Source organism: Macaca mulatta, chromosome 20 (genome assembly GCF_049350105.2).
Source record: "Macaca mulatta isolate MMU2019108-1 chromosome 20, T2T-MMU8v2.0, whole genome shotgun sequence".
NCBI lineage: Eukaryota > Metazoa > Chordata > Mammalia > Primates > Cercopithecidae > Macaca > Macaca mulatta.
This window is the reverse complement of record NC_133425.1, coordinates 39,682,741-39,754,829: the sequence shown is the minus strand read 5'-3', so window position 1 is coordinate 39,754,829 and position 72,089 is coordinate 39,682,741.

Sequence of the window (72,089 nt, the reverse complement as noted above, 5' to 3'; positions counted from 1 at the left end):
ATATTTCGGATCCCTTTGGATACTATAGGGCCAAAGGAAATATCCTCCGATAACAAAGAGAAAGAAGCTTTCTGAGAAACTTCTTTGTGTTCTGTGAAATCATCTCAGAGAGTTACAGCTTTCCCTTCAAGAAGCCTTTCGCTAAGACAGTTCTTGTGGAATTGGCAAAGTGATATTTGGAAGCCCATAGAGGGCTATGGTGAAAAAGGAAATATCCTCAGATGAAATCTGGAAAGAAGATTTCTCAGATACTGTCTAATGTTCTGTTAATTCATCTCACAGAGTTACATCGGAATTTCATGGATCTCATTGCTTGCCTTATTTCTGTGGAATCTGAGAACAGATATATCCGATCACTTTGGACACTATAGGGCCAAAGGAAATATCTTCCGATAACAAAGAGAAAGAAGCTTTCTGAGAAAATACGTTGTGTTCTGTGAAATCATGTCACAAAGTTACAGCTTTTCCCTCAAGAAGCCTTTCGCTAAGACAGTTCTTGTGGATTTGGCAATGTGATATTTGGAAGCCCATAGAGGGCTATGGTGAAAAAGGAAATATCGTCAGATGAAATCTGGAAAGAAGCTTTCTGCGAAACTGCTTAGTGTTCTGTTAATTCATCTCACAGAGTTATATCTGTATTTCGTGGATCTCTTTGCTAGCCTTCTTTCTGGGGAATCTGAGAACAGATATTTCGGATCCCTTTGGAGACTATTGGGCCAAAGGAAATATCCTCCGATAACAAAGAGAAAGAAGCTTTCTGAGAAACTTCTTTGTGTTCTGTGAAGTCATCTCAGAGAGTTACAGCTTTCCCCTCAAGAAGCCTATCGCTAAGACAGTTCTTGTGGAATTGGCAAAGTGATATTTGGAAGCCCATAGAGGGCTATGGTGACAAAGGAAATATCCTCAGATGAAATCTGGAAAGAAGCTTTCTAAGATACTGTCTAATATTCTGTTAATTCATCTCACAGAGTTAGAGCTGTATTTCTTGGATCTCTTTGCTAGCCTTATTTCTGTGGAATCTGAGAACAGATATTTCGGATCACTTTGGAGACTATAGGGTCAAAGGAAATATCCTCCGATAACAAAGAGAAAGAAGCTTTCTGAGAAACTTCTTTGTGTTCTGTGAAATCATCTCACAGAGTTACAGCTTCCCCTCAAGAAGCCTTTCGCTAAGACAGTTCTTGTGGAATTGGCAAAGTGATATTTGGAAGCCCATAGAGGGCTACGGTGAAAAAGGAAATATCCTCAGATGAAATCTGGAAAGAAGCTTTCTGAGAAACTTCTTACTGTGCTGTTAATTCATCTCACAGAGTTACATCTGTATTTCGTGGATCTCTTTGCTAGCCTTATTTCGGTGGAATCTGAGAACAGATACTTCGGATACCTTCGGAGACTATGGGGCCAAAGGAAATATACTCCGATAACAAAGAGAAAGAAGCTTTATGAGAAACTTCTTAGTGTTCTGTGAAATCATCTCACAGAGTTACAGCTTTCCCCTCAAGAAGCCTTTCGCTAAGACAGTTCTTGTGGAATTGGCAAAGTGATATTTGGAAGCCCATAGAGGGCAATGGTGAAAAAGGAAATATCTTCAGATGAAATCTGGAAAGAAGCTTTCTGAGAAACTGCTTAGTTTTCTGTTAATTCATCTCACAGAGTTACATCTGTATTTCGTGGATCTCTTTGCTAGCCTTATTTCTTTGGAATCTGAGAACAGATATTTCGTATCACTATGGGGACTATAGGGCCAAAGGTAATAACTTCCGATAAGAAAGAGAAAGAAGCTTTCGGAGAAACTACTTTGTGTTCTCTGAAATCATCTCACAGAGTTACAGCTTTCCCCTCAAGAAGCCTTTCGCTAAGAGAGTTCTTGTGGAATTTTCAAAGTGATATTTGGAAAACCATAGAGGGCTATGGTGAAAAAGGAAATATCCTCAGATGAAATCTGGAAAGAAGCTTTCTGAGATACTGCTTAGTGTTCTGTTAATTCATCTCACAGAAATACATCTGTTTTTCGTGGATCTCTTTGCTAGCTTTATTTCTTTGGAATCTGAGAACAGATATTTCGGATCCGTTTGAGGACTATAGGGCCCAAGGAATTATCCTCCGATAACAAAGAGAAAAAGATTTCTGCGAAACTTTTTTGTGTTCTGTGAAATCATCTCACAGAGTTACAGCTTTCCCTTCAAGAAACCTTTCGCTAAGACAGTTCTTGTGGAATTGGCAAAGTGATATTTGGAAGCCCATAGAGGGCGATGGTGAAAAAGGCAATATCCTCAGATGAAATCTGGAAAGAAGCTTTCTGAGAAACTGCTTAGTGTTCTGTTAATTCATCTCACAGACTTACATCTGTATTCCCTGGATCTCTTCGCTAGCCTTATTTCTGTGGAATCTGAGAACAGGTATTTCGGATCCCTTTGGAGACTACAGGGCCAAAGGAAATATCCTCCGATAACAAAGAGAAAGAAGCTTTCTGAGAAACTTCTTTGTGTTCTGTGAAATCGTCTCACAGAGTTACAGCTTTCCCCTCAAGAAGCCTTTCGCTAAGACGGTTCTTGCGGAATAGGCAAAGAGATATTTCGAAGCCCATATAGGGCTATGGTGAAAATGAAAATATCCTCAGATGAAATCTGATAAGAAGCTTTCTGAGAAACTGCTTAGTGTTCTGTTAGTTCCTATCACACAGTTACATCTGTATTTCGTGGATCTCTTTGATAGCCTTATTTCTGTGGAATCTGAGAACAGATATTTCGGATCCCTTTGGAGACTATAGGGCCAAGGGAATATCCTGCGATAACAAACAGAAAGAAGCTTTCTGAGAAACTTCTTTGTGTTCTGTGAAATCATCTCACAGAGTTACAGCTTTCCCCTCAAGAAGCCTTTCGCTAAGACAGTTCTTGTGGATTTGGCAATGTGATATTTGGAAGCCCATAGAGGGCTATGGTGAAAAAGGAAATATCCTGAGATGAAATCTGGAAAGAAGCTTTCTGAGAAACTGCTTACTCTTCTGTTAATTCATCTCACAGAGTTACATCTGTATTTCGTGGATCTCTTTGATAGCCTTATTTCTGTGGAATCGGAGAAGAGATATTTCGGATACCTTTGGAGACTATGGGGCCGAAGGAAATATTCTCCGAAAACAAAGTGAAAGAAGCTTTATGAGAAACTTCTTTGTGTTCTGTGAAATCATCTCACAGAGGTACAGCTTTCCCCTCAAGAAGCCTTTCGCTAAGACAGTTCTTATGGAATTGGCAAAGTGATATTTGGAAGCCCATAGAGGACTATGGTGAAAAAGGAAATATCCTCAGATGAAATCTGGAAAGAAGCTTTCTGAGATACTGTCTAATGTTCTGTTAATTCATCTCAGAGTGTTACATCTGTATTTCTTGGATCTCTTTGCTAGCCTTATTTCTGTGGAATCTGAGAAGAGATATTTCGGATCACTTTGGATATTATAGGGCCAAAGGTAATATCTTCCGATAACAAAGAGAAAGAAGCTTTCGGAGAAAATACTTTGTGTTCTGTGAAGTCATCTCACAGAGTTACAGCTTTCCCCTCAAGAAGCCTTTCGCTAAGAGAGTTCTTGTGGAATTGGCAAAGTCATATTTGGAAGCCCATAGAGGGCTACGGTTAAAAAGGAAATATCCTCAGATGAAATCTGGAAAGAAGCTTTCTGAGAAACTACAGAGGGTTCTGTTAATTCATCTCACAGAGTTATATCTGTATTTCGTGGATCTATTTGCTAGCCTTATTTCTGTGGAATCTGAGAACAGATATTTCGGATCCCTTTGGAGACTATAGGGCTAAAGGAAATATCCTCCGATAACAAAGAGAAAGAAGCTTTCTGAGAAACTTCTTTGTGTTCTGTGAAATCATCTCGCAGAGTTACAGCTTTCCCCTCAAGAAGCCTTTCGCTAAGACAGTTCTTGTGGAATGGGCAAAGTGATATTTGGAAGCCCATAGAGGGCTATGGTGAAAAGGAAATATCCTCAGATGAAATCTGGAAAGAAGCTTTCTTAGATACTATCTAATGTTCTGTTAATTCATCTCACAGAGTTACATCTGAATTTCGTGGATCTCTTTGCTAGCCTTATTTCTGTGGAATCTGAGAACAGATATTTCCGATCACTTTGGACACTATAGGGCCAAAGGTAATATCTTCCGATAACAAAGTGAAAGAAGCTTTCTGAGAAACTACGCTGTGTTCTGTGAAATGATCTCACAGAGTTACAGCTTTCCCCTCTAGAAGCCTTTCGCTAAGACAGTTCTTGTGGAATTGGCAAAGTGATATTTGGAAGCCCATAGAGGGCTATGGTGAAAAAGGAAATATCCTCAGATGAAATCTGGAAAGAAGCTTTCTGAGAAACTGCTTAGTGTTCTGTTAATTCATCTCACAGAGTTACATCTGTATTTCGTGTATCTCTTTTAATAGCCTTATTTCTGTGGAATCTGAGAACAGATATTTCGGATCCCTTTGATGACTATAGGACCAAAGGAAATATCCTCCGATAACAAAGAGAAAGAAGCTTTCTGAGAAACTACTTTGTGTTCTTTGAAATCATCTCACAGAGTTACAGGTTTCCCCTCATGAAGCCTTTCGCTAAGACAGTTCTTGTGGATTTGGCAAAGTGATATTTTGAAGCCCATAGAGGGCTATGGTGATAAAGGAAATATCCTCAGATGAAATCTGGAAAGAAGCTTTCTGAGAAACTGCTTAGTGTGCTGTTAATTCATCTCACAGAGTTACATCTGTATTTCGTGGATCTCTTTCCTAGCCTTATTTCTGTGGAATCTGAGAACAGATATTTCGGATCCCTTTGCAGACTATAGGGCCATAGGAAATATCCTCCGATAAAAAAGAGAAAGAAGCTTTCTGTGAAACTTCTTTGTGTTCTGTGAAATCATCTCACAGAGTTACAGATTTCCCCTCAAGAAGCCTTTCGCTAAGACAGTTCTTGTGGAATTGGCAAAGTAATATTTGGAAGTCCATAGAGGGCGATGGTGGAAAAGGTAATATCCTCAGATGAAATCTGGAAAGAAGCTTTCTGAGATACTGCCTAATGTTCTGTTAATTCATCTCACAGAGTTACATCTGTATTTCGTGGATCTCTTTGCTAGCCTTCTTTCTGGGGAATCTGAGAACAGATATTTCGGATCCCTTTGGAGACTATAGGGCCAAAGGAAATATCCTCCGATAACAAAGAGAAAGAAGCTTTCTGAGAAATTACATTCTGTTCTGTGAAATCATCTCAAAGAGTTACAGCTTTCCCCTCCAGAAGCCTTTCCCTAAGACAGTTCCTGAGGAATTGGCAAAGTGATATTTGGAAGCCCATAGAGGGCTATGGTGAAAAAGGAAATATCCTCAGATGAAATCTGGAAAGAAGCTTTCTGAGAAACTGCTTAGTGTTCTGTTAATTCATCTCACAGAGTTACATCTGTATTTCGTGGATCTCTTTGCTAGCCTTATTTCTGTGGAATCTGAGAACAGATATTTCGGATCCCTTCGGAGACTATAGGGCCAAAGGAAATATCCTTCGATATCAAAGAGAAAGAAGCTTTCTGAGAAACTTATTTGTGTTCTGTGAAGTCATCTCACAGAGTTACAGCTTTCCCCTCAAGAAGCCTTTCGCTAAGACAGCTCTTGTGGAATTGGCAAAGGGATATATGGAAGCCCATAGAGGGCTATGGTGAAAAAGGATATATCCTCAGATGAAATCTGGAAAGAAGCTTTCTGAGAAACTGCGTAGTGTTCTGTTAATTCATCTCACAGAGTTACATCTGTATTTCGTGGATCTCTTTGCTAGCCTTATTTCTGTGGAAAATGAGAACAGATATTTCGGATCCCTTTGGAGACTATAGGGCCAAAGGAAATATCCTCCGATAAAAAAGAGAAAGAAGCTTTCTGTGAAACTTCTTTGTGTTCTGTGAAATCATCTCAAAGAACTACAGCTTTCCCCTCCAGAAGCCTTTCGCTAAGACAGTTCCTGTGGAATTGGCAAAGTGATATTTGGAAGCCCGTGGAGGGCTATGGTGAAAAAGGAAATATCCTCAGATGAAATCTGGAAAGAAGCTTTCTGAGAAACTGCTTCGTGTTCTGTTAATTCATCTCACAGAGTTACATCTGTATTTCTTGGATCTCTTTGCTAGCCTTATTTCTGTGGAATCTGAGAACGGATATTTGGGATCCCTGTGGAGACTATAGGGCCAAAGGAAATATCCTCCGATAACAAAGAGAAAGAAGCTTCCTGAGAAACTTCCTTGTGTTCTGTGAAATCATCTCACAGAGTTACAGCATTCACCTCAAGAAGCCTTTCGCTAAGACAGTTCTTGTGGAATTGGCAAAGTGATATTTGGAAGCCCATAGGGGTCTATGGTTTAAAAGGAAATATCCTCAGATGAAATCTGGAAGGAAGCTTTCTGAGAAACTGCTTAGTGTTCTGTTAATTCATCTCACAGACTTACATCTGTATTTCGTGGATCTCTTTGCTAGCCTTATTTCTGTGGAATCTGAGAACAGATATTTCGGATCCCTTTGGAGACTATAGGGCCAAAGGAAATATCCTCCCATAACAAAGAGAAAGAAGCTTTCTGAGAAACTTCCCTGTGTTCTTTGAAATCATCTCACAGAGTTACAGCTTTCCCCTCAAGAAGCCTTTCGCTAAGACAGTTCCCGTGCAATTGGCAAAGTGATATTTGGAAGCCCATAGAGGGCTATGGTGAAAAAGGAAATATCCTCAGATGAAATCTGGAAAGGTGCTTTCTGAGAAACTGCTTAGTGTTCTGTTAATTCATCTCACAGAGTTACATCTGTATTTCGTGGATCTCTTCGCTAGCCTTATTTCTGTGGAATCTGAGAACAGATATTTCGGATCACTTTGGGGATTATAGAGCCAAAGGAAATATCCTCCGATAAAAAAGAGAAAGAAGCTTTCTGAGAAACTTCTTTGTGTTCTGTGAAATCATCTCACAGAGTTACAGCTTTCCCCTCAAGAAGCCTTTCGCTAAGACAGTTCTTGTGGAATTGGCAAAGTGATATTTGGAAGCCCATAGAGGGCTATGGTGAAAAAGGAAATATCCCCAGATTAAATCTGGAAAGAAACTTTCTGAGATACTGCCTAATGTTCTGTTAATTCATCTCATAGAGTTACATCTGTATTTCGTGGATCTCTTTGCTAGCCTTCTTTATGGGGAATCTGAGAACAGATATTTCGGATCCATTTGGAGAATATAGGGCCAAAGGAAATATCCTCCGATAACAAAGAGAAAGAAGTTTTCTGAGAAACTACTTTGTGTCCTGTGAAATCATATTACAGAGTTACAGCTTTCCTCTCAAGAAGCCTTTCGCTAAGACAGTTCTTGTGGAATTGGCAAAGTGATATTTGGAATCCCATAGAGGGCGAAGGTGAAAAATGAAATATCCTCAGATGAAAACTGGAAAGAAGCTTTCTGAGATACTGTCTAATTTTCTGTTAATTCACTTCACAGAGTATCATCTGTATTTCTTGGATCTCTTTGCTATCCTTATTTCTGTGGAATCTGAGAACAGATATTTCGGATCACTTTGGAGAGTATAGGGCCAAAGGAATTATCCTACGATAACAAAGAGAAAGAAGCTTTCTGAGAAACTTCTTTGCGTTCTGTGAAATCATCTCACAGAGTTACAGCTTTCCCCCAAGAAGCCTTTCGCTAAGACAGTTCCTGTGGAATTGGCAAAGTGATATTTGGAAGCCCATAGAGGGTTACGTTGAAAAAGGAAATATCTTCAGATGAAATCTGGAAAGAAGATTTCTGAGATACTGCTTAGTGTTCTGTTAATTCATCTCATAGAGTTACATCTGTATTTTGTGGATCTCTTTGCTAGCCTTCTTTCTGGGGAATCTGAGAAAAGATATTTCGGATCCCTTTGGAGACTACAGGGCCAAAGGAAATATCCTCCGATAACAAAGAGAAAGAAGCTTTCTGAGAAACTTCCTTGTGTTCTGTGAAATCATCTCACAGAGTTGCAGCTTTCCCCTCAAGAAGCCTTTCGCTGAGACAGTTCTTGTGGGATTGGCAAAGTGATATTTGGAAGCCCATAGAGGGCTATGGTGAAAAAGGAAATATCCTCAGATGAAATTTGGAAAGAAGGTTTCTGAGATACTGTCTAATGTTCTGTTAATTCATCTCACAGAGTTACATCTGTATTTCGTGGATCTCTTTCCTAGCCTTATTTCTGTGGAATCTGAGAACAGATATTTCGGATCATTTTGGAGAGTATACGGCCAAAGGAATTATCCTACGATAACAAAGAGAAAGAAGCTTTCTGAGAAACTTCTTTGTGTTCTTGAAATCATCTCATAGAGTTACAGCTTTTCCCTCAAGAAGCCTTTCGCTAAGACAGTTCTTGTGGAATTTGCATAGTGATATTTGGAAGCCCATAGAGGGCTACGGTGGAAAAGGAATATCCTCAGATGAAATCTGATAAGAAGCTTTCTGAGAAACTGCTTAGTGTTCTGTTAATTCATCTCACAGAGTTACATATGTATTTCGTGGATCTCTTTGCTAGCCTTATTTCTGTGGAATCTGAGAAGAGATAGTTCCGATCCCTTTGAAGACTATAGGGCCAAAGAAAATATCCTCCGATAACAAATAGAAAGAAGCTTTCTGAGGAACTTCTTTCTGTTCTGTGAAATCATCTCACAGAGTTACAGCTTTCCCCTCAAGAAGCCTTTCGCTAAGACAGTCATTGTGGAATTGGTAAAGTGATATTTGGAAGCCCATAGAGGGCTATGTTGAAAAAGGAAATATCCTCAGATGAAATCTGGAAAGAAGCTTTCTGAGAAACTGCTTAGTGTTCTGTTAATTCATCTCACAGAGTTACATCGGTATTTCGTGGATCTCTTTGCTAGCCTTATTTCTGTGGAATCTGAGAATATATATTTCGGATCCCTTTGGAGACTATAGGGCCAAAGTAACTATCCTCCGATAACAAAGAGAAAGAAGCTTTCTGAGAAACTTCTTTGTGTTCGGTGTAATCATCTCACAGAGTTACAGCTTTCCCCTCAAGAACCTTTCACTAAGACACTTCTTGTGGAATTGGCAAAGTGATATTTCGAAAACCAAAGAGGGCTATGGTGAAAAAGGAAATATCCTCAGATGAAATCTGGAAAGAAGCTTTCTGAGAAACTGTTTAGTGTTCTGTTAATTCACCTCACAGAGTTACATCTGTACTTCGTGGATCTCTTTGCCAGCGTTATCTGTGGAATCTGAGAACAGATATTTCAGATAATTTTGGGGACTATAGGGCCAAAGGAAATATCCCTAATAACAAAGACAAAGAAGCTTTCTGAGAAACTTCTTTGTGTTCTGTGAAGTCATCTCAAAGAGTTACAGCTTTCCTCTCCAGTAGCCTTTCGCTAAGACAGTTCCTGTGGAGTTGGCAAAGTGATATTTGGAAGTCCATAGAGGGCTATGGTGAAAAAGGAAATATCCTCAGATTAAATTTGGAAAGAAGATTTCTGAGAAACTGCTTAGTGTTCTGTTAATTCATCTCACAGGGTTACATCTGTATTTCGTGGATCTCTTTGCTAGCCTTATTTCTGTGGAATCTGAGAACAGATATATGGGATCCCATTGGAGACTATAGGGCGAAAGGAAATATCCTCCGATAACAAAGAGAAAGAAGCTTTCTGAGAAACTTCTTTGTGTTCTGTGAAATCATCTCACAGAGTTACAGCTTTCCCCTTAAGAAGCCTTTCGCTAAGACAGTTCTTGTGGAATTGGCAAAGTGATATTTGGAAGCAAATAGAGGGCTATGGTGAAAAAGGAAATATCCTCAGATGAAATCTGGAAAGAAGCTTTCTGAGAAACTGCTTCGTGTTCTGTTAATTCATCTCACAGAGTTACATCTGTATTTCGTGGATCTCTTTGCTAGCCTTATTTCTGTGGAATCTGAGAACAGATATTTCGGATCCCTTTGGAGACAATAGGGCCAAAGGAAATATCCTCCGATAACAAAGAGAAAGAAGCTGTCTGAGAAACTTCTTTGTGTTCTGCGAAATATTCTCACAGAGTTACAGCTTTCCCCTCAAGAAGCCTTTCGCTAAGACAGTTCTTGTGGAATTGGCAAAGTGATATTTGGAAGCCCATTGAGGGCTATGGTGAAAAAGGAAATATCCTCAGATGAAATCTGGAAATAAGCTTTCTGAGAAACTGCTTAGTGTTCTGTTAATTCATTTCACAGAGTTACATCTGTGTTTCGTGGATCTCTTTGCTAGCCTTCTTTCTGTGGAATCTGAGAACAGATATTTCGGATCCATTTGGAGACTATAGGGCCAAAGGAAATATCCTCCGATAACAAAGAGAAAGAATCTTTCTGAAAACTTCTTTGTGTTCCCTGAAATCATCTCACAGAGTTTCAGCTTTCCCCTCAAGAGGCCTTTCGCTAAGACAGTTCTTGTGGAATTGGCAAAGTGATATTTGGAAGCCCATAGAGGGCTATGGTGAAACAGGAAATATCCTCAGATGAAATCTGGAAAGAAGCTTTCTGAGATACTGCTTAGTGTTCTGTTAATACATCTCACAGAGTTACATCTGTATTTCGTGGATCTCTTTGCTAGCCTCATTTCTGTGGAATCTGAGAACAGATATTTCGGATCCCTTTGGTGATAATAGGGCCAAAGGAAATATCCTCCGATAACAAAGAGAAAGCATTCTGAGAAACTTCTTTGTGTTCTGTGAAATCATTTCACAGAGTTACAGCTTTCCCCTCAAGAAGCCTTTCGCTAAGACAGTTCTTGTGGAATTGGCAAAGTGATATTTGGAAGCCCATAGAGAGCTATGGTGAAAAAGGAATTATCCTCAGATGAAATGTGGAAAGAAGCTGTCTGAGAAACTGCTTAGTGTTCTGTTAATTCATCTCACAGAGTTACATCTGTATTTCGTGGATCTCTTTTAATAGCCTTATTTCTATGGAATCTGAGAACAGATAATTCGGATCCCGTTGGATGCTATAGGGCCAAAGGAAATATCCTCCGATAACAAAGACAAAGAAGCTTTCTGAGAAACTTCTTTGAGTTCTGTGAAATCATCTCACAGAGTTACAGCTTTCCCCTCAAGAAGCCTTTCGCTAAGACAGTTTTTGTGGAATTGGCAAAGTGATATTTGGAAGCCCATAGAGGGCTGTGGTGAAAAAGGAAATATCCTCAGATGAAATCTGGAAAGAAGCTTTCTGAGAAACTGCTTCATGTTCTGTTAATTCATCTCACAGAGTTACATCTGTATTTCGTGGATCTCTTTGCTAGCCTTATTTCTGTGGAATATGAGAACAGATATTTCGGATCCCTTTGAAGACTATAGGGCCAAAGGAAATATCCTACGATAACAAAGAGAAAGAAGCTTTCTGAGAAACTTCCTTGTGTTCTGTGAAATCATCTCACAGAGTTACAGCTTTCGCCTCAAGAAGTCTTTCGCTAAGACAGTTCTTGTGGAATTGGCAAAGTGATATTTGGAAGCCCATAGAGGGCTATGGTGAAAAAGGAAATATCCTCAGATGAAATCTGGAAAGAAGCTTTCTGAGAAACTGCTTAGTGTTCTGTTAATTCATCTCACAGAGTTACATCTGTATTTCGTGGATCTCTTTGCTAGCCTTCTTTCTGTGGAATCTGAGAACAGATATTTCGGATCCCTTTGGAGACTATAGGGCCAAAGGAAATATCCTCCGATAACAAAGAGAAAGAAGCTTTCTGAGAAACTTCTTGGTGTTCTGTGAAATCATCTCACAGAGTTACAGCTTTCCCCTCAAGAAGCCTTTCGCTAAGACAGTTCTTGTGGAATTGGCAAAGTGATATTTGGAAGCCCTTAGAGTGCTATGGTGAAAAAGGAAATATCCTCAGATGAAATCTGGAAAGAAGCTTTCTGAGAAACTGCTTAGTGTTCTGTTAATTCATCTCACAGAGTTACATCTGTATTTCCTGGATCTCTTTGCTAGCCTTATTTCTGTGGAATGTGAGAACAGATATTTCTGATCCCTTTGGAGACTATAGGGCCAAAGGAAATATCCTCCAATAACAAAGAGAAAGAAGCTTTCTGAGAAACTTCTTTGTGTTCTGTGAAATCATCTCACAGAGTTACAGCTTTCGCCTGAAGAAGCCTTTCGCTAAGACAGTTCCTGTGGAATTGGAAAAGTGATATTTGGAAGCCCATACAGGGCTATGGTGAAAAAGGAAATATCCTCAGATGAAATCTGGAAAGAAGATTTCTGAGGAACTGCTTAGTGTTCTGTTAATTCATATCACAGATTTACATCTGTATTTCGTGGATCTCTTTTCTAGCCTTATTTCTGTGGAATCTGAGAACAGATATATGGGATCCCTTTGGAGACTATAGGGCCAAAGGAAATATCCTCCGATAACAAAGAGAAAGAAGCTTTCTGAGAAACTTCTTTGTGTTCTGTGAAATCATCTCACAGAGTTACAGCTTTCCCCTAAAGAAGGCTTTCGCTAAGACAGTTCTTGTGGAATTGGCAAAGTGATATTTGGAAGCCCTTTGAGGGCTATGGTGAAAAAGGAAATATCCTCAGATGAAATCTGGAAAGAAGCTTTCTGAGAAACTGCTTAGTGTTCTGTAAATTCATCTCACAGAGTTATATCTGTATTTCGCGGATCTCTTTGCCAGCCTTCTTTCTGTGGAATCTGAGAACAGATATTTTGGATCACTTTGAAGACTATAGGGCCAAAGGAAATATCCTCCGATAACAAAGAGAAAGAAGCTTTATGAGAAACTTCCTTGTGTTCTGTGAAATCATCTCACAGAGTTACAGCTTTCCCCTCAAGAAGCCTTTCGCTAAGACAGTTCCTGTGGAATTGGCAAAGTGATATTTGGAAGCCCTTAGAGGGCTATGGTTAAAAAGGAAATATCCTCAGATGAAATCTGGAAAGAAGCTTTCTGAGAAACTGCTTAGTGTTCTGTTAATTCACCTCACAGAGTTACATCTGTATTTCGTGGATCTCTTTGCTAGCCTTATTTCTGTGGAATCTGAGAAAAGATATTTCGGATCCCTTTGGAGACTGTAGGGCCAAAGGAAATATCCTCCGATAACAAAGAGAAAGAAGCTTTCTGAGAAACTTCTTTGTGTTCTGTGAAATCATCTCACAGAGTTACAGCTTTCCCCTCAAGAAGCCTTTCGCTAAGACAGTTCTTGTGGAATTGGCAAAGTGATATTTGGAAGCCCATAGAGAGCTATGGTGAAAAAGGAAATATCCTCAGATGAAATGTGGAAAGAAGCTGTCTGAGAAACTGCTTAGTGTTCTGTTAATTCATCTCACAGAGTTTCATCTCTATTTCGTGGATCTCTTTTAATAGCCTTATTTCTATGGAATCTGAGAACAGATAATTCGGATCCCGTTGGATGCTATAGGGCCAAAGGAAATATCCTCCGATAACAAAGACAAAGAAGCTTTCTGAGAAACTTCTTTGTGTTCTGTGAAATCATCTCACAGAGTTACAGCTTTCCCCTCAAGAAGCCTTTCGCTAAGACAGTTCTTGTGGAATTGGCAAAGTGATATTTGGAAGCCCATAGAGGGCTATGGTGAAAAAGGAAATATCCTCAGATGAAATCTGCAAAGAAGCCTTCTGAGAAACTGCTTAGTGTTCTGTTAATTCATCTCACAGAGTTACATCTGTATTTCGTGGATGTCTTTGCTAGCTTTATTTCTGTGGAATCTGACAACAGATATTTCGGATCCCTTTGGAGACTATAGGGCCAAAGGAAATATCCTCCGATAACAAAGAGAAAGAAGCTTTCGGAGAACCTTCTTTGTGTTCTGTGAAATCATCTCACAGAGTTACAGCTTTCCCCTCAAGAAGCCTTTCGCTAAGACAGTTCTTGTGGAATTGGCAAAGTGATATTTGGAAGCCCTTTGAGGGAGATGGTGAAAAAGGAAATATCCTCAGATGATATCTGGAAAGAAGCTTTCTGAGAAACTGCTTAGTGTTCTGTTAATTCATCTCACAGAGTTACATATGTATTTCGTGGATCTCTTTGCTAGCCTTTATCTGTGAAATCTGAGAACAGATATTTCGGATCCCTTTGGAGACTATAGGGCCATAGGAAATATCCTCCGATAAAAAAGAGAAAGAAGCTGTCTGAGAAACTTCCTTGTGTTCTGTGAAATCATCTCACGGAAATACAGCTGTCCCCTCAGAAAGCCTTTCGCTAAGACAGTTCTTGTGGTATTGGCAAAGTGATATTTGGAAGCCCTTAGAGTGCTATGGTGAAAAAGGAAATGTCCTCAGATGAAATCTGGGAAGAAGCTTTCTGAGAAACTGCTTAGTGTTCTGTGAATTCATCTCACAGAGTTATATCTGTATTTCGTGGATCTCTTTGCTAGCCTTCTTTCTGTGGAATCTGAGAACAGATATTTTGGATCACTTTGAAGACTATAGGGCCAAAGGAAATACCCTCCGATAACAAAGAGGAAGAAGCTTTCTGAGAAACTTCCTTGTGTTCTGTGAAATCATCTCACAGAGTTACAGCTTTCCCCTCAAGAAGCCTTTCGCTTTGACAGTTCCTGTGGAATTGGCAAAGTGATATTTGGAAGCCCTTAGAGGGCTATGGTGAAAAAGGAAATATGCTCAGATGAAATATGGAAAGAAGCTTTCTGAGAAACTGCTTAGTGTTCTGTTAATTCACCTCACAGAGTTACATCTGTATTTCGTGGATCTCTTTGCTAGCCTTATTTCTGTGGAATCTGAGAAAAGATATTTCGGATCCCTTTGGAGACTATAGGGCCAAAGGAAATATCCTGCGATAACAAAGAGAAAGAAGCTTTCTGAGAAACTTCTTTGTGTTCTGTGAAATCATCTCACAGAGTTACAGCTTTCCCCTCAAGAAACCTTTCGCTAAGACAGTTCTTGTGGAATTGGCAAAGTGATATTTGGAAGCCCATAGAGAGCTATGATGAAAAAGGAAATATCCTCAGATGAAATGTGGATAGAAGCTGTCTGAGAAACTGCTTAGTGTTCTGTTAATTCACCTCACAGAGTTACATCTGTATTTCGTGGATCTCTTTTAATAGCCTTATTTCTATGGAATCTGAGAACAGATAATTCGGATCCCGTTGGATGCTATAGGGCCAAAGGAAATATCCTCCGATAACAAAGACAAAGAAGCTTTCTGAGAAACTTCTTTGTGTTCTGTGAAATCATCTCAAAGAGTTACAGCTTTCCCCTCAAGAAGCCTTTCGCTAAGACAGTTCTTGTGGAATTGGCAAAGTGATATTTGGAAGCCCATAGAGGGCTATGGTGAAAAAGGAAATATCCTCAGATGAAATCTGCAAAGAAGCCTTCTGAGAAACTGCTTAGTGTTCTGTTAATTCATCTCACAGAGTTACATATGTATTTCGTGGATCTCTTTGCTAGCCTTATTTCTGTGGAATCTGAGAACAGATATTTCGGATCCCTTTGGAGACTATAGGGCCAAAGGAAATATCCTCCGATAACAAAGAGAAAGAAGCTTTCTGAAAACTTCTTTGTGTTCCCTGAAATCATCTCACAGAGTTTCAGCTTTCCCCTCAAGAGGCCTTTCGCTAAGACAGTTCTTGTGGAATTGGCAATGTGATATTTGGAAGCCCATAGAGGGCTATGGTGAAAAAGGAAATATCCTCAGATGAAATCTGGAAAGAAGCTTTCTGAGATACTGCTTAGTGTTCTGTTAATACATCTCACAGAGTTACATCTGTATTTCGTGGATCTCTTTGCTAGCCTTATTTCTGTGGAATCTGAGAACAGATAATTCGGATCCCTTTGAAGACTATTGCCAAAGGAAATATCCTCCGATAACAAAGAGAAAGAAGCTTTCTGAGAAACTTCCTTGTGTTCTGTGAAATCATCTCACAGAGTTACAGCTTTCCCCTCAAGAAGCCTTTCGCTAAGACAGTTCCGGTGGAATTGGCAAAGTGATATTTGGAAGCCCATAGAGGGCTATGGTGAAAAAGGATATATCCTCAGATGAAATCTGGAAAGAAGCTTTCTGAGAAACTGCTTAGTGTTCTGTTAATTCATCTCACAGAGTTACATCTGTATTTCGTGGATCTCTTTGCTAGCCTTCTTTCTGTGGAATCTGATAACAGATATTTCGGATCCCTTTGGAGACTATAGGGAAAAGGAAATATCCTCCAATAACAAAGAGAAAGAAGCTTTCTGAGAAACTTCTTTGTGTTCTGTGAAATCATCTCACAGTGTTACAGCTTTCCCATCTAGAAGCCTTTCGCTAAGACAGTTCTTGTGGAATTGGCAAAGTGATATTTGGAAGCCCGTAGAGGGCTAACGTGAAAATGGAAATATCCTCAGATGAAATCTGGAAAGAAGCTTTCTGAGAAACTGCTTAGTGTTCTGTTAATTCATCTCACAGAGTTACATCTGTATTTCGTGGATCTCTCTGCTAGCCTTATTTCTGTGGAATCTGAGAACAGATATTTCGGATCCCTTTGGAGACTATAGGGCCAAAGGAAATATCCTCCGATAACAAAGAGAAAGAAGCTTTCTGAGAAACTTCTTTGTGTTCTGTGAAATCATATCAAAGAGTTACAGCTTTCCCCTCCAGAAGCCTGTCGCTAAGACAGTTCCGGTGGAATTGGCAAAGTGATATTTGGAAGCCCATAGAGGGCTACGGTGAAAAAGGAAATATCCTCAGATGAAATCTGGAAAGAAGCTTTCTGAGAAACTGCTTAGTGTTCTGTTAATTCATCTCACAGAGTTACATCTGTATTTCGTGGATCTCTTTGCTAGCCTTATTTCTGTGGAATCTGAGAACAGATATTTCGGATCCCTTCGGAGACTATAGGGCCAAAGGAAATATCCTTCGATATCAAAGAGAAAGAAGCTTTCTGAGAAACTTATTTGTGTTCTGTGAAGTCATCTCACAGAGTTACAGCTTTCCCCTCAAGAAGCCTTTCGCTAAGACAGCTCTTGTGGAATTGGCAAAGGGATATATGGAAGCCCATAGAGGGCTATGGTGAAAAAGGATATATCCTCAGATGAAATCTGGAAAGAAGCTTTCTGAGAAACTGCGTAGTGTTCTGTTAATTCATCTCACAGAGTTACATCTGTATTTCGTGGATCTCTTTGCTAGCCTTATTTCTGTGGAAAATGAGAACAGATATTTCGGATCCCTTTGGAGACTATAGGGCCAAAGGAAATATCCTCCGATAAAAAAGAGAAAGAAGCTTTCTGTGAAACTTCTTTGTGTTCTGTGAAATCATCTCAAAGAACTACAGCTTTCCCCTCCAGAAGCCTTTCGCTAAGACAGTTCCTGTGGAATTGGCAAAGTGATATTTGGAAGCCCGTGGAGGGCTATGGTGAAAAAGGAAATATCCTCAGATGAAATCTGGAAAGAAGCTTTCTGAGAAACTGCTTCGTGTTCTGTTAATTCATCTCACAGAGTTACATCTGTATTTCTTGGATCTCTTTGCTAGCCTTATTTCTGTGGAATCTGAGAACGGATATTTGGGATCCCTGTGGAGACTATAGGGCCAAAGGAAATATCCTCCGATAACAAAGAGAAAGAAGCTTCCTGAGAAACTTCCTTGTGTTCTGTGAAATCATCTCACAGAGTTACAGCATTCACCTCAAGAAGCCTTTCGCTAAGACAGTTCTTGTGGAATTGGCAAAGTGATATTTGGAAGCCCATAGGGGTCTATGGTTTAAAAGGAAATATCCTCAGATGAAATCTGGAAGGAAGCTTTCTGAGAAACTGCTTAGTGTTCTGTTAATTCATCTCACAGACTTACATCTGTATTTCGTGGATCTCTTTGCTAGCCTTATTTCTGTGGAATCTGAGAACAGATATTTCGGATCCCTTTGGAGACTATAGGGCCAAAGGAAATATCCTCCCATAACAAAGAGAAAGAAGCTTTCTGAGAAACTTCCCTGTGTTCTTTGAAATCATCTCACAGAGTTACAGCTTTCCCCTCAAGAAGCCTTTCGCTAAGACAGTTCCCGTGCAATTGGCAAAGTGATATTTGGAAGCCCATAGAGGGCTATGGTGAAAAAGGAAATATCCTCAGATGAAATCTGGAAAGGTGCTTTCTGAGAAACTGCTTAGTGTTCTGTTAATTCATCTCACAGAGTTACATCTGTATTTCGTGGATCTCTTCGCTAGCCTTATTTCTGTGGAATCTGAGAACAGATATTTCGGATCACTTTGGGGATTATAGAGCCAAAGGAAATATCCTCCGATAAAAAAGAGAAAGAAGCTTTCTGAGAAACTTCTTTGTGTTCTGTGAAATCATCTCACAGAGTTACAGCTTTCCCCTCAAGAAGCCTTTCGCTAAGACAGTTCTTGTGGAATTGGCAAAGTGATATTTGGAAGCCCATAGAGGGCTATGGTGAAAAAGGAAATATCCCCAGATTAAATCTGGAAAGAAACTTTCTGAGATACTGCCTAATGTTCTGTTAATTCATCTCATAGAGTTACATCTGTATTTCGTGGATCTCTTTGCTAGCCTTCTTTATGGGGAATCTGAGAACAGATATTTCGGATCCATTTGGAGAATATAGGGCCAAAGGAAATATCCTCCGATAACAAAGAGAAAGAAGTTTTCTGAGAAACTACTTTGTGTCCTGTGAAATCATATTACAGAGTTACAGCTTTCCTCTCAAGAAGCCTTTCGCTAAGACAGTTCTTGTGGAATTGGCAAAGTGATATTTGGAATCCCATAGAGGGCGAAGGTGAAAAATGAAATATCCTCAGATGAAAACTGGAAAGAAGCTTTCTGAGATACTGTCTAATTTTCTGTTAATTCACTTCACAGAGTATCATCTGTATTTCTTGGATCTCTTTGCTATCCTTATTTCTGTGGAATCTGAGAACAGATATTTCGGATCACTTTGGAGAGTATAGGGCCAAAGGAATTATCCTACGATAACAAAGAGAAAGAAGCTTTCTGAGAAACTTCTTTGTGTTCTGTGAAATCATCTCACAGAGTTACAGCTTTCCCCCAAGAAGCCTTTCGCTAAGACAGTTCCTGTGGAATTGGCAAAGTGATATTTGGAAGCCCATAGAGGGTTACGTTGAAAAAGGAAATATCTTCAGATGAAATCTGGAAAGAAGATTTCTGAGATACTGCTTAGTGTTCTGTTAATTCATCTCATAGAGTTACATCTGTATTTTGTGGATCTCTTTGCTAGCCTTCTTTCTGGGGAATCTGAGAACAGATATTTCGGATCCCTTTGGAGACTACAGGGCCAAAGGAAATATCCTCCGATAACAAAGAGAAAGAAGCTTTCTGAGAAACTTCCTTGTGTTCTGTGAAATCATCTCACAGAGTTGCAGCTTTCCCCTCAAGAAGCCTTTCGCTGAGACAGTTCTTGTGGGATTGGCAAAGTGATATTTGGAAGCCCATAGAGGGCTATGGTGAAAAAGGAAATATCCTCAGATGAAATTTGGAAAGAAGGTTTCTGAGATACTGTCTAATGTTCTGTTAATTCATCTCACAGAGTTACATCTGTATTTCGTGGATCTCTTTCCTAGCCTTATTTCTGTGGAATCTGAGAACAGATATTTCGGATCATTTTGGAGAGTATACGGCCAAAGGAATTATCCTACGATAACAAAGAGAAAGAAGCTTTCTGAGAAACTTCTTTGTGTTCTTGAAATCATCTCATAGAGTTACAGCTTTTCCCTCAAGAAGCCTTTCGCTAAGACAGTTCTTGTGGAATTTGCATAGTGATATTTGGAAGCCCATAGAGGGCTACGGTGGAAAAGGAATATCCTCAGATGAAATCTGATAAGAAGCTTTCTGAGAAACTGCTTAGTGTTCTGTTAATTCATCTCACAGAGTTACATATGTATTTCGTGGATCTCTTTGCTAGCCTTATTTCTGTGGAATCTGAGAAGAGATAGTTCCGATCCCTTTGAAGACTATAGGGCCAAAGAAAATATCCTCCGATAACAAATAGAAAGAAGCTTTCTGAGGAACTTCTTTCTGTTCTGTGAAATCATCTCACAGAGTTACAGCTTTCCCCTCAAGAAGCCTTTCGCTAAGACAGTCATTGTGGAATTGGTAAAGTGATATTTGGAAGCCCATAGAGGGCTATGTTGAAAAAGGAAATATCCTCAGATGAAATCTGGAAAGAAGCTTTCTGAGAAACTGCTTAGTGTTCTGTTAATTCATCTCACAGAGTTACATCGGTATTTCGTGGATCTCTTTGCTAGCCTTATTTCTGTGGAATCTGAGAATATATATTTCGGATCCCTTTGGAGACTATAGGGCCAAAGTAACTATCCTCCGATAACAAAGAGAAAGAAGCTTTCTGAGAAACTTCTTTGTGTTCGGTGTAATCATCTCACAGAGTTACAGCTTTCCCCTCAAGAACCTTTCACTAAGACACTTCTTGTGGAATTGGCAAAGTGATATTTCGAAAACCAAAGAGGGCTATGGTGAAAAAGGAAATATCCTCAGATGAAATCTGGAAAGAAGCTTTCTGAGAAACTGTTTAGTGTTCTGTTAATTCACCTCACAGAGTTACATCTGTACTTCGTGGATCTCTTTGCCAGCGTTATCTGTGGAATCTGAGAACAGATATTTCAGATAATTTTGGAGACTATAGGGCCAAAGGAAATATCCCTAATAACAAAGACAAAGAAGCTTTCTGAGAAACTTCTTTGTGTTCTGTGAAGTCATCTCAAAGAGTTACAGCTTTCCTCTCCAGTAGCCTTTCGCTAAGACAGTTCCTGTGGAGTTGGCAAAGTGATATTTGGAAGTCCATAGAGGGCTATGGTGAAAAAGGAAATATCCTCAGATTAAATTTGGAAAGAAGATTTCTGAGAAACTGCTTAGTGTTCTGTTAATTCATCTCACAGGGTTACATCTGTATTTCGTGGATCTCTTTGCTAGCCTTATTTCTGTGGAATCTGAGAACAGATATATGGGATCCCATTGGAGACTATAGGGCGAAAGGAAATATCCTCCGATAACAAAGAGAAAGAAGCTTTCTGAGAAACTTCTTTGTGTTCTGTGAAATCATCTCACAGAGTTACAGCTTTCCCCTTAAGAAGCCTTTCGCTAAGACAGTTCTTGTGGAATTGGCAAAGTGATATTTGGAAGCAAATAGAGGGCTATGGTGAAAAAGGAAATATCCTCAGATGAAATCTGGAAAGAAGCTTTCTGAGAAACTGCTTCGTGTTCTGTTAATTCATCTCACAGAGTTACATCTGTATTTCGTGGATCTCTTTGCTAGCCTTATTTCTGTGGAATCTGAGAACAGATATTTCGGATCCCTTTGGAGACAATAGGGCCAAAGGAAATATCCTCCGATAACAAAGAGAAAGAAGCTGTCTGAGAAACTTCTTTGTGTTCTGCGAAATATTCTCACAGAGTTACAGCTTTCCCCTCAAGAAGCCTTTCGCTAAGACAGTTCTTGTGGAATTGGCAAAGTGATATTTGGAAGCCCATTGAGGGCTATGGTGAAAAAGGAAATATCCTCAGATGAAATCTGGAAATAAGCTTTCTGAGAAACTGCTTAGTGTTCTGTTAATTCATTTCACAGAGTTACATCTGTGTTTCGTGGATCTCTTTGCTAGCCTTCTTTCTGTGGAATCTGAGAACAGATATTTCGGATCCATTTGGAGACTATAGGGCCAAAGGAAATATCCTCCGATAACAAAGAGAAAGAATCTTTCTGAAAACTTCTTTGTGTTCCCTGAAATCATCTCACAGAGTTTCAGCTTTCCCCTCAAGAGGCCTTTCGCTAAGACAGTTCTTGTGGAATTGGCAAAGTGATATTTGGAAGCCCATAGAGGGCTATGGTGAAACAGGAAATATCCTCAGATGAAATCTGGAAAGAAGCTTTCTGAGATACTGCTTAGTGTTCTGTTAATACATCTCACAGAGTTACATCTGTATTTCGTGGATCTCTTTGCTAGCCTCATTTCTGTGGAATCTGAGAACAGATATTTCGGATCCCTTTGGTGATAATAGGGCCAAAGGAAATATCCTCCGATAACAAAGAGAAAGCATTCTGAGAAACTTCTTTGTGTTCTGTGAAATCATTTCACAGAGTTACAGCTTTCCCCTCAAGAAGCCTTTCGCTAAGACAGTTCTTGTGGAATTGGCAAAGTGATATTTGGAAGCCCATAGAGAGCTATGGTGAAAAAGGAATTATCCTCAGATGAAATGTGGAAAGAAGCTGTCTGAGAAACTGCTTAGTGTTCTGTTAATTCATCTCACAGAGTTACATCTGTATTTCGTGGATCTCTTTTAATAGCCTTATTTCTATGGAATCTGAGAACAGATAATTCGGATCCCGTTGGATGCTATAGGGCCAAAGGAAATATCCTCCGATAACAAAGACAAAGAAGCTTTCTGAGAAACTTCTTTGAGTTCTGTGAAATCATCTCACAGAGTTACAGCTTTCCCCTCAAGAAGCCTTTCGCTAAGACAGTTTTTGTGGAATTGGCAAAGTGATATTTGGAAGCCCATAGAGGGCTGTGGTGAAAAAGGAAATATCCTCAGATGAAATCTGGAAAGAAGCTTTCTGAGAAACTGCTTCATGTTCTGTTAATTCATCTCACAGAGTTACATCTGTATTTCGTGGATCTCTTTGCTAGCCTTATTTCTGTGGAATATGAGAACAGATATTTCGGATCCCTTTGAAGACTATAGGGCCAAAGGAAATATCCTACGATAACAAAGAGAAAGAAGCTTTCTGAGAAACTTCCTTGTGTTCTGTGAAATCATCTCACAGAGTTACAGCTTTCGCCTCAAGAAGTCTTTCGCTAAGACAGTTCTTGTGGAATTGGCAAAGTGATATTTGGAAGCCCATAGAGGGCTATGGTGAAAAAGGAAATATCCTCAGATGAAATCTGGAAAGAAGCTTTCTGAGAAACTGCTTAGTGTTCTGTTAATTCATCTCACAGAGTTACATCTGTATTTCGTGGATCTCTTTGCTAGCCTTCTTTCTGTGGAATCTGAGAACAGATATTTCGGATCCCTTTGGAGACTATAGGGCCAAAGGAAATATCCTCCGATAACAAAGAGAAAGAAGCTTTCTGAGAAACTTCTTGGTGTTCTGTGAAATCATCTCACAGAGTTACAGCTTTCCCCTCAAGAAGCCTTTCGCTAAGACAGTTCTTGTGGAATTGGCAAAGTGATATTTGGAAGCCCTTAGAGTGCTATGGTGAAAAAGGAAATATCCTCAGATGAAATCTGGAAAGAAGCTTTCTGAGAAACTGCTTAGTGTTCTGTTAATTCATCTCACAGAGTTACATCTGTATTTCCTGGATCTCTTTGCTAGCCTTATTTCTGTGGAATGTGAGAACAGATATTTCTGATCCCTTTGGAGACTATAGGGCCAAAGGAAATATCCTCCAATAACAAAGAGAAAGAAGCTTTCTGAGAAACTTCTTTGTGTTCTGTGAAATCATCTCACAGAGTTACAGCTTTCCCCTGAAGAAGCCTTTCGCTAAGACAGTTCCTGTGGAATTGGAAAAGTGATATTTGGAAGCCCATACAGGGCTATGGTGAAAAAGGAAATATCCTCAGATGAAATCTGGAAAGAAGATTTCTGAGGAACTGCTTAGTGTTCTGTTAATTCATATCACAGATTTACATCTGTATTTCGTGGATCTCTTTTCTAGCCTTATTTCTGTGGAATCTGAGAACAGATATATGGGATCCCTTTGGAGACTATAGGGCCAAAGGAAATATCCTCCGATAACAAAGAGAAAGAAGCTTTCTGAGAAACTTCTTTGTGTTCTGTGAAATCATCTCACAGAGTTACAGCTTTCCCCTCAAGAAGGCTTTCGCTAAGACAGTTCTTGTGGAATTGGCAAAGTGATATTTGGAAGCCCTTTGAGGGCTATGGTGAAAAAGGAAATATCCTCAGATGAAATCTGGAAAGAAGCTTTCTGAGAAACTGCTTAGTGTTCTGTAAATTCATCTCACAGAGTTATATCTGTATTTCGCGGATCTCTTTGCCAGCCTTCTTTCTGTGGAATCTGAGAACAGATATTTTGGATCACTTTGAAGACTATAGGGCCAAAGGAAATATCCTCCGATAACAAAGAGAAAGAAGCTTTATGAGAAACTTCCTTGTGTTCTGTGAAATCATCTCACAGAGTTACAGCTTTCCCCTCAAGAAGCCTTTCGCTAAGACAGTTCCTGTGGAATTGGCAAAGTGATATTTGGAAGCCCTTAGAGGGCTATGGTTAAAAAGGAAATATCCTCAGATGAAATCTGGAAAGAAGCTTTCTGAGAAACTGCTTAGTGTTCTGTTAATTCACCTCACAGAGTTACATCTGTATTTCGTGGATCTCTTTGCTAGCCTTATTTCTGTGGAATCTGAGAAAAGATATTTCGGATCCCTTTGGAGACTGTAGGGCCAAAGGAAATATCCTCCGATAACAAAGAGAAAGAAGCTTTCTGAGAAACTTCTTTGTGTTCTGTGAAACCATCTCACAGAGTTACAGCTTTCCCCTCAAGAAGCCTTTCGCTAAGACAGTTCTTGTGGAATTGGCAAAGTGATATTTGGAAGCCCATAGAGAGTTATGGTGAAAAAGGAAATATCCTCAGATGAAATGTGGAAAGAAGCTGTCTGAGAAACTGCTTAGTGTTCTGTTAATTCATCTCACAGAGTTTCATCTCTATTTCGTGGATCTCTTTAATAGCCTTATTTCTATGGAATCTGAGAACAGATAATTCGGATCCCGTTGGATGCTATAGGGCCAAAGGAAATATCCTCCGATAACAAAGACAAAGAAGCTTTCTGAGAAACTTCTTTGTGTTCTGTGAAATCATCTCACAGAGTTACAGCTTTCCCCTCAAGAAGCCTTTCGCTAAGACAGTTCTTGTGGAATTGGCAAAGTGATATTTGGAAGCCCATAGAGGGCTATGGTGAAAAAGGAAATATCCTCAGATGAAATCTGCAAAGAAGCCTTCTGAGAAACTGCTTAGTGTTCTGTTAATTCATCTCACAGAGTTACATCTGTATTTCGTGGATGTCTTTGCTAGCTTTATTTCTGTGGAATCTGACAACAGATATTTCGGATCCCTTTGGAGACTATAGGGCCAAAGGAAATATCCTCCGATAACAAAGAGAAAGAAGCTTTCGGAGAACCTTCTTTGTGTTCTGTGAAATCATCTCACAGAGTTACAGCTTTCCCCTCAAGAAGCCTTTCGCTAAGACAGTTCTTGTGGAATTGGCAAAGTGATATTTGGAAGCCCTTTGAGGGAGATGGTGAAAAAGGAAATATCCTCAGATGATATCTGGAAAGAAGCTTTCTGAGAAACTGCTTAGTGTTCTGTTAATTCATCTCACAGAGTTACATATGTATTTCGTGGATCTCTTTGCTAGCCTTTATCTGTGAAATCTGAGAACAGATATTTCGGATCCCTTTGGAGACTATAGGGCCATAGGAAATATCCTCCGATAAAAAAGAGAAAGAAGCTGTCTGAGAAACTTCCTTGTGTTCTGTGAAATCATCTCACGGAAATACAGCTGTCCCCTCAAAAAGCCTTTCGCTAAGACAGTTCTTGTGGTATTGGCAAAGTGATATTTGGAAGCCCTTAGAGTGCTATGGTGAAAAAGGAAATGTCCTCAGATGAAATCTGGGAAGAAGCTTTCTGAGAAACTGCTTAGTGTTCTGTGAATTCATCTCACAGAGTTATATCTGTATTTCGTGGATCTCTTTGCTAGCCTTCTTTCTGTGGAATCTGAGAACAGATATTTTGGATCACTTTGAAGACTATAGGGCCAAAGGAAATACCCTCCGATAACAAAGAGGAAGAAGCTTTCTGAGAAACTTCCTTGTGTTCTGTGAAATCATCTCACAGAGTTACAGCTTTCCCCTCAAGAAGCCTTTCGCTTTGACAGTTCCTGTGGAATTGGCAAAGTGATATTTGGAAGCCCTTAGAGGGCTATGGTGAAAAAGGAAATATGCTCAGATGAAATATGGAAAGAAGCTTTCTGAGAAACTGCTTAGTGTTCTGTTAATTCACCTCACAGAGTTACATCTGTATTTCGTGGATCTCTTTGCTAGCCTTATTTCTGTGGAATCTGAGAAAAGATATTTCGGATCCCTTTGGAGACTATAGGGCCAAAGGAAATATCCTGCGATAACAAAGAGAAAGAAGCTTTCTGAGAAACTTCTTTGTGTTCTGTGAAATCATCTCACAGAGTTACAGCTTTCCCCTCAAGAAACCTTTCGCTAAGACAGTTCTTGTGGAATTGGCAAAGTGATATTTGGAAGCCCATAGAGAGCTATGATGAAAAAGGAAATATCCTCAGATGAAATGTGGATAGAAGCTGTCTGAGAAACTGCTTAGTGTTCTGTTAATTCACCTCACAGAGTTACATCTGTATTTCGTGGATCTCTTTTAATAGCCTTATTTCTATGGAATCTGAGAACAGATAATTCGGATCCCGATGGATGCTATAGGGCCAAAGGAAATATCCTCCGATAACAAAGACAAAGAAGCTTTCTGAGAAACTTCTTTGTGTTCTGTGAAATCATCTCACAGAGTTACAGCTTTCCCCTCAAGAAGCCTTTCGCTAAGACAGTTCTTGTGGAATTGGCAAAGTGATATTTGGAAGCCCATAGAGGGCTATGGTGAAAAAGGAAATATCCTCAGATGAAATCTGCAAAGAAGCCTTCTGAGAAACTGCTTAGTGTTCTGTTAATTCATCTCACAGAGTTACATATGTATTTCGTGGATCTCTTTGCTAGCCTTATTTCTGTGGAATCTGAGAACAGATATTTCGGATCCCTTTGGAGACTATAGGGCCAAAGGAAATATCCTCCGATAACAAAGAGAAAGAAGGTTTCTGAAAACTTCTTTGTGTTCCCTGAAATCATCTCACAGAGTTTCAGCTTTCCCCTCAAGAGGCCTTTCGCTAAGACAGTTCTTGTGGAATTGGCAATGTGATATTTGGAAGCCCATAGAGGGCTATGGTGAAAAAGGAAATATCCTCAGATGAAATCTGGAAAGAAGCTTTCTGAGATTCTGCTTAGTGTTCTGTTAATACATCTCACAGAGTTACATCTGTATTTCGTGGATCTCTTTGCTAGCCTTATTTCTGTGGAATCTGAGAACAGATAATTCGGATCCCTTTGAAGACTATTGCCAAAGGAAATATCCTCCGATAACAAAGAGAAAGAAGCTTTCTGAGAAACTTCCTTGTGTTCTGTGAAATCATCTCACAGAGTTACAGCTTTCCCCTCAAGAAGCCTTTCGCTAAGACAGTTCCGGTGGAATTGGCAAAGTGATATTTGGAAGCCCATAGAGGGCTATGGTGAAAAAGGATATATCCTCAGATGAAATCTGGAAAGAAGCTTTCTGAGAAACTGCTTAGTGTTCTGTTAATTCATCTCACAGAGTTACATCTGTATTTCGTGGATCTCTTTGCTAGCCTTCTTTCTGTGGAATCTGATAACAGATATTTCGGATCCCTTTGGAGACTATAGGGAAAAGGAAATATCCTCCAATAACAAAGAGAAAGAAGCTTTCTGAGAAACTTCTTTGTGTTCTGTGAAATCATCTCACAGTGTTACAGCTTTCCCATCTAGAAGCCTTTCGCTAAGACAGTTCTTGTGGAATTGGCAAAGTGATATTTGGAAGCCCGTAGAGGGCTAACGTGAAAATGGAAATATCCTCAGATGAAATCTGGAAAGAAGCTTTCTGAGAAACTGCTTAGTGTTCTGTTAATTCATCTCACAGAGTTACATCTGTATTTCGTGGATCTCTCTGCTAGCCTTATTTCTGTGGAATCTGAGAACAGATATTTCGGATCCCTTTGGAGACTATAGGGCCAAAGGAAATATCCTCCGATAACAAAGAGAAAGAAGCTTTCTGAGAAACTTCTTTGTGTTCTGTGAAATCATATCAAAGAGTTACAGCTTTCCCCTCCAGAAGCCTGTCGCTAAGACAGTTCCGGTGGAATTGGCAAAGTGATATTTGGAAGCCCATAGAGGGCTACGGTGAAAAAGGAAATATCCTCAGATGAAATCTGGAAAGAAGCTTTCTGAGAAACTGCTTAGTGTTCTGTTAATTCATCTCACAGAGTTACATCTGTATTTCGTGGATCTCTTTGCTAGCTTTATTTCTGTGGAATCTGACAACAGATATTTCGGATCCCATTGAAGACCATAGGGTCAATGGAAATATCCTCCGATAACAAAGAGAAAGAAGCTTTCTGAGAAACTTCTTTGTGTTCTGTGAAATCATCTCACAGAGTTACAGCTTTCCCCTCAAGAAGCCTTTCGCTAAGACAGTTCCTGTGGAATTGGCAAAGTGATATTTGGAAGCCCTTAGAGGGCTATGGTTAAAAAGGAAATATCCTCAGATGAAATCTGGAAAGAAGCTTTCTGAGAAACTGCTTAGTGTTCTGTTAATTCACCTCACAGAGTTACATCTGTATTTCGTGGATCTCTTTGCTAGCCTTATTTCTGTGGAATCTGAGAAAAGATATTTCGGATCCCTTTGGAGACTGTAGGGCCAAAGGAAATATCCTCCGATAACAAAGAGAAAGAAGCTTTCTGAGAAACTTCTTTGTGTTCTGTGAAATCATCTCACAGAGTTACAGCTTTCCCCTCAAGAAGCCTTTCGCTAAGACAGTTCTTGTGGAATTGGCAAAGTGATATTTGGAAGCCCATAGAGAGCTATGGTGAAAAAGGAAATATCCTCAGATGAAATGTGGAAAGAAGCTGTCTGAGAAACTGCTTAGTGTTCTGTTAATTCATCTCACAGAGTTTCATCTCTATTTCGTGGATCTCTTTTAATAGCCTTATTTCTATGGAATCTGAGAACAGATAATTCGGATCCCGTTGGATGCTATAGGGCCAAAGGAAATATCCTCCGATAACAAAGAGAAAGAAGCTTTCTGAGAAACTTCTTTGTGTTCTGTGAAATCATCTCACAGAGTTACAGCTTTCCCCTCAAGAAGCCTTTCGCTAAGACAGTTCTTGTGGAATTGGCAAAGTGATATTTGGAAGCCCATAGAGGGCTATGGTGAAAAAGGAAATATCCTCAGATGAAATCTGCAAAGAAGCCTTCTGAGAAACTGCTTAGTGTTCTGTTAATTCATCTCACAGAGTTACATCTGTATTTCGTGGATCTCTTTGCTAGCCTTTATCTGTGAAATCTGAGAACAGATATTTCGGATCCCTTTGGAGACTATAGGGCCATAGGAAATATCCTCCGATAAAAAAGAGAAAGAAGCTGTCTGAGAAACTTCCTTGTGTTCTGTGAAATCATCTCACGGAAATACAGCTGTCCCCTCAGAAAGCCTTTCGCTAAGACAGTTCTTGTGGTATTGGCAAAGTGATATTTGGAAGCCCTTAGAGTGCTATGGTGAAAAAGGAAATGTCCTCAGATGAAATCTGGGAAGAAGCTTTCTGAGAAACTGCTTAGTGTTCTGTGAATTCATCTCACAGAGTTATATCTGTATTTCGTGGATCTCTTTGCTAGCCTTCTTTCTGTGGAATCTGAGAACAGATATTTTGGATCACTTTGAAGACTATAGGGCCAAAGGAAATACCCTCCGATAACAAAGAGGAAGAAGCTTTCTGAGAAACTTCCTTGTGTTCTGTGAAATCATCTCACAGAGTTACAGCTTTCCCCTCAAGAAGCCTTTCGCTTTGACAGTTCCTGTGGAATTGGCAAAGTGATATTTGGAAGCCCTTAGAGGGCTATGGTGAAAAAGGAAATATGCTCAGATGAAATATGGAAAGAAGCTTTCTGAGAAACTGCTTAGTGTTCTGTTAATTCACCTCACAGAGTTACATCTGTATTTCGTGGATCTCTTTGCTAGCCTTATTTCTGTGGAATCTGAGAAAAGATATTTCGGATCCCTTTGGAGACTATAGGGCCAAAGGAAATATCCTGCGATAACAAAGAGAAAGAAGCTTTCTGAGAAACTTCTTTGTGTTCTGTGAAATCATCTCACAGAGTTACAGCTTTCCCCTCAAGAAACCTTTCGCTAAGACAGTTCTTGTGGAATTGGCAAAGTGATATTTGGAAGCCCATAGAGAGCTATGATGAAAAAGGAAATATCCTCAGATGAAATGTGGATAGAAGCTGTCTGAGAAACTGCTTAGTGTTCTGTTAATTCACCTCACAGAGTTACATCTGTATTTCGTGGATCTCTTTTAATAGCCTTATTTCTATGGAATCTGAGAACAGATAATTCGGATCCCGTTGGATGCTATAGGGCCAAAGGAAATATCCTCCGATAACAAAGACAAAGAAGCTTTCTGAGAAACTTCTTTGTGTTCTGTGAAATCATCTCACAGAGTTACAGCTTTCCCCTCAAGAAGCCTTTCGCTAAGACAGTTCTTGTGGAATTGGCAAAGTGATATTTGGAAGCCCATAGAGGGCTATGGTGAAAAAGGAAATATCCTCAGATGAAATCTGCAAAGAAGCCTTCTGAGAAACTGCTTAGTGTTCTGTTAATTCATCTCACAGAGTTACATATGTATTTCGTGGATCTCTTTGCTAGCCTTATTTCTGTGGAATCTGAGAACAGATATTTCGGATCCCTTTGGAGACTATAGGGCCAAAGGAAATATCCTCCGATAACAAAGAGAAAGAAGCTTTCTGAAAACTTCTTTGTGTTCCCTGAAATCATCTCACAGAGTTTCAGCTTTCCCCTCAAGAGGCCTTTCGCTAAGACAGTTCTTGTGGAATTGGCAATGTGATATTTGGAAGCCCATAGAGGGCTATGGTGAAAAAGGAAATATCCTCAGATGAAATCTGGAAAGAAGCTTTCTGAGATACTGCTTAGTGTTCTGTTAATACATCTCACAGAGTTACATCTGTATTTCGTGGATCTCTTTGCTAGCCTTATTTCTGTGGAATCTGAGAACAGATAATTCGGATCCCTTTGAAGACTATTGCCAAAGGAAATATCCTCCGATAACAAAGAGAAAGAAGCTTTCTGAGAAACTTCCTTGTGTTCTGTGAAATCATCTCACAGAGTTACAGCTTTCCCCTCAAGAAGCCTTTCGCTAAGACAGTTCCGGTGGAATTGGCAAAGTGATATTTGGAAGCCCATAGAGGGCTATGGTGAAAAAGGATATATCCTCAGATGAAATCTGGAAAGAAGCTTTCTGAGAAACTGCTTAGTGTTCTGTTAATTCATCTCACAGAGTTACATCTGTATTTCGTGGATCTCTTTGCTAGCCTTCTTTCTGTGGAATCTGATAACAGATATTTCGGATCCCTTTGGAGACTATAGGGAAAAGGAAATATCCTCCAATAACAAAGAGAAAGAAGCTTTCTGAGAAACTTCTTTGTGTTCTGTGAAATCATATCAAAGAGTTACAGCTTTCCCCTCCAGAAGCCTGTCGCTAAGACAGTTCCGGTGGAATTGGCAAAGTGATATTTGGAAGCCCATAGAGGGCTACGGTGAAAAAGGAAATATCCTCAGATGAAATCTGGAAAGAAGCTTTCTGAGAAACTGCTTAGTGTTCTGTTAATTCATCTCACAGAGTTACATCTGTATTTCGTGGATCTCTTTGCTAGCTTTATTTCTGTGGAATCTGACAACAGATATTTCGGTTCCCTTTGGAGACAAGAGGGCCAAAGGAAATATCCTCCGATAACAAAGAGAAAGAAGCTTTCTGAAAACTTCTTTGTGTTCCCTGAAATCATCTCACAGAGTTTCAGCTTTCCCCTCAAGAGGCCTTTCGCTAAGACAGTTCTTGTGGAATTGGCAATGTGATATTTGGAAGCCCATAGAGGGCTATGGTGAAAAAGGAAATATCCTCAGATGAAATCTGGAAAGAAGCTTTCTGAGATACTGCTTAGTGTTCTGTTAATACATCTCACAGAGTTACATCTGTATTTCGTGGATCTCTTTTAATAGCCTTATTTCTATGGAATCTGAGAACAGATAATTCGGATCCCGTTGGATGCTATAGGGCCAAAGGAAATATCCTCCGATAACAAAGACAAAGAAGCTTTCTGAGAAACTTCTTTGTGTTCTGTGAAATCATCTCACAGAGTTACAGCTTTCCCCTCAAGAAGCCTTTCGCGAAGACAGTTCTTGTGGAATTGGCAAAGTGATATTTGGAAGCCCTTAGAGGGCTGTGGTGAAAAAGGAAATATCCTCAGATGAAATCTGGAAAGAAGCTTTCTGAGAAACTGCTTCGTGTTCTGTTAACTCATCTCACAGAGTTACATCTGTATTTCGTGGATCTCTTTGCTAGCTTATTTCTGTGGAATCTGAGAACAGATATTTCGGATCCCTTTGAAGACTATAGGGCCAAAGGAAATATCCTACGATAACAAAGAGAAAGAAGCTTTCTGAGAAACTTCCTTGTGTTCTGTGAAATCATCTCACAGAGTTACAGCTTTCCCCTCAAGAAGTCTTTCGCTAAGACAGTTCTTGTGGAATTGGCAAAGTGATATTTGGAAGCCCATAGAGGGCTATGGTGAAAAAGGAAATATCCCCAGATGAAATCTGGAAAGAAGCTTTCTGAGAAACTGCTTAGTGTTCTGTTAATTCATCTCACAGAGTTACATCTGTATTTCGTGGATCTCTTTGCTAGCCTTCTTTCTGTGGAATCTGAGAACAGATATTTCGGATCCCTTTGGAGACTATAGGGCCAAAGGAAATATCCTCCGATAACAAAGAGAAAGAAGCTTTCTGAGAAACTTCTTGGTGTTCTGTGAAATCATTTCACAGAGTTACAGCTTTCCCCTCAGGAAGCCTTTCGCTAAGACAGTTCTTGTGGAATTGGCAAAGTGATATTTGGAAGCCCTTAGAGGGCTGTGGTGAAAAAGGAAATATCCTCAGATGAAATCTGGAAAGAAGCTTTCTGAGAAACTTCTTCGTGTTCTGTTAATTCATCTCACAGAGTTACATCTGTATTTCGTGGATCTCTTTGCTAGCCTTATTTCTGTGGAATCTGAGAACAGATAATTCGGATCCCTTTGAAGACTATTGCCAAAGGAAATATCCTCCGATAACAAAGAGAAAGAAGCTTTCAGAGAAACTTCCTTGTGTTCTGTGAAATTATCTCACAGAGTTACAGCTTTCCCCTCAAGAAGCCTTTCGCTAAGACAGTTCCGGTGGAATTGGCAAATTGATATTTGGAAGCCCATAGAGGGCTATGGTGAAAAAGGATATATCCTCAGATGAAATCTGGAAAGAAGCTTTCTGAGAAACTGCTTAGTGTTCTGTTAATTCATCTCACAATGTTACATCTGTATTTCGTGGATCTCTTTGCTAGCCTTCTTTCTGTGGAATCTGATAACAGATATTTCGGATCCCTTTGGAGACTATAGGGAAAAGGAAATATCCTCCAATAACAAAGAGAAAGAAGCTTTCTGAGAAACTTCTTTGTGTTCTGTGAAATCATCTCACAGTGTTACAGCTTTCCCATCTAGAAGCCTTTCGCTAAGACAGTTCTTGTGGAATTGGCAAAGTGATATTTGGAAGCCCGTAGAGGGCTAAGGTGAAAATGGAAATATCCTCAGATGAAATCTGGAAAGAAGCTTTCTGAGAAACTGCTTAGTGTTCTGTTAATTCATCTCACAGAGTTACATCTGTATTTCGTGGATCTCTCTGCTAGCCTTATTTCTGTGGAATCTGAGAACAGATATTTCGGATCCCTTTAGAGACTATAGGGCCAAAGGAAATATCCTCCAATAACAAAGAGAAAGAAGCTTTCTGAGAAACTTCTTTGTGTTCTGTGAAATCATATGAAAGAGTTACAGCTTTCCCCTCCAGAAGCCTGTCGCTAAGACAGTTCCGGTGGAATTGGCAAAGTGATATTTGGAAGACCATAGAGGGCTACGGTGAAAAAGGAAATATCCTCAGATGAAATCTGGAAAGAAGCTTTCTGAGAAACTGCTTAGTGTTCTGTTAATTCATCTCACAGAGTTACATCTGTATTTCGTGGATCTCTTTGCTAGCTTTATTTCTGTGGAATCTGACAACAGATATTTCGGATCCCTTTGGAGACTATAGGGCCAAAGGAAATATCCTCCGATAAAAAGAGAAAGAAGCTTTCGGAGAAACTTCTTTGTGTTCTGTGAAATCATCTCACAGAGTTACAGCTTTCCCCTCAAGAAGCCTTTCGCTAAGACAGTTCTTGTGGAATTGGCAATGTGATATTTTGAAGCCCATAGAGGGCTATGGTGAAAAAGGAAATATCCTCAGATGAAATCTGGAAAGAAGCTTTCTGAGATACTGCTTAGTGTTCTGTTAATACATCTCACAGAGTTACATCTGTATTTCGTGGATCTCTTTTAATAGCCTTATTTCTATGGAATCTGAGAACAGATAATTCGGATCCCGTTGGATGCTATAGGGCCAAAGGAAATATCCTCCGATAACAAAGACAAAGAAGCTTTCTGAGAAACTTCTTTGTGTTCTGTGAAATCATCTCACAGAGTTACAGCTTTCCCCTCAAGAAGCCTTTCGCTAAGACAGTTCTTGTGGAATTGGCAAAGTGATATTTGGAAGCCCTTAGTGGGCTGTGGTGAAAAAGGAAATATCCTCAGATGAAATCTGGAAAGAAGCTTTCTGAGAAACTGCTTCGTATTCTGTTAATTCATCTCACAGAGTTACATCTGTATTTCGTGGATCTCTTTGCTAGCTTATTTCTGTGGAATCTGAGAACAGATATTTCGGATCCCTTTGAAGACTATAGGGCCAAAGGAAATATCCTACGATAACAAAGAGAAAGAAGCTTTCTGAGAAACTTCCTTGTGTTCTGTGAAATCATCTCACAGAGTTACAGCTTTCCCCTCAAGAAGTCTTTCGCTAAGACAGTTCTTGTGGAATTGGCAAAGTGATATTTGGAAGCCCATAGAGGTCTATGGTGAAAAAGGAAATATCCCCAGATGAAATCTGGAAAGAAGCTTTCTGAGAAACTGCTTATGGTTCTGTTAATTCATCTCACAGAGTTACATCTGTATTTCGTGGATCTCTTTGCTAGCCTTCTTTCTGTGGAATCTGAGAACAGATATTTCGGATCCCTTTGGAGACTATAGGGCCAAAGGAAATAACCTCCGATAACAAAGAGAAAGAAGATTTCTGAGAAACTTCTTGGTGTTCTGTGAAATCATCTCTCATAGTTAGGGCTTTCCCCTCAAGAAGCCTTTCGCTAAGACAGTTCTTGTGGAATTGGCAAAGTGATATTTGGAAGTCCATAGGGGGCTATGGTGAAAAAGGAATATCCTCAGATGAAATCTGGAAAGGAGCTTTCTGAGAAACTGCTTAGTGTTCTGTTAATTCATCTCACAGAGTTACATATGCATTTCGTGGATCTCTTTGCTAGCCATATTTCTGGGGAATCTGAGAACAGATATTTCAGATCCCTTTGAATACTATAGGGCCAAAGGAAATATCCTCCAATAACAAAGAGAAAGAAGGTTTCTGAGAAACTTCTTTGTGTTCTTTGAAATCATCTCACATAGTTACAGCTTTCCCCTCAAGAAGTCTTTCGCTGAGACAGTTCTTGTGGAATTTGCAATGTGATATTTGGAAGCCCATAGAGGGCTATGGTGAAAAAGGAAATATCCTCAGATAAAATCTGGAAAGAAGCTTTCTGAGAAACTGCTTAGTGTTCTGTTAATTCATCTAACAGAGTTACACCTGTATTTCGTGGATCTCTTTGCTAGCCTTATTTCTGTGGAATCTGACAACAGATATTTCGGATCCCTTTAGAGACTATAGGGCCAAAGGAAATATCCTCCGATATCAAAGAGAAAGAAGCATTCTGAGAAACTTCTTTGTGTTCTGTGAAATCATCTCACAGAGTTACAGCTTTCCCCTCAAGAAGCCTTTTGCTAAGACAGTTCCTGTGGAATTGGCAAAGTGATATTTGGAAGCCCATAGAGGGCTATGGTGAAAAAGGAAATATCCTCAGATGAAATCTGGAGAGAAGGTTTCTGAGAAACTGCTTAGTGTTCTGTTAATTCATCTCACAGAGTTACATCAGTATTTTGTGGATCTCTTTACTAGCCGTGTTTCTGTGGAATCTGAGAACAGATATTTCGGATCCCTTTGGATACTATATGGCCATAGGAAATATCCTCCGATAACAAAGAGAAAGAAGCTTTCTGAGAAACTTCTTTGTGTTCTGTGAAATCATCTCACATAGTTACAGCTTTCCCCTCAAGAAGCCTTTCGCTAAGACAGTTCTTGTGCAATTGGCAAAGTGATATTTGGAAGCCCATAGAGGGCTATGGTGAAAAAGGAAATATCCTCAGATAAAATCTGGAAAGAAGCTTTCTGAGAAACTGCTTAGTGTTCTGTTAATTCATCTCACAGAGTTACATCTGTATTTCGTGGATCTCTTTGCTAGCCTTATTTCTGTGGAATCTCAGAACAGATATTTCGGATCCCTTTGAAGACTATAGGGCCAAAGGAAATATCTTCCGATAACAAAGAGAAAGAAGCTTTCTGAGAATCTTCTTTGTGTTCTGTGAAATCATCTCACATAGTTACAGCTTTCCCCTCAAGGAGACTTTCGTGAGACAGTTCTTGTGGAATATGCAATGTGATATTTGGAAGCCCATAGAGGGCTATGGTGAAAAAGGAAATATCCTCAGATGAAATCTGGAAAGAAGCTTTCTGAGAAACTGCTTAGTGTTCTGTTTATTCATCTCACAGTGTTACATCTGTATGTCATGGATCTCTTTGCCAGCCTTATTTCTGTGGAATCTGAGAACAGATATTTCGGATCCCTTTGAAGACTATAGGGCCAAAGGAAATATCCTCCGATAACAAAGAGAAAGAAGCTTTCTGAGTAACTTCCTTGTGTTCTGTGAAATCATCTCACAGAGTTACAGCTTTCCCCTCAAGAAGCCTTTCCCTAAGACAGTTCCTGTGGAATTGGCAAAGTGATATTTGGAAGCCCATAGAGGGCTATGGTGAAAAAGGAAATATCCTCAGATGAAATCTGGAAAGAACCTTTCTGAGAAACTGCTTAGTGTTCTCTTAATTCATCTCACAGTGTTACCTCTGTATTTCGTTGATCTGTTTGATAGCCTTCCTTCTGTGGAATCTGAGAACAGATATTTCGGATCCTTTTGGAGACTATAGGGCCAAAGGAAATATCCTCCGATAACAAAGAGAAAGAAGCTTTCTGAGAAACTTCTTTGTGTTCTGTGAAATCATCTCACAGAGGTACAGCTTTCCCCTCAAGAAGCCTTTCGCTAAGACAGTTCTTGTGGAATTGGCAAAGTGATATTTGGAGGCCCATAGAGGGCTATGGTGAAAAAGGAATATCCTCAGATGAAATCTGGAAAGAAGCTTTCTGAGAAACTGCTTAGTGTTCTGTTAATTCATCTCACAGAGTTACATATGCATTTCGTGGATCTCTTTGCTAGCCTTATTTCTGGGCAATCTGAGAACAGATATTTCAGATCCCTTTGAAGACTATAGGGCCAAAGGAAATATCCTCCGATAACAAAGAGAAAGAAGGTTTCTGAGAAACTTCTTTGTGTTCTGTGAAATCATCTCACAGAGTTACAGCTTTCCCCTCAAGAAGCCTTTCGCTAAGACAGTTCTTGTGGAATTGGCAAAGTGATATTTGGAAGCCCATAGAGGGCTATGGTGAAAAAGGAAATATCCTCAGATACAATCTGGAAAGAAGCTTTCTGAGAAACTGCTTAGTGTTCTGTTAATTCATCTCACAGAGTTACATCTGTATTTCGTGGATCTCTTTGCTAGCCTTATTTCTGTGGAATCTGAGAACAGATATTTCGGATGCCTTTGAAGACTATAGGGCCAAAGGAAATATCTTCCGATAACAAAGAGAAAGAAGCTTTCTGAGAATCTTCTTTGTGTTCTGTGAAATCATCTCACATAGTTACAGCTTTCCCCTCAAGGAGTCTTTCGTGAGACAGTTCTTGTGGAATATGCAATGTGATATTTGGAAGCCCATAGAGGGCTATGGTGAAAAAGGAAATATCCTCAGATGAAATCTGGAAAGAATCTTTCTGAGAAACTTCTTAGTGTTCTGTTAATTCATCTCACAGTGTTACATCTGTATGTCGTGGATCTCTTTGCCAGCCTTATTTCTGTGGAATCTGAGAACAGATATTTCGGATCCCTTTGAAGACTATAGGGCTAAAGGAAATATCCTCCGATAACAAAGAGAAAGAAGCTTTCTGAGAAACTTCCTTGTGTTCTGTGAAATCATCTCACAGAGTTACAGCTTTCCCCTCAAGAAGCCTTTCGCTAAGACAGTTCCTGTGGAATTGGCAAAGTGATATTTGGAAGCCCATAGAGGGCTATGGTGAAAAAGGAAATATCCTCAGATGAAATCTGGAAAGAACCTTTCTGAGAAACTGCTTAGTGTTCTCTTAATTCATCTCACAGTGTTACCTCTGTATTTCGTTGATCTGTTTGATAGCCTTCCTTCTGTGGAATCTGAGAACAGATATTTCGGATCCTTTTGGAGACTATAGGGCCAAAGGAAATATCCTCCGATAACAAAGAGAAAGAAGCTTTCTGAGAAACTTCTTTGTGTTCTCTGAAATCATCTCACAGAGTTACAGCTTTCCCCTCAAGAAGCCTTTCGCTAAGACAGTTCTTGTGGAATTGGCAAAGTGATATTTGGAGGCCCATAGAGGGCTATGGTGAAAAAGGAATATCCTCAGATGAAATCTGGAAAGAAGCTTTCTGAGAAACTGCTTAGTGTTCTGTTAATTCATCTCACAGAGTTACATATGCATTTCGTGGATCTCTTTGCTAGCCTTATTTCTGGGCAATTTGAGAACAGATATTTCAGATCCCTTTGAAGACTATAGGGCCAAAGGAAATATCCTCCGATAACAAAGAGAAAGAAGGTTTCTGAGAAACTTCTTTGTGTTCTGTGAAATCATCTCACAGAGTTACAGCTTTCCCCTCAATAAGCCTTTCGCTAAGACAGTTCTTGTGGAATTGGCAAAGTGATATTTGGAAGCCCTTAGAACGGTATGGTGAAAAAGGAAATATCCACAGATGAAATCAGGAAAGAAGCTTTCTAAGAAACTGCTTAGTGTTCTGTTAATTCACCTCACAGAGTTACATCTGTATTTAGTAGATCTCTTTGCTAGCCTTATTTCTGTGGAATCTGAGAACAGTTATTTCGGATCCCTTTGAAGAATATAGGGCCAAAGGAAATATCCTCCGATAACAAAGAGAAAGAAGGTTTCTGAGAAACTTCTTTGTGTTCTGTGAAATAATCTCACAGAGTTACAGCTTTCCCCTGAAGAAGCCTTTAGCTAAGACAGTTCATGTGGAATTGGCAAAATGATATTTGGAAGCCCATAGAGGGCTATGGTGAAAAAGGAAATATCCTCAGATGAAATCTGAAAAGAAGCTTTCTGAGATACTGCTTAGTGTGCTGTTAATTCATCTCACAGAGTTACATCTGTATTTCGTGGATCTCTTTGCTAGCCTTATTTCTGTGGAATCTGAGAACAGATATTTCGGATCCCTTTGGAGACTATAGAGCCAAAGGAAATATCCTCCGATAACAAAGAGAAAGAAGCTTTCTGAGAAACTTCTTTGTGTTCTGTGAAATCATCTCACAGAGTTACAGCTTTCCCCTCAAGAAGCCTTTTGCTAAGACAGTTCTTGTGGAATTGGCAAAGTGATATTTGGAAGCCCCTAGAGGGCTATGGTGAAAAAGGAAATATCCTCAGATGAAATCTGGAAAGAACCTTTCTGAGAAACTGCTTAGTGTTCTCTTAATTCATCTCACAGTGTTACATCTGTATTTCGTTGATCTGTTTGCTAGCCCTCCTTATGTGGAATCTGAGAACAGGTATTTCGGATCATTTTGGAGACTATAGGGCCATAGGAAATATCCTCCGATAACAAAGAGAAAGAAGCTTTCTGATTAACTTCTTTGTGTTCTGTGAAATCATCTCACAGAGTTACAGCTTTCCCCTCAAGAAGCCTTTCGCTAAGACAGTTCTTGTGGAATTGGTAAAGTGATATTTGGAGGCCCATAGAGGGCTATGGTGAAAAAGGAATATCCTCACATGAATTCTGGAAAGAAGCTTCCTGAGAAAGTGAGTAGTGTTCTGTTAATTCATCTCACAGAGTTACATATGCATTTCGTGGATCTCTTTGCTAGCCTTATTTCTGGGCAATCTGAGAACAGATATTTCAGATCCCTTTGAAGACTATAGGGACAAAGGAAATATCCTCCGATAACAAAGAGAAAGAAGGTTTCTGAGGAACTTCTTTGTGTTCTGTGAAATCATCTCACAGAGTTACAGCTTTCCCCTCCGGAAGCTTTTCGCTAAGACAGTTCTTGTGGAATTGGCAAAGTGATACTTGGAAGCCCATAGAGGGCTATGGTGAAAAAGGAAATATCCTCACATGAAATCTGGAAAGAAGCTTTCTTAGAAACTGCTTAGTGTTTGTTAATTCATCTCACAGAGTTACATCTGTATTTCGTGGATCTCTTTGCTAGCCCTATTTCTTTGGAATCTGAGAACAGATATTTCGCATCCCTTTGGATACTGTAGGGCCAAAGGAAATATCCTCCGATAACAAAGAGAAAGAAGCTTTCGGAGAAACTTCTTTGTGTTCTGTGAAATCATCTCACAGAGTTACAGCTCTCCCCTCAAGAAGCCTTTCGCTAAGACAGTTCTTGTAGAATTGGCAAAGTGATATTTGGAAACCCATAGAGGGCTATGGTGAAAAAGGAAATATCCTCAGATGAAATCTGGAAAGAAGGTTTCGGAGAAACTGCTTAGTGTTCTGTTAATTCATCTCACAGAGATACATCTGTATTTCGTGGATCTCTTTGTAGCCTTATTTCTGTGGAATCTGAGAACAGATATTTCGAATCCATTACGGGACTCTAGGTCCAAAGGAATTATCCTCCGATAACAAAGAGAAAGAAGCTTTCTGAGAAACTTCTTTGTGTTCTGTGAAATCATCTCACAGAGTTACAGCTTTCCCCTCAAGAAGCCTTTGGCAAAGACAGTTCTTGTGGAATTGGCAAAGTGATATTTGGAAGTCCATAGATGGCTATGGTGAAAAAGGAATATCCTCAGATGAAATCTGGAAAGATGCTTTCTGAGAAACTGCTTAGTGTTCTGTTAATTCATCTCACAGAGTTACATATGCATTTCGTGGATCTCTTTGCTAGCCTTATTTCTGGGCAATCTGAGAACAGATATTTCAGATCCCTTTGAAGACTATAGGGCCAAAGGAAATATCCTCCAATAACAAAGAGAAAGAAGGTTTCTGAGAAACTTCTTTGTGTTCTGTGAAATCATCTCACAGAGTTACAGCTTTCCCCTCAAGAAGCCTTTCTCTAAGACAGTTCTTGGGGAATTGGCAAAGTGATATTTGGAAGCCCATAGAGGGCTATGGTGAAAAAGGAAATATCCTGAGATGAAATCTGGAAAGAAGCTTTCTGAGAAACTTCCCTGTGTTCTGTGAAATCATCTCACAGAGTTACAGCTTTCCCCTCAAGAAACCTTTCGCTAAGACAGTTTTTGTGGAATTGGCAAAGTGATATTTGGAAGCCCTTAGAACGGTATGGTGAAAAAGGAAATATCCTCAGATGAAATCAGGAAAGAAGCTTTCTGAGAAACTGCTTAGTGTTCTGTTAATTCATCTCACAGAGTTACATCTGTATTTCGTGTATCTCTTTGCTAGCCTTATTTCTATGGAATTTGAGAACAGATATTTCGGATCCCTTTGGAGACTATAGGGCCAAAAAAAATATCCTCCGATAACAAAGAAAAAGAAGCTTTCTGAGAAACCACTTTGTGTTCTGTGAAATCATCTCACAGAGTTACAGCTTTCCCCTCAAGAAGCCTTTCGCTAAGACAGTTCTTGTGGAATTGGCAAAGTGATATTTGGAAGCCCTTAGAACGGTATGGTGAAAAAGGAAATATCCTCAGATGAAATCAGGAAAGAAGCTTTCTGAGAAACTTCTTAGTGTTCTGTTAATTCATCTCACAGAGTTACATCTGTGTTTCGTGGATCTCTTTTAATAGCCTTATTTCTGTGGAATATGAGAACAGATATTTCGGATCCTTTTGGATACTATAATGCCAAAGGAAATAACCTCCGATAACAAAGAGAAAGAAGCTTTCTGAGAACCTTCTTTGTGTTCTGTGAAATCATCTCACAGAGTTACAGCTTTCCCCTCAAGAAGACTTTCGCTAAAACAGTTCCTGTGGAATTGGCAAAGTGATATTTGGAAGCCCATAGAGGGCTATGGTGAGAAAGGAAATATCCTCAGATGAAATCTTGAAAGAAGCTTTCTGAGAAACTGCTTAGTGTTCTGTTAATTCATCTCACAGTGTTACATCTGTATGTCGTGGATCTCTTTGCCAGCCTTATTTCTGTGGAATCTGAGAACAGATATTTCTGATCCCTTTGAAGACTATAGGGCCAAAGGAAATATCCTCCGATAACAAAGAGAAAGAAGCTTTCTGAGAAACTTCCTTGTGTTCTGTGAAATCATCTCACAGAGTTACAGCTTTCCCCTCAAGTAGCCTTTCGCTAAGACAGTTCCTGTGGAATTGGCAAAGTGATATTTGGAAGTCCATAGAGGGCTACGGTGAAAAAGGAATATCCTCAGATGAAATCTGGAAAGAAGCTTTCTGAGAAACTTCCTTGTGTTCTGTGAAATCATCTCACAGAGTTACAGCTTTCCGCTCAAGAAGCCTTTCGCTAAGACAGTTCTTGTGGAATTGGCAAAGTGATATTTGGAAGCCCTTTGAACGGTATGGTGAAAAAGGAAATATCCTCAGATGAAATCAGGAAAGAAGTTTCTGAGAAACTGCTTAGTGTTCTGTTAATTCATCTCACAGAGTTACATCTGTAATTAGTAGATCTCTTTGCTAGCCTTATTTCTGTGGAATCTGAGAACAGTTATTTCGGATCCCTTGAAGAATATAGGGCCAAAGGAAATATCCTCCGATAACAAAGAGAAAGAAGGTTTCTGAGAAACTTCTTTGTGTTCTGTGAAATAATCTCACAGAGTTACAGCTTTCCCCTGAAGAAGCCTTTAGCTAAGACAGTTCATGTGGAATTGGCAAAATGATATTTGGAAGCCCAGAGAGGGCTACGGTGAAAAAGTAAATATCCTCAGATGAAATCTGAAAAGAAGCTTTCTGAGATACTGCTTAGTGTTCTGTTAAATCATCTCACAGAGTTACATCTGTATTTCGTGGATCTCTTTGCTAGCCTTCTCTCTGGGGAATCTGAGAACAGATATTTCGGATCCCTTTGGATTCTATATGGCCAAAGGAAACATCCTCCGATAACCAAGAGAAAGAAGCTTTCTGAGAAACTTCTTTGTGTTCTGTGAAATCATGTCACATAGTTACAGCTTTCCCCTCAAGAAGACTTTCGCTAAGACAGTTCTTGTGGAATTGGCAATGTGATATTTTGAAGCCCACAGAGGGCTATGGTGAAAAAGGAAATATCCTCAGATAAAATCTGGAAAGAAGCTTTCTGAGATACTGCTTAGTGTTCTGTTAATTCATCTCACAAGGTTACATCTGTATTTCGTGGATCTCTTTGCTAGCCTTATTTCTGTGGAATCTGAGAATAGATATTTCGGATCCCTTTGGAGACTATAGGGCCAAAAGATATATCCTCCGATAACGAAGAGAAAGAAGCTTTCTGAGAAACTTCTTTGTGTTCTCTGAAATCATCTCACAGAGTTACAGCTTTCCCCTCAAGAAGCCTTTCGCTAAGACAGTTCTTGTTGAATTGGCAATGTGATATTTGGAAGCCCATAGAGGGCTTTGGTGAAAAAGGAAATATCCTCAGATAAAATCTGGAAAGAAGCTTTCTGAGAAACTGCTTAGTGTTCTGTTAATTCGTCTCACAGAGTTACATCTGTATTTCGTGTATCTCTTTGCTAGCCTTATTTCTATGGAATTTGAGAACAGATATTTCGGATCCCTTTGGAGACTATAGGGCCAAAGGAAATATCCTCCGATAACAAAGAGAAAAAAGCTTTCTGAGAAACTTCTTTGTGTTCTGTGAAATCATCTCACAGAGTTACAGCTTTCCCCTCAAGAAACCTTTCGCTAAGACAGTTTTTGTGGAATTGGCAAAGTGATATTTGGAAGCCCATAGAGGGCTACGGTGAAAAAGGAAATATCCTCAGATGAAATCTGGAAAGAAGCTTTCGGAGAAACTGCTTAGTGTTCTGTTAATTCATCTCACAGAGTTACATCTGTATTTCGTGGATCTCTTTGTAGCCTTATTTCTGTGGAATCTGAGAACAGATATTTCGAATCCATTACGGGACTCTAGGGCCAAAGGAAATATCCTCCGATAACAAAGAGAAAGAAGCTTTCTGAGAAACTTCTTTGTGTTCTGTGAAATCATCTCACACAGTTACAGCTTTCCCCTCAAGAAGCCTTTGGCTAGGACAGTTCTTGTGGAATTGGCAAAGTGATATTTGGAAGTCCATAGAGGGCTATGGTGAAAAAGGAATATCCTCAGATGAAATCTAGAAAGAAGCTTTCTGAGAAAATGCTTAGTGTTCTGTTAATTCATCTCACAGTGTTACATCTGTATGTCGTGGATCTCTTTGCTAGCCTTATTTCTGGGCAATCTGAGAACAGTTATTTCTGATCCCTTTGAAGACTATAGGGCCAAAGGAAATATCCTCCGATAACAAAGAGAAAGAAGGTTTCTGAGAAACTTCTTTGTGTTCTGTGAAATCATCTCACAGAGTTACAGCTTTCCCCTCAAGAAGCCTTTCGCTAATACAGTTCTTGGGGAATTGGCAAAGTGATATTTGGAAGCCCATAGAGGGCTATGGTGAAAAAGGAAATATCCTGAGATGAAATCTGGAAAGAAGCTTTCTGAGAAACTTTCTTGTGTTCTGTGAAATCATCTCACAGAGTTACAGCTTTCCCCTCAAGAAGCCTTTCGCTAAGACAGTTCTTGTGGAATTGGCAAAGTGATATTTGGAAGCCCTTAGAACGGTATGGTGAAAAAGGAAATATCCTCAGATGAAATCAGCAAAGAAGCTTTCTGAGAAACTGCTTAGTGTTCTGATAATTCACCTCACAGAGTTACATCTGTATTTAGTAAATCTCTTTGCCAGCCTTATTTCTGTGGAATCCGAGAACAGTTATTTCGGATCCCTTTGAAGAATATAGGGCCTAAGGAAATATCCTCCAATAACAAAGAGAAAGAAGGTTTCTGAGAAACTTCTTTGTGTTCTGTGAAATCATCTCACAGAGTTACAGCTTTCCCCTCAAGAAGTCTTTATCTGAGACAGTTATTGTGGAATTCGCAATGTGATATTTGGAAGCCCATAGAGGGCTATGGTGAAAAAGGAAATATCCTCAGATAAAATCTGGAAAGAAGCTTTCTGAGAAACTGCTTAGTGTTCTGTTAATTCATCTCACAGAGTTACATCTGTATTTCGTGGATCTCTTTGCTAGCCTTATTTCTGTGGTATCTGAGAACAGATATTTCGGATACCTTTGGAGACTATAAGGCCAAAAGAAATATCCTCCGATAACAAAGAAAAAGAAGCTTTCTGAGAATCTACTTTGTGTTCTGTGAAATCATCTCACAGAGTTACAGCTTTCCCCTCAAGAAGCCTTTCGCTAAGACAGTTCTTGTGGAATTGGCAAAGTGATATTTGAAAGCCCATAGAGGGCTATGTTGAAAAAGGAAATATCCTCAGAAGAAATCTGGAAAGAAGCTTTCTGAGGAACTGCTTAGTGTTCTGTTAATTCATCTCACAGAGTTACATCTGTATATCGTGGATCTCTTTTAATAGCCCTATTTCTGTGGAATCTGAGAACAGATATTTCGGATCCCTTTGGATACTATAATGCCAAAGGAAATAACCTCCGATAACAAAGAGAAAGAAGCTTTCTGAGAACCTTCTTTGTGTTCTGTGATATCATCTCACAGAGTTACAGCTTTCCCTTCAAGAAGCCTTTCGCTAAAACAGTTCCTGTGGAATTGGCAAAGTGATATTTGGAAGCCCTTAGAGGGCTATGGTGAAAAATGAAATATCCTCTGATGAAATCTGGAAAGAAGCTTTCTGAGAAACTGCTTAGTGTTCTGTTAATTCATATCACAGAGTTACATCTGTATTTCGTGGATCTCTTTGCTAGCCTTATTTTTGTGGAATCTGACAGCAGATACTTCGGATCCCATTGGAGACTATAGGGCCAAAGGAAATATCCTCCGATAACAAAGAGAAAGAAGCTTTCTGAGAAACTTCTTTGTGTTCTGTGAAATCATCTCACAGAGTTACAGAATTCCCCTCAAGAAGCCTTTCGCTAAGACAGTTCTTGTGGAATTGGCAAAGTGATATTTGGAAGCCCATAGAGGGCTATGGTGAAAAAGGAAATATCCTCAGATGAAATCTGGAAAGTAGCTTTCTGAGAAACTGCTTAGTGTTCTGTTAATTCATCTCACAGAGTTACATCTGTATTTCGTGGATCTCTTTGATAGCCTTATTTCTGTGGAATCTGACAACAGATATTTCCGATCACTTTGGAGACTATAGGGCCAAAGGAAATATCCTCCGATAACAAAGAGAAAGAAGCTTTCTGAGAAACTTCTTTGTGTTCTGTGAAATCATCACACAGAGTTACAGATTTCCCCTCAAGAAGCCTTTCGCTAAGACAGTTCTTGTGGAATTGGCAAAGTGATATTTAGAAGCCCATAGAGGGCTATGGTTAAAAAGGAAATATCCTCAGATGAAATCTGGAAAGAAACTTTCTGAGAAACTGCTTAGTGTTCTGTTACTTCATCTCACAGAGTTACATCTGTATTTCGAGGATCTCTTTGCTAGCCTTATTTCTGTGGAATCTGAGAACAGATATTTCGGATCCCTTTGGAGACTATAGGGCCAAAGGAAATATCCTCCGATAACAAAGAGAAAGAAGCTTTCTGAGAAACTTCTTTGTGTTCTGTGAAATCATCTCACAGTGTTACAGCTTTCCCCTCAAGAAGCCTTTCGCTAAGACAGTTCTTGTGGAATTGGCAAAGTGATATTTGGAAGCCCATAGAGGGCTATGTTGAAAATGGAAATATCCTCAGATGAAATCTGGAAAGAAGCTTTCTGAGAAACTGCTTAGTGTTCTGTTAATTCATTTCACAGAGTTACATCAGTATTTCGTGGATCTCATTGCTAACCTTATTTCTGTGGGATCTGAGAACAGATATTTCGGATCCCTTTGGAGACTATGGGGCCAAAGGAAATATTCTCCGATAACAAAGCGAAAGAAGCTTTCTGAGAAACTTCTTTGTGTTCTGTGAAATCATCTCTCAGAGTTACAGCTTTCCCCTAAAGAAGCCTTTCGCTAAGACAGTTCTTGTGGAATTGGCAAAGTGATATTTGGAAGCCCATAGAGGGCTTTGGTGAAAAAGGAAATATCCTCAGATGAAATCTGGAAAGAAGCTTTCTGAGATACTGCTTAGTGTTCTGTTGATTCATCTCACAGAGTTACATCTGTATTTCGTGGATCTCTTTGCTAGCCTTATTTCTGTGGAATCTGAGAACAGATAATTCGGATCTCTTTGTAGACGATAGGGCCAAGGGAAATATCCTCCGATAACAAAGAGAAAGAAGCTTTCTGAGAAACTTCTTTGTGTTCTGTGAAATCATCTCACAGAGTTACAGCTTTCCCCTCAAGAAGCCTTTCGCTAAGACATTTACTGTGGAATTGGCAATGTGATATTTGGAAGCCCATAGAGGGCTATGGTGAAAAAGGAAATATCCTCTGATGAAATATGGAAAGAAGCTTTCTGAGAAACTGCTTAGTGTTCTGTTAATTCATATCACAGAGTTACATCTGTATTTCGTGGATCTCTTTGCTAGCCTTATTTTTGTGGAATCTGACAGCAGATATTTCGGATCACATTGGAGACTATAGGGCCAAAGGAAATATCCTCCGATAACAAAGAGAAAGAAGCTTTCTGAGAAACTTCTTTGTGTTCTTTGAAATCATCTCACAGAGTTACAGAATTCCCCTCAAGAAGCCTTTCGCTAAGACAGTTCTTGTGGAATTGGCAAAGTGATATTTGAAGCCCATAGAGGGCTATGGTGAAAAAGGAAATATCCTCAGATGAAATCTGGAAAGAAGCTTTCTCAGAAACTGCTTAGTGTTCTGTTCATTCATCTCACAGAGTTACCTCTGTATTTCGTGGATCTCTTTGCTAGCCTTATTTCTGTGGAATCTGAGAACAGATATTTCAGATCCCTTTGGAGACTATAGGGCCAAAGGAAATATCCTCCGATACCAAAGAGAAAGAAGCTTTCTGAGAAACTTCTTTGTGTTCTGTGAAATCATCACACAGAGTTACAGATTTCCCCTCAAGAAGCCTTTCGCTAAGACAGTTCTTGTGGAATTGGCAAAGTGATATTTGGAAGCCCATAGAGGGCTATGGTGAAAAAGGAAATATCCTCAGATGATATCTGGAAAGAAGCTTTCTGAGATACTGCTTAGTGTTCTGTTACTTCATCTCACAGAGTTACATCTGTATTTCGTGGATCACTTTGCTAGCCTTATTTCTGTGGAATCTGACTACAGATATTTCGGATCCCTTTGGAGACTATAGGGCCAAAGGAAATATCCTCCGATAACAAAGAGAAAGAAGCTTTCTGAGAAACTTCTTTGTGTTCTGTGAAATCATCTCACAGTGTTACATCTTTCCCCTCAAGAAGCCTTTCGCTAAGACAGTTCTTGTGGAATTGGCAAAGTGATATTTGGAAGCCCATAGAGGGCTACGGTGAAAAAGGAAATATCCTCAGATGAAATCTGGAAAGAATCTTTCTGAGAAACTGCTTAGAGTTCTGTTAATTCATTTCACAGAGTTACATCTGTATTTCGTGGATCTCTTTGCAAGCCTTATTTCTGTGGAATCTGAGAACAGATATTTGAGATCCCTTTGGAGACTATGGGGCCAAAGGAAATATCCTCCAATAACAAAGAGAAAGAAGTTTTCTGAGAAACTTCTTTGTGTTCTTTGAAATCATCTCTCAGAGTACAGCTCTCCCCTCAAGAAGCCTTTCGCTAAGACAGTTCTTGTGGAATTGGCAAAGTGATACTTGGAAGCCCAGAGGGCTATGGTGAAAAAGGAAATATCCTCAGATGAAATCTGGAAAGAAGCTTTCTGAGAAACTGCTTAGTGTTCTGTTAATTCATCTCACAGAGTTACATGTGTATTTCGTGGATCTCTCTGCTAGCCTTATTTCTGTGGAATCTGAGAACAGATATTTCCGATCCCTTTGGAGACTATAGGGCCAAAGGAGATATCCTCCGATAACAAAGAGAAAGAATCTTTCTGAGAAACTTCTTTGTGTTCTTTGAAATCATCTCCAGAGTACAGCTCTCCCCTCAAGAAGACTTTCGCTAAGACAGTTCTTGTGGAATTGGCAAAGTGATATTTGGAAGCCCATAGAGGGCTATGGTGAAAAAGGAAATATCCTCAGATGAAATCTGGAAAGAAGCTTTCTGAGAAACTGCTTAGTGTTCTGTTAATTCATCTCACAGAGTTACATCTGTATTTCGTGGATCTCTTTGCTAGCCTTATTTCTGTGGAATCTGAGAACAGATATTTCGGATACCTTTGGAGACTATAAGGCCAAAAGAAATATCCTCCGATAACAAAGAAAAAGAAGCTTTCTGAGAATCTACTTTGTGTTCTGTGAAATCATCTCACAGAGTTACAGCTTTCCCCTCAAGAAGCCTTTCGCTAAGACAGTTCTTGTGGAATTGGCAAAGTGATATTTGAAAGCCCATAGAGGGCTATGTTGAAAAAGGAAATATCCTCAGAAGAAATCTGGAAAGAAGCTTTCTGAGGAACTGCTTAGTGTTCTGTTAATTCATCTCACAGAGTTACATCTGTATTTCGTGGATCTCTTTTAATAGCCTTATTTCTGTGGAATCTGAGAACAGATATTTCGGATCCCTTTGGATACTATAATGCCAAAGGAAATAACCTCCGATAACAAAGAGAAAGAAGCTTTCTGAGAACCTTCTTTGTGTTCTGTGATATCATCTCACAGAGTTACAGCTTTCCCCTCAAGAAGCCTTTCACTAAAACAGTTCCTGTGGAATTGGCAAAGTGATATTTGGAAGCCCTTAGAGGACTATGGTGAAAAATGAAATATCCTCTGATGAAATCTGGAAAGAAGGTTTCTGAGAAACTGCTTAGTGTTCTGTTAATTCATATCACAGAGTTACATCTGTATTTCGTGGATCTCTTTGCTAGCCTTATTTTTGTGGAATCTGACAGCAGATACTTCGGATCCCATTGGAGACTATAGGGCCAAAGGAAATATCCTCCGATAACAAAGAGAAAGAAGCTTTCTGAGAAACTTCTTTGTGTTCTGTGAAATCATCTCACAGAGTTACAGAATTCCCCTCAAGAAGCCTTTCGCTAAGACAGTTCTTGTGGAATTGGCAAAGTGATATTTGGAAGCCCATAGAGGGCTATGGTGAAAAAGGAAATATCCTCAGATGAAATCTGGAAAGTAGCTTTCTGAGAAACTGCTTAGTGTTCTGTTAATTCATCTCACAGAGTTACATCTGTATTTCGTGGATCTCTTTGATAGCCTTATTTCTGTGGAATCTGACAACAGATATTTTGGATCACTTTGGAGACTATAGGGGAAAGGAAATATCCTCCGATAACAAAGAGAAAGAAGCTTTCTGAGAAACTTCTTTGTGTTCTGTGAAATCATCACACAGAGTTACAGATTTCCCCTCAAGAAGCCTTTCGCTAAGACAGTTCTTGTGGAATTGGCAAAGTGATATTTGGAAGCCCATAGAGGGCTATGGTTAAAAAGGAAATATCCTCAGATGAAATCTGGAAAGAAACTTTCTGAGAAACTGCTTAGCGTTCTGTTACTTCATCTCACAGAGTTACATCTGTATTTCGAGGATCTCTTTGCTAGCCTTATTTCTGTGGAATCTGACAACAGATATTTCGGATAACTTTGGAGACTATAGGGCCAAAGGAAATATCCTCTGATAACAAAGAGAAAGAAGCTTTCTGAGAAACTTCTTTGTGTTCTGTGAAATCATCTCACAGTGTTACAGCTTTCCCCTCAAGAAGCCTTTCGCTAAGACAGTTCTTGTGGAATTGGCAAAGTGATATTTGGAAGCCCTTAGAGGGCTATGGTGAAAATGGAAATATCCTCAGATGAAATCTGGAAAGAAGCTTTCTGAGAAACTGCTTAGTGTTCTGTTAATTCATTTCACAGAGTTACATCAGTATTTCGTGGATCTCATTGCTAACCTTATTTCTGTGGAATCTGAGAACAGATATTTCGGATCCCTTTGGAGACTATGGGGCCAAAGGAAATATTCTCCGATAACAAAGCGAAAGAAGCTTTCTGAGAAACTTCTTTGTGTTCTGTGAAATCATCTCTCAGAGTTACAGCTTTCCCCTAAAGAAGCCTTTCGCTACGACAGTTCTTGTGGAATTGGCAAAGTGATATTTGGAAGCCCATAGAGGGCTTTGGTGAAAAAGGAAATATCCTCAGATGAAATCTGGAAAGAAGCTTTCTGAGATACTGCTTAGTGTTCTGTTGATTCATCTCACAGAGTTACATCTGTATTTCGTGGATCTCTTTGCTAGCCTTATTTCTGTGGAATCTGAGAACAGATAATTCGGATCTCTTTGTAGACAATAGGGCCAAGGGAAATATCCTCCGATAACAAAGAGAAAGAAGCTTTCTGAGAAACTTCTTTGTGTTCTGTGAAATCATCTCACAGAGTTACAGCTTTCCCCTCAAGAAGCCTTTCGCTAAGACATTTACTGTGGAATTGGCAATGTGATATTTGGAAGCCCATAGAGGGCTATGGTGAAAAAGGAAATATCCTCTGATGAAATCTGGAAAGAAGCTTTCTGAGAAACTGCTTAGTGTTCTGTTAATTCATATCACAGAGTTACATCTGTATTTCGTGGATCTCTTTGCTAGCCTTATTTTTGTGGAATCTGACAGCAGATATTTCGGATCCCATTGGAGACTATAGGGCCAAAGGAAATATCCTCCGATAACAAAGAGAAAGAAGCTTTCTGAGAAACTTCTTTGTGTTCTGTGAAATCATCTCACAGAGTTACAGAATTCCCCTCAAGAAGCCTTTCGCTAAGACAGTTCTTGTTGAATTGGCAAAGTGATATTTGAAGCCCATAGAGGGCTATGGTGAAAAAGGAAATATCCTCAGATGAAATCTGGAAAGAATCTTTCTCAGAAACTGCTTAGTGTTCTGTTAATTCATCTCACAGAGTTACATCTGTATTTCGTGGATCTCTTTGCTAGCCTTATTTCTGTGGAATCTGAGAACAGATATTTCAGATCCCCTTGGAGACTATAGGGCCAAAGGAAATATCCTCCGATACCAAAGAGAAAGAAGCTTTCTGTGAAACTTCTTTGTGTTCTGTGAAATCATCACACAGAGTTACAGATTTCCCCTCAAGAAGCCTTTCGCTAAGACAGTTCTTGTGGAATTGGCAAAGTGATATTTGGAAGCCCATAGAGGGCTATGGTGAAAAAGGAAATATCCTCAGATGATATCTGGAAAGAAGCTTTCTGAGATACTGCTTAGTGTTCTGTTACTTCATCTCACAGAGTTACATCTGTATTTCTTGGATCAGTTTGCTAGCCTTATTTCTGTGGAATCTGACTACAGATATTTCGGATCCCTTTGGAGACTATAGGGCCAAAGGAAATATCCTCCGATAACAAAGAGAAAGAAGCTTTCTGAGAAACTTCTTTGTGTTCTGTGAAATCATCTCACAGTGTTACATCTTTCCCCTCAAGAAGCCTTTCGCTAAGACAGTTCTTGTGGAATTGGCAAAGTGATATTTGGAAGCCCATAGAGGGCTACGGTGAAAAAGGAAATATCCTCAGATGAAATCTGGAAAGAATCTTTCTGAGAAACTGCTTAGAGTTCTGTTAATTCATTTCACAGAGTTACATCTGTATTTCGTGGATCTCTTTGCAAGCCTTATTTCTGTGGAATCTGAGAACAGATATTTGAGATCCCTTTGGAGACTATGGGGCCAAAGGAAATATCCTCCGATAACAAAGAGAAAGAAGTTATCTGAGAAACTTCTTTGTGTTCTTTGAAATCATCTCTCAGAGTACAGCTCTCCCCTCAAGAAGCCTTTCGCTAAGACAGTTCTTGTGGAATTGGCAAAGTGATACTTGGAAGCCCAGAGGGCTATGGTGAAAAAGGAAATATCCTCAGATGAAATCTGGAAAGAAGCTTTCTGAGAAACTGCTTAGTGTTCTGTTAATTCATCTCACAGAGTTACATGTGTATTTCGTGGATCTCTCTGCTAGCCTTATTTCTGTGGAATCTGAGAACAGATATTTCCGATCCCTTTGGAGACTATAGGGCCAAAGGAGATATCCTCCGATAACAAAGAGAAAGAATCTTTCTGAGAAACTTCTTTGTGTTCTTTGAAATCATCTCCAGAGTACAGCTCTCCCCTCAAGAAGACTTTCGCTGAGACAGTTCTTGTGGAATTGGCAAAGTGATATTTGGAAGCCCATAGAGGGCTATGGTGAAAAAGGAAATATCCTCAGATGAAATCTGGAAAGAAGCTTTCTGAGAAACTGCTTAGTGTTCTGTTAATTCATCTCACAGAGTTACATCTGTATTTCCTGGACCTCTTGGCTAGCTTTATTTCTGTGGGATCTGAGAACAGATATTTCGGATCCCTTTGGAGACTACAGGGTCAAAGGAAATATCCTCCGATAACAAAGAGAAAGACGCTTTCTGAGAAACTTCTTTGTGTTCTGTGAAATCATCTCACAGAGTTACAGCTTTCCCCTCAAGAAGACTTTCGCTGAGACAGTTCTTGTGGAATTGGCAAAGTGATATTTGGAAGCCCATAGAGGGCTATGGTGAAAAAGGAAATATCCTCAGATGAAATCTGGAAAGAAGCTTTCTGAGATACTGCTTAGTGTTCTGTTAATTCATCTCACAGAGTTACATCTGTATTTCGTGGATCTCTTTGCTAGCCTTATTTCTGTGGAATCTGCGAACAGATAATTCGGATCCCTTTGAAGAGTATTGCCAAAGGAAATATCCTCCGATAACAAAGAGAAAGAAGCTTTCTGAGAAACTTCTTTGTGTTCTGTGAAATCATCTCACAGAGTTACAGCTTTCCCCTCAAGAAGCCTTTCGCTAAGACAGTTACTGTGGAATTGGCAAAGTGATATTTGGAAGCCCATAGAGGGCTATGGTGAAAAATGAAATATCCTCTAATGAAATCTGGAAAGAAGCTTTCTGAGAAACTGCTTAGTGTTCTGTTAAATCATCTCACAGAGTTACATCTGTATTTCGTGGATCTCTTTGCTAGCCTTCTCTCTGGGGAATCTGAGAACAGATAATTCGGATCCCTTTGTAGACTATAGGGCCAAAGGAAATATCCTCCGATAACAAAGAGAAAGAAGCTTTCTGAGAAACTTCTTTGTGTTCTGTGAAATCATCTCACAGAGTTACAGCTTTCCCCTCAAGAAGCCTTTCGCTAAGACATTTACTGTGGAATAGGCAAAGTGATATTTGGTAGACCATAGAGGGCTATGGTGAAAAAAGAAATATCCTCTGATGATATCTGGAAAGAAGCTTTCTGAGAAACTGCTTAGTGTTCTGTTAATTCATCTCACAGAGTTACATCTGTGTTTCGTGGATATCTTTGCTTGCCTTATTTCTGTGTAATCTGAGAACAGATATTTCGGATCCCTTTGGAGACTATAGGGCCAAAGGAAATATCCTCCGATAACAAAGAGAAAGAAGCTTTCTGAGAAACTTCTTTGTGTTCTGTGAAATCATCACCCAGAGTTACAGATTTCCCCTCAAGAAGCCTTTCGCTAAGACAGTTCTCGTGGAATTGGCAAAGTGATATTTGCAAGTACATAGAGGGCTATGGTGAAAAAGGAAATATCCTCAGATGAAATATGGGAAGAAACTTTCTGAGTAACTGCTTAGTGTTCTGTTACTTCATCTCACAGAGATACATCTGTATTTCGAAGATCTCTTTGCTAGCCTTATTTCTGTGGAATCTGACAACAGATATTTCGGATAACTTTGGAGACTATAGGGCCAAAGGAAATATCCTCCGATAACAAAGAGAAAGAAGCTTTCTGAGAAACTTTTTTGTGTTCTGTGAAATCATCTCACAGAGTTACAGCTTTCCCCTCAAGAAGCCTTTCGCTAAGACATTTACTGTGGAATTGGCAAGGTGATATTTGGAAGCCCATAGAGGGCTATGGTGAAAAAGGAAATATCCTCTGATGAAATCTGGAAAGAAGCTTTCTGAGAAACTGCTTAGTGTTCTGTTAATTCATCTCACAGAGTTACATCTGTATTTCGTGGATCTCTTTGCTAGCCTTATTTCTGTGGAATCTGAGAACAGATATTTCAGATCCCTTTGGAGACTAAAGGGCCAAAGGAAATATCCTCCGATACCAAAGAGAAAGAAGCTTTCTGAGAAACTTCTTTGTGTTCTGTGAAATCATCACACAGAGTTACAGATTTCCCCTCAAGAAGCCTTTCGCTAAGACAGTTCTTGTGGAATTGGCAAAGTGATATTTGGAAGCCCATAGAGGGCTATGGTGAAAAAGGAAATATCCTCAGATGATATCTGGAAAGAAGCTTTCTGAGATACTGCTTAGTGTTCTGTTACTTCATCTCACAGAGTTACATCTGTATTTCGTGGATCACTTTGCTAGCCTTATTTCTGTGGAATCTGACAACAGATATTTCGGATCCCTTTGGAGACAATAGGGCCAAAGGAAATATCCTCCGATAACAAAGAGAAAGAAGCTTTCTGAGAAACTTCTTTGTGTTCTGTGAAATCATCTCACAGTGTTACATCTTTCCCCTCAAGAAGCCTTTCGCTAAGACAGTTCTTGTGGAATTGGCAAAGTGATATTTGGAAGCCCATAGAGGGCTACGGTGAAAAAGGAAATATCCTCAGATGAAATCTGGAAAGAATCTTTCTGAGAAACTGCTTAGAGTTCTGTTAATTCATTTCACAGAGTTACATCTGTATTTCGTGGATCTCCTTGCAAGCCTTATTTCTGTGGAATCTGAGAACAGATATTTCGGATCCCTTTGGAGACTATGGGGCCAAAGGAAATATCCTCCGATAACAAAGAGAAAGAAGTTTTCTGAGAAACTTCTTTGTGTTCTTTGAAATCATCTCTCAGAGTACAGCTCTCCCCTCAAGAAGCCTTTCGCTAAGACAGTTCTTGTGGAATTGGCAAAGTGATACTTGGAAGCCCAGAGGGCTATGGTGAAAAAGGAAATATCCTCAGATGAAATCTGGAAAGAAGCTTTCTGAGAAACTGCTTAGTGTTCTGTTAATTCATCTCACAGAGTTACATGTGTATTTCGTGGATCTCTCTGCTAGCCTTATTTCTGTGGAATCTGAGAACAGATATTTCCGATCCCTTTGGAGACTATAGGGCCAAAGGAGATATCCTCCGATAACAAAGAGAAAGAATCTTTCTGAGAAACTTCTTTGTGTTCTTTGAAATCATCTCCAGAGTACAGCTCTCCCATCAAGAAGACTTTCGCTAAGACAGTTCTTGTGGAATTGGCAAAGTGATATTTGGAAGCCCATAGAGGGCTATGGTGAAAAAGGAAATATCCTCAGATGAAATCTGAAAAGAAGCTTTCTGAGAAACTGCTTAGTGTTCTGTTAATTCATCTCACAGGGTTACATCTGTATTTCCTGGACCTCTTTGCTAGCTTTATTTCTGTGGGATCTGAGAACAGATATTTCGGATCCCTTTGGAGACTATAGGGTCAAAGGAAATATCCTCCGATAAAAAAGAGAAAGAAGCTTTCTGAGAAACTTCTTTGTGTTCTGTGAAATCATCTCACAGAGTTACAGCTTTCCCCTCAAGAAGACTTTCGCTGAGACAGTTCTTGTGGAATTGGCAAAGTGATATTTGGAAGCCCATAGAGGGCTATGGTGAAAAAGGAAATATCCTCAGATGAAATCTGGAAAGAAGCTTTCTGAGATACTGCTTAGTGTTCTGTTAATTCATCTCACAGAGTTACATCTGTATTTCGTGGATCTCTTTGCTAGCCTTATTTCTGTGGAATCTGCGAACAGATAATTCGGATCCCTTTGAAGAGTATTGCCAAAGGAAATATCCTCCGATAACAAAGAGAAAGAAGCTTTCTGAGAAACTTCTTTGTGTTCTGTGAAATCATCTCACAGAGTTACAGCTTTCCCCTCAAGAAGCCTTTCGCTAAGACAGTTACTGTGGAATTGGCAAAGTGATATTTGTAAGCCCATAGAGGGCTATGGTGAAAAATGAAATATCCTCTAATGAAATCTGGAAAGAAGCTTTCTGAGAAACTGCTTAGTGTTCTGTTAATTCATCTGACAGAGTTACATCTGTATTTCGTGGATCTCTTTGCTAGCCTTATTTCTGTGAAATCTGAGAACAGATAATTCGGATCCCTTTGTAGACTATAGGGCCAAAGGAAATATCCTCCGATAACAAAGAGAAAGAAGCTTTCTGAGAAACTTCTTTGTGTTCTGTGAAATCATCTCACAGAGTTACAGCTTTCCCCTCAAGAAGCCTTTCGCTAAGACATTTACTGTGGAATTGGCAAAGTGATATTTGGAAGCCCATAGAGGGCTATGGTGAAAAAAGAAATATCCTCTGATGAAATCTGGAAAGAAGCTTTCTGAGAAACTGCTTAGTGTTCTGTTAATTCATCTCACAGAGTTAAATCTGTGTTTCGTGGATGTCTTTGCTAGCCTTATTTCTGTGTAATCTGAGAACAGATATTTCGGATCCCTTGAAGACTATTGCCAAAGGAAATATCCTCCGATAACAAAGAGAAAGAAGCTTTCTGAGAAACTTCTTTGTGTTCTGTGAAATCATCACCCAGAGTTACAGATTTCCCCTCAAGAAGCCTTTCGCTAAGACAGTTCTCGTGGAATTGGCAAAGTGATATTTGCAAGTACATAGAGGGCTATGGTGAAAAAGGAAATATCCTCAGATGAAATATGGGAAGAAACTTTCTGAGAAACTGCTTAGTGTTCTGTTACTTCATCTCACAGAGTTACATCTGTATTTCGAAGATCTCTTTGCTAGCCCTATTTCTGTGGAATCTGACAACAGATATTTCGGATAACTTTGGAGACTATAGGGCCAAAGGAAATATCCTCCGATAACAAAGAGAAAGAAGCTTTCTGAGAAACTTCTTTGTGTTCTGTGAAATCATCTCACAGAGTTACAGCTTTCCCCTCAAGAAGCCTTTCGCTAAGACAGTTCTTGTGCAATTGGCAATGTGATATTTGGAAGCCCATAGAGGGCTATGGTGAAAAAGGAAATATCCTCAGATGAAATCTGGAAAGAAGCTTTCTGAGATACTGCTTAGTGTTCTGTTAATTCATCTCACAGAGTTACATCTGTATTTCGTGGATCTCTTTGCTAGCCTTATTTCTGTGGAATCTGAGAACAGATAATTCGGACCCCTTTGAAGACTATAGGGCCAAAGGAAATATCCTCCGATGACAAAGAGAAAGAAGCTTTCTGAGAAACTTCTTTGTGTTCTGTGAAATCATCTCACAGAGTTACAGCTTTCCCCTCAAGAAGCCTTTCGCTAGGACAGTTACTGTAGAATTGGCAAAGTGATATTTGGAAGCCCATAGAGGGCTATGGTGAAAAATGAAATATCCTCAGATGAAATCTGGAAAGAAGCTTTCTGAGAAACTGCTTAGTGTTCTGTTAATTCATCTCACAGAGTTACATCTGTATTTCGTGGATCTCTTTGCTAGCCTTATTTCTGTGTAATCTGAGAACAGATATTTCGGATCCCTTTGGAGACTATAGGGCCAAAGGAAATATCCTCCGATAACAAAGAGAAAGAAGCTTTCTGAGAAACTTCTTTGTGTTCTGTGAAATCATCACACAGAGTTACAGATTTCCCCTCAAGAAGACTTTCGCTAAGACAGTTCTTGTGGAATTGGCAAAATGATATTTGGAAGCCCATAGAGGGCTATGGTGAAAAAGGAAATATCCTCAGATGATATCTGGAAAGAAGCTTCCTGAGAAACTGCTTAGTGTTCTGTTACTTCATCTCACAGAGTTACATCTGTATTTCGTGGATCACTTTGCTAGCCTTATTTCTGTGGAATCTGAGAACAGATATTTCGGATCCCTTTGGAGACTGTAGGGCCAAAGGAAATATCCACCGATAACAAAGAGAAAGAAGCTTTCTGAGAAACTTCTTTGTGATCTGTGAAATCATCTCACAGTGTTACAGCTTTCCCCTCAAGAAGACTTTCGCTAAGACAGTTCTTGTGGAATTGGCAAAGTGATATTTGGAAGCCCATAGAGGGCTACGGTGAAAAAGGAAATATCCTCAGATGAAATCTGGAAAGAATCTTTCTGAGAAACTGCTTAGACTTCTGTTAATTCATTTCACAGAGTTACATCTGTATTTCGTGGATCTCTTTGCTAACCTTATTTCTGTGCAATCTGAGAACAGATATTTCGGATCCCTTTGGAGACAATGGGGCCAAAGGAAATATCCTCCGATAACAAAGAGAAAGAAGCTTTCTGAGAAACTTCTTTGTGTTCTGTGAAATCATCTCTCAGAGTTACAGCTTTCCCCTCAAGAAGCCTTTCGCTAAGACAGTTCTTGTGGAATTGGCAAAGTGATATTTGGAAACCCCTAGAAGGCTATGGTGAAAAAGGAAATATCCTCAGATGAAATCTGGAAAGAAACTTTCTGAGAAACTGCTTAGTGTTCTGTTAATTCATCTCACAGAGTTACATCTGCATTTCGTGGATCTCTTTGCTAGCCTTATTTCTGTGGAATCTGAGAACAGATATTGCGGATCCCTTTGGAGACTATAGGACCAAAGGAAATATCCTCGGATAAGAAAGAGAAAGAAGCTTTCTGAGAAACGTATTTGTGTTCTGTGAAATCATCTCCAGAGTTACAGCTTTCCCCTCAAGAAGACTTTCGCTAAGACAGTTCTTGTGGAATTGGCAAAGTGATATTTGGAAGCCCATAGAGGGATATGGTGAAAAAGAAAATATCCTCAGATGAAATCTGGAAAGAAGCTTTCTGAGAAACTGCTTAGTGTTCTGTTAATTCATCTCACAGAGTTACATCTGTATTTCGTGGTTCTCTTTGCTAGCCTTATTTCTGTGGAATCTGAGAACAGATAATTCGGATCCCTTTGAAGACTATAGGGCCAAAGAAATATCCTCCGATAACAAAGAGAAAGAAGCTTTCTGAGAAACTTCTTTGTGTTCTGTGAAATCATCTCATAGAGTTACAGCTTTCCCCTCAAGAAGCCTTTCGCTAAGACAGTTACTGTGGAATTGGCAAAGTGATATTTGGAACCCCTAGAGGGCTATGGTGAAAAATGAAATATCCTCTAATGAAATCTGGAAAGAAGCTTTCTGAGAAACTGCTTAGTGTTCTGTTAATTCATCTCACAGAGTTACATCTGTATTTCGTGGATCTCGTTGCTAGCCTTATTTCTGTGGAATCTGAGAACATATATTTCGGATCCCTTTGGAGACTATAGGGCCAAAGGAAATATCCTCCGATAACAAAGAGAAAGAAGATTTCTGAGAAACTTCTTTGTGTTCTGTGAAACCATCTCACAGAGTTACAGCTTTCCCCTCAAGAAGCCTTTCGCTAAGACAGTTCTTGTGGAATTGGCAATGTGATATTTGGAAGCCCATAGAGGGCTATGGTGAAAAAGGAAATATCCTCAGATGAAATCTGAAAAGAAGCTTTCTGAGAAACTGCTTAGTGTTCTGTTAATTCATCTCACAGAGTTACATCTGTATTTCGTGGATCTCTTTGCTAGCCTTATTTCTGTGGAATCTGAGAACAGATATTTCGGATCCCTTTGAAGACTATAGGGCCAAAGGAAATATCCTCCGATAACAAAGAGAAAGAAGCTTTCTGAGAAACTTCTTTGTGTTCTGTGAAATCATCTCACAGAGTTACAGCTTTAACCTCAAGAAGCCTTTCGCTAAGACAGTTACTGTGGAATTGGCAAAGTGATATTTGGAAGCCCATAGAGGGCTATGGTGAAAAATGAAAAATCCTCTGACAAAATCTGGAAAGAAGCTTTCTGAGAAACTGCTTAGTGTTCTGTTAATTCATCCAACAGAGTTACATCTGTATTTCGTGGATCTCTTTGCTAGCCTTATTTCTGTGGAATCTGACAACAGATATTTCGGATCACTTTGGAGACTATAGGGCCAAAGGAAATATCCTCCGATAACAAAGAGAAAGAAGCTTTCTGAGAAACTTCTTTGTGTTCTGTGAAATCATCACACACAGTTACAGATTTCCCCTCAAGAAGCCTTTCGCTAAGACAGTTCTTTTGGAATTGGCAAAGTGATATTTGGAAGCCCATAGAGGGCTTTGGTGAAAAAGGAAATATCCTCTGATGAAATCTGGAAAGAAGCTTTCTGAGAAAGTGCTTAGTGTTCTGTTAATTCATCTCGCAGAGTTACATCTGTATTTCGTGGATCTCTTTGCTAGCCTTATTTCTGTGGAATCTGACAACAGATATTTCGGATCACTTTGGAGACTATAGGGCCAAAGGAGATATCCTCCGAAAACAAAGAGAAAGAATCTTTCTGAGAAACTTCTTTGTGTTCTGTGAAATCATCTCCAGAGTTACAGCTTTCCCCTCAAGAAGACTTTCGCTAAGACAGTTCTTGTGGAATTGGGAAAGTGATATTTGGAAGCCCATAGAGGGCTATGGTGAAAAAGGAAATATCCTCAGATGAAATCTGGAAAGAAGCTTTCTGAGAAACTGCTTAGTGTTCTGTTAATTCACCTCACAGAGTTACATCTGTATTTCCTAGATCTCTTTGGTAGCCTAATTTTGTGGAATCTGACAACAGATATTTCGGATCCCATTGGAGACTATAGGGCCAAAGGAAATATCCTCCGATAACAAGGAGAAAGAAGCTTTCTGAGAAACTTCTTTGTGTTCTGTGAAATCATCTCACAGAGTTACAGCTTTCCACTTAAGAAGACTTTCGCTGAGACAGTTCTTGTGGAATTGGCAATGTGATATTTGGAAGCACATAGAGGGATATGGTGAAAAAGGAAATATCCTCAGATGAAATCTGGAAAGAAGCTTTCTGAGATACTGCTTAGTGTTCTGTTAATTCATCTCACAGAGTTACATCTGTATTTCGTGGATCTCTTTGCTAGCCTTATTTCTGTGGAATCTGAGAACAGATAATTCGGATCCCTTTGAAGACTATTGCCAAAGGAAATATCCTCCGATAACAAAGAGAAAGAAGCTTTCTGAGAAACTTCTTTGTGTTCTGTGAAATCATCTCACAGAGTTACAGCTTTCCCCTCAAGAAGCCTTTCGCTAACACAGTTACTGTGGAATTGGCAAAGCGATATTTGGAAGCCCATAGAGGGCTATGGTGAAAAATGAAATATCCTCTAATGAAATCTGGAAAGAAGCTTTCTGAGAGACTGCTTAGTGTTCTGTTAATTCATCTCACAGAGTTACATCTGTATTTCGTGGATCTCTTTGCTAGCCTTATTTCTGTGAAATCTAAGAACAGATAATTCGGATCCCTTTGTAGACTATAGGGCCAAAGGAAATATCTTCCGATAACAAAGAGAAAGAAGCTTCCTGAGAAACTTCTTTGTGTTCTGTGAAATCATCTCACAGATTTACAGCTTTCCCCTCAAGAAGCCTTTCGCTAAGACATTTACTGTGGAATTGGCAAAGTGATATTTGGAAGCCCACAGAGGGCTATGGTGAAAAAAGAAATATCCTCTGATGAAATCTGGAAAGAAGCTTTCTGAGAAACTGCTTAGTGTTCTGTTAATTCATATCACAGAGTTACATCTGTATTTCGTGGATCTCTTTGCTAGCCTTATTTTTGTGGAATCTGACAGCAGATATTTCGGATCCCATTGGAGACTATAGGGCCAAAGGAAATATCCTCCGATATCAAAGAGAAAGAAGCTTTCTGAGAAACTTCTTTGTGTTCTGTGAAATCATCTCACAGAGTTACAGAATTCCCCTCAAGAAGCCTATCGCTAAGACAGTTCTTGTGGAATTGGCACAGTGATATTTGGAAGCCCATAGAGGTCTACGGTGAAAAAGGAAATATCCTCAGATGAAATCTGGAAAGAATCTTTCTGAGAAACTGCTTAGACTTCTGTTAATTCATTTCACAGAGTTACATCTTTATTTCGTGGATCTCTTTGCTAACATTATTTCTGTGGAATCTGAGAACAGATATTTCTGATCCCTTTGGAGACTATGGGGCCAAAGGAAATATCCTCCGATAACAAAGAGAAAGAAGCTTTCTGAGAAACTTCTTTGTGTTCTGTGAAATCATCTCACAGAGTTACAGCTTTCCCCTCAAGAAGCCTTTCGCTAAGACAGTTCTTGTGGAATTGGCAAAGTGATTTTTGGAAGTCCATAGAGGGCTACGGTGAAAAAGGAAATATCCTCAGATGAAATCTGGAAAGAATCTTTCTGAGAAACTGCTTAGACTTCTGTTAATTCATTTCACAGAGTTACATCTGTACTTCGTGGATCTCTTTGCTAACCTTATTTCTGTGGAATCTGAGAACATATATTTCGGATCCCTTTGGAGACTATGGGGCCAAAGGAAATATCCTCCGATAACAAAGAGAAAGAAGCTTTCTGAGAAACTTCTTTGTGTTCTGTGAAATCATCTCTCAGAGTTACAGCTTTCCCCTCAAGAAGCCTTTCGCTAAGACAGTTCTTGTGGAATTGGCAAAGTGATATTTGGAAGCCCATAGAGGGCTATGGTGAAAACGGAAATATCCTCAGATGAAATCTGGAAAGTAGCTTTCTGAGAAACTGCTTAGTGTTCTGTTAATTCATCTCACAGAGTTACATCTGTATTTCGTGGATCTCTTTGCTAGCCTTATTTCTGTGGAATCTGACAACAGATATTTCGGATCACTTTGAGACTATAGGGCCAAAGGAAATATCCTCAGATAACAAAGAGAAAGAAGCTTTCTGAGAAACTTCTTTGTGTTCTGTGAAATCATCTCACAGAGTTACAGCTTTCCCCTCAAGAAGCCTTTCGCTAAGACAGTTCTTGTGGAATTGGCAATGTGATATTTGGGATCCCATAGAGGGCTATGGTGAAAAAAGAAATATCCTCAGATGAAATCTGGAAAGAAGCTTTCTGAGATACTGCTTAGTGTTCTGTTAATTCATCTCACAGAGTTACATCTGTATTTCGTGGATCTCTTTGCTAGCCTTATTTCTGTGGAATCTGAGAACAGATAATTCGGATCCCTTTGAAGACTATAGGGCCAAAGGAAATATCCTCCGATGACAAAGAGAAAGAAGCTTTCTGAGAAACTTCTTTGTGTTCTGTGAAATCATCTCACAGAGTTACAGCTTTCCCCTCAAGAAGCCTTTCGCTAAGACAGTTACTGTGGAATTGGCAAAGTGATATTTGGAAACCCATAGAGGGCTATGGTGAAAAATGAAATATCCTCTGATTAAATCTGGAAAGAAGCTTTCTGAGAAACTGCTTAGTGTTCTGTTAATTCATCTCACAGAGTTACATCTGTATTTCGTGGATCTCTTTGCTAGCCTTATTTCTGTGTAATCTGAGAACAGATATTTCGGATCCCTTTGGAGACTATAGGGCCAAAGGAAATATCCTCCGATAACAAAGAGAAAGAAGCTTTCTGAGAAACTTCTTTGTGTTCTGTGAAATCATCTCACAGAGTTACAGCTTTCCCCTCAAGAAGCCTTTCGCTAAGACAGTTTTTGTGGAATTGTCAATGTGATATTTGGAAGCCCATAGAGGGCTATGGTGAAAAAGGAAATATCCTCAGATGAAATCTGGAAAGAAGCTTTCTGAAATACTGCTTGTGTTCTGTTAATTCATCTCACAGAGTTACATCTGTATTTCGTGGATCTCTTTGCTAGCCTTATTTCTGTGGAATCTGAGAACAGATAATTCGGATCCCTTTGAAGACAATAGGGCGAAAGGAAATTTCCTACGATAACAAAGAGAAAGAAGCTTTCTGAGAAACTTCTTTGTGTTCTGTGAAATCATCTCACAGAGTTACAGCTTTCCCCTCAAGAAGCCTTTCGCTAAGACAGTTCCTGTGGAATTGGCAAAGTGATATTTGGAAGCCCATAGAGGGCTACGGTGAAAAAGGAAATATCCTCTGATGAAATCTGGAAAGAAACTTTCTGAGAAACTGCTTAGTGTTCTTTTACTTCATCTCACAGAGTTACATCTGTATTTCGAAGATCTCTTTGCTAGCCTTTTTTCTGTGGATTCTGACAACAGATATTTCGGATAACTTTGGAGACTATGGGGCCAAAGGAAATATCCTCCGATATCAAAGAGAAAGAAGCTTTCTGAGAAACTTCTTTGTGTTCTGTGAAATCATCTCACAGAGTTACAGCTTTCCCCTCAAGAAGCCTTTCGCTAAGACAGTTCTTGTGGAATTGGCAAAGTGATATTTGGAAGCCCATAGGGGGCTATGGTCAAAAAGGAAATATCCTCAGATGAAATCTGGAAAGAAGCTTTCTGAGAAACTGCTTAGTGTTCTGTTAATTCATCTCACAGAGTTACATCTGTATTTCCTGGATCTCTTTGCTAGCCTTATTTCTGTGGGATCTGAGAACAGATATTTCGGATCCCTTTGGAGACTATAGGGTCAAAGGAAATATCCTCCGATAACAAAGAGAAAGAAGCTTTCTGAGAAACTTCTTTGTGTTCTGTGAAATCATCTCACAGAGTTACAGCTTTCCCCTCAAGAAGCCTTTCGCTAAGACAGTTCTTGTGGAATTGGCAATGTGATATTTGAAAGCCCATAGAGGGCTATGTTGAAAAAGGAAATGTCCTCAGATGATATCTGGAAAGAAGCTTTCTGACATACTGCTTAGTGTTCTATTAATTCATCTCACAGAGTTACATCTGTATTTCGTGGATCTCTTTGCTTGCCTTATTTCTGTGGAATCTGAGAACAGATAATTCGGATCCCTTTGAAGACTATTGGGCGAAAGCAAATTTCCTCCGATAACAAAGAGAAAGAAGTTTTCTGAGAAACTACTTTGTGTTCTCTGAAATCATCTCACAGAGTTACAGCTTTCCCCTCAAGAAGCCTTTCGCTAAGACAGTTCCTGTGGAATTGGCAAAGTGATATTTGGAAGCCCATAGAGGGCTATGGTTAAAAATGAAATATCCTCAGATGAAATCTGGAAAGAAGCTTTCTGAGAAACTGCTTAGTGTTCTGTTAATCACCTCACAGAATTACATCTGTATTTCGTGGATCCCTTTGCTAGCCTAATTTCTGTGGAATCTGACAACAGATACTTCGGATCCCATTGGAGACTATAGGGCCAAAGGAAATATCCTCCGATAACAAAGAGAAAGAAGCTTTCTGAGAAACTTCTTTGTGTTCTGCGAAATCATCTCACAGAGTTACAGCTTTCCCCTCAAGAAGACTTTCACTGAGACAGTTCTTGTGGAATTGGCAATGTGATATTTGGAAGCCCATAGAGGGCTACGGTGAAAAAGGAAATATCCTCAGATGCAATCTGGAAAGAAGGTTTCTGAGATACTGCTTAGTGTTCCGTTAATTCATCTCACAGAGTTACATCTGTATTTCGTGGATCTCTTTGCTAGCCTTATTTCTGTGGAATCTGAGAACAGATAATTCGGATCCCTTTGAAGACTATAGGGCGAAAGGAAATTTCCTCCGATAACAAAGAGAAAGAAGTTTCTGAGAAACTTCTTTGTGTTCTGTGAAATCATCTCACAGAGTTACAGCTTTCCCCTCAAGAAGCCTTTCGCTAAGACAGTTCCTGTGGAATTGGCAAAGTGATATTTGGAAGCCCCTAGAGGACTATGGTTAAAAATGAAATATCCTCTGATGAAACCTGGAAAGAAGCTTTCTGAGAAACTGCTTAGTGTTCTGTTAATCACCTCACAGAGTTACATCTGTATTTCGTGGATCCCTTTGCTAGCCTAATTTCTGTGGAATCTGACAACAGATATTTCGGATCCCATTGGACACTATAGGGCCAAAGGAAATATCCTCCGACAACAAAGAGAAAGAAGCTTTCTGAGAAACTTCTTTGTGTTCTCTGAAATCATCTCACAGAGTTACAGCTTTCCCCTCAAGAAGACTTTCGCTGAGACAGTTATTGTGGAATTGGCAATGTGATATTTGGAAGCCCATAGAGGGCTATGGTGAAAAAGGAAATATCCTCAGATGAAATCTGGAAAGAAGCTTTCTGAGATACTGCTTGGTGTTCTGTTAATTCATCTCACAGAGTTACATCTGTATTTCGTGGATCTCTTTGCTAGCCTTATTTCTGTGGAAACTGAGAACAGATAATTCGGATCCCTTTGCAGACTATAGGGCCAAAGGAAATATCCTCCACTAACAAAGAGAAAGAAGCTTTCTGAGAAACTTCTTTGTGTTCTGTGAAATCATCTCACAGAGTTACAGCTTTACCCTCAAGAAGCCTTTCGCTAAGACAGTTACTGTGGAATTGGCAAAGTGATATTTGGAAGCCCATAGAGGTCTATGGTGAAAAATGAAATATCCTCTAATGAAATCTGGAAAGAAGCTTTCTGAGAAACGGCTTAGTGTTCTGTTAATTCATCTCACAGAGTTGCATCTGTATTTCGTGGATCTCTTCGCTAGCCTTATTTCTGTGGAATCTGAGAACAGATATTTCGGATCCCTTTGGAGACTATAGGGCCAAAGGAAATATCCTCCGATAACAAAGAGAAAGAAGCTTTCTGAGAAACTTCTTTGTGTTCTGTGAAACCATCTCACAGAGTTACAGCTTTCCCCTCAAGAAGCCTTTCGCTAAGGCAGTTCTTGTGGAATTGGCAATGTGATATTTGGAAGCCCATAGAGGGCAATGATGAAAAAGGAAATATCCTCAGATGAAATCTGGAAAGAAGCTTTCTGAGATACTGCTTAGTGTTCTGTTAATTCATCTCACAGAATTACATCTGTATTTCGTGGATCTCTTTGCTAGCCTTATTTCTGTGGAATCTGAGAACAGATAATTCGGATCCCTTTGAAGACTATAGGGCCAAAGGAAATATCCTCCAATAACAAAGAGAAAGAAGCTTTCTGAGAAACTTCTTTGGGTTCTGTGAAATCATCTCACAGAGTTACAGCTTTCCCCGCAAGAAGCCTTTCGCTAAGACAGTTCCTGTGGAATTGGCAAAGTGATATTTGGAAGCCCATAGAGGGCAATGGTTAAAAATGAAATATCCTCTGATGAAATCTGGAAAGAAGCTTTCTGAGAAACTGCTTAGTGTTCTGTTAATCACCTCACAGAGTTACATCTGTATTTCGTGGATCCCTTTGCTAGCCTAATTTCTGTGGAATCTGACAACAGATATTTCGGATCCCATTGGAGACTATAGGGCCAAAGGAAATATCCTCCGATAACAAAGAGAAAGAAGCTTTCTGAGAAACTTCTTTGTGTTCTGTGAAATCATCTCACAGAGTTACAGCTTTCCCCTCAAGAAGCCTTTCGCTGAGACAGTTCATGTGGAATTGGCAATGTGATATTTGGAAGCCCATAGAGGGCTATGTTGAAAAAGGAAATATCCTCAGATGAAATCTGGAAAGAAGCTTTCTGAGATACTGCTTAGTGTTCTGTTAATTCATCTCACAGAGTTACATCTGTATTTCGTGGATCTCTTTGTTAGCCATATTTCTGTGGAATCTGAGAACAGATAATTCGGATCCCTTTGAAGACTATTGCCAAAGGAAATATCCTCCGATAACAAAGAGAAAGAAGCTTTCTGAGAAACTTCTTTGTGTTCTGTGAAATCATCTCACAGAGTTACAGCTTTCCCCTCAAGAAGCCTTTCGCTAAGACAGTTACTCTGGAATTGGCAAAGTGATATTTGGAAGCCCATAGAGGGCTATGGTGAAAAATGAAATATCCTCTAATGAAATCTGGAAAGAAGCTTTCTGAGGAACTGCTTAGTGTTCTGTTAATTCATCTCACAGAGTTACATCTGTATTTCGTGGATCTTTGCTAGCCTTATTTCTGTGAAATCTGAGAACAGATAATTCGGATCCCTTTGTAGACTATAGGGCCAAAGGAAATATCCTCCGATAACAAATAGAAAGAAGCTTTCTGAGAAACTTCTTTGTGTTCTGTGAAATCATCTCACAGAGTTACAGCTTTCCCCTCAAGAAGACTTTCACTGAGACAGTTCTTGTGGAATTGGCAATGTGATATTTGGAAGCCCATAGAGGGCTATGGTGAAAAAGGAAATATCCTCAGATGAAATCTGGAAAGAAGCTTTCTGAGATACTGCTTAGTGTTCTGTTAATTCATCTCACAGAGTTACATCTGTATTTCGTGGATCTCTTTGCTAGCCTAATTTCTGTGGAATCTGACAACAGATATTTCGGATCCCATTGGAGACTATAGGGCCTAAGGAAATATCCTCCGATAACAAAGAGAAAGAAGCTTTCTGAGAAACTTCTTTGGGTTCTGTGAAATCATCTCACAGAGTTACAGCTTTCCCCGCAAGAAGCCTTTCGCTAAGACAGTTCCTGTGGAATTGGCAAAGTGATATTTGGAAGCCCATAGAGGGCAATGGTTAAAAATGAAATATCCTCTGATGAAATCTGGAAAGAAGCTTTCTGAGAAACTGCTTAGTGTTCTGTTAATCACCTCACAGAGTTACATCTGTATTTCGAGGATCCCTTTGCTAGCCTAATTTCTGTGGAATCTGACAACAGATATTTCGGATCCCATTGGAGACTATAGGGCCAAAGGAAATATCCTCCGATAACAAAGAGAAAGAAGCTTTCTGAGAAACTTCTTTGTGTTCTGTGAAATCATCTCACAGAGTTACAGCTTTCCCCTCAAGAAGCCTTTCGCTGAGACAGTTCATGTGGAATTGGCAATGTGATATTTGGAAGCCCATAGAGGGCTATGGTGAAAAAGGAAATATCCTCAGATGAAATCTGGAAAGAAGCTTTCTGAGATACTGATTAGTGTTCTGTTAATTCATCTCACAGAGTTACATCTGTATTTCCTGGATCTCTTTGCTAGCCTTATTTCTGTGGAATCTGAGAACAGATAATTCGGATCCCTTTGAAGACTATAGGGCGAAAGGAAATTAACTCCGATAACAAAGAGAAAGAAGATTACTGAGAAACTTCTTTGTGTTCTGTGAAATCATCTCACAGAGTTACAGCTTTCCCCTCAAGAAGCCTTTCGCTAAGACAGTTCCTGTGGAATTGGCAAAGTGATATTTGGAAGCCCATAGAGGGCTATGGTTAAAAATGAAATATCCTCTGATGAAATCTAGAAAGAAGCTTTCTGAGAAACTGCTTAGTGTTCTGTTAATCACCTCACAGAGTTACATCTGTATTTCGTGGATCCCTTTGCTAGCCTAATTTCTGTGGAATCTGAAAACAGATATTTCGGATCCCATTGTACACTATAGTGCCAAAGGAAATATCCTCCGATAACAAAGAGAAAGAAGCTTTCTGAGAAACTTCTTTGTGTTCTGTGAAATCATCTCACAGAGTTACAACTTTCCCCTCAAGAAGACTTTCACTGAGACAGTTCTTGTGGAATTGGCAATGTGATATTTGGAAGCCCATAGAGGGCTTTGGTGAAAAAGGAAATATCCTCAGATGAAATCTGGAAAGAAGCTTTCTGAGATACTGCTTAGTGTTCTGTTAATTCACCTCACAGAGTTACATCTGTATTTCGTGGATCTCTTTGCTAGCCTTATTTCTGTGGAAACTGAGAACAGATAATTCGGATCCCTTTGCAGACTATAGGGCAAAAGGAAATATCCTCCAATAACAAAGAGAAAGAAGCTTTCTGAGAAACTTCTTTGTGTTCTGTGAAATCATCTCACAGAGTTACAGCTTTCCCCTCAAGAAGCCTTTCGCTAAGACAGTTACTGTGGAATTGGCAAAGTGATATTTGGAAGCCCATAGAGGGCTATGGTGAAAAAGGAAATATCCTCAGATGAAATCTGGAAAGAAGCTTTCTGAGAAACTGCTTAGTGTTCTGTTAATTCATCTCACAGAGTTGCATCTGTATTTCGTGGATCTCTTTGCTAGCCTTATTTCTGTGGAATCTGACAACAGATATTTCGGATCACTTTGAGACTATAGGGCCAAAGGAAATATCCTCCGATAACAAAGAGAAAGAAGCTTTCTGATAAACTTCTTTGTGTTCTGTGAAATCATCTCACAGAGTTACAGCTTTCCCCTCAAGAAGCCTTTCGCTAAGACAGTTCTTGTGGAATTGGCAATGTGATATTTGGGAGCGCATAGAGGGCTATGGTGAAAAAGGAAATATCCTCAGATGAAATCTGGAAAGAAGCTTTCTGAGATACTGCTTAGTGTTCTGTTAATTCATCTCACAGAGTTACATCTGTATTTCGTGGATATCTTTGCTAGCCTTATTTCTGTGGAATCTGAGAACAGATAATTCGGATCCCTTTGAAGACTATAGGGCTAAAGGAAATATCCTCCGATGACAAAGAGAAAGAAGCTTCCTGAGAAACTTCTTTGTGTTCTGTGAAATCATCTCACAGAGTGACAGCTTTCCCCTCAAGAAGCCTTTCGCTAAGACAGTTACTGTGGAATTGGCAAAGTGATATTTGGAAACCCATAGAGGGCTATGGTGAAAAATGAAATATCCTCTGATGAAATCTGGAAAGAAGCTTTCTGATAAACTGCTTAGTGTTCTGTTAATTCATCTCACAGAGTTACATCTGTATTTCGTGGATCTCTTTGCTAGCTTTATTTCTGTGTAATCTGAGAACAGATATTTCGGATCCCGTTGGAGACTATAGGGCCAAAGGAAATATCCTCCGATAACAAAGAGAAAGAAGCTTTCTGAGAAACTTCTTTGTGTTCTGTGAAATCATCTCACAGAGTTACAGCTTTCCCCTCAAGAAGACTTTCGCTGAGACAGTTCTTGTGGAATTGGCAATGTGATATTTGGAAGCAGTTAGAGGGCTATGGTGAAAAAGGAAATATCCTCAGATGAAATCTGGAAAGAAGCTTTCTGAGATACTGCTTAGTGTTCTGTTAATTCATCTCACAGAGTTACATCTGTATTTCGTGGTTCTCTTTGCTAGCCTTATT